Source organism: Vulpes vulpes, chromosome 1 (assembly GCF_048418805.1).
Source record: "Vulpes vulpes isolate BD-2025 chromosome 1, VulVul3, whole genome shotgun sequence".
Taxonomy (NCBI): domain Eukaryota; kingdom Metazoa; phylum Chordata; class Mammalia; order Carnivora; family Canidae; genus Vulpes; species Vulpes vulpes.
In genome coordinates, this window is record NC_132780.1 from 141278676 (window position 1) to 141350349 (window position 71674).

Consider the following 71674-nt stretch of genomic DNA (forward strand, 5'->3'; position numbering starts at 1 on the left):
CTTGGGCATTTACCTCAACATTTCAAAGCCACAGTTTTCTCCTTTATGAAGTGACAACACTGTCACGTTCTTGAGAGGTGCTTAGTACCCGCCTGGCAGATGGCAGAGGCTGAACAAAAGGCCATTATTCCTCGTCAGAGGGGGCTTTTCCTGGAAGAAATTGTCCCATTTGGTTGGGGAAGTAGAGTGCAGTAGCATCCCGTACACCCACCACTCCCACTCAAAGATGGGTCATCTCTGGAGGGTCTGGCTGCCTTGACAAGCCACGGTCTCCCTGGCAGCTCCAGGCTTCGCATTTACAGTCAACAAATAATCTGGAAAGTCAGCCACACAAGTGGCACCAACTCTGAGGACATGGGTGTGGCATGGGACAGGGCAGGCTCTGTGGCCATCCACCCTAGAAAATGCTCTCCTGTGGTTTCTGGTCATTGACTTCCTGGAAACCAGTTTTTCAAATTTACTTTTCATTTAGGTGTAAGATTTGTGCATCAAATTGCACAAATCTGAAGGGTACAGCTTGGTGAGTTTGTGCATATGTATATGCCTGTGTAGCCACAGCCCAGATCAAGTACACAGTATTTCTAACACCCCAGGAGGTCCCCCTCAAGCCGCAACCAGTCAATCCCCTCCCCCAGAGGTAACACTATTCTGACTGTGTCCCTGCAAATTGGCTTTGCCTGTCCTTGAACGCCATACAAACGGACTCCGAGAGCATGTGCTTTATGTCTGGCCCAGTCTGTTCAGCCCAAGGTCTGTGAAGGTCTTGGAATTATTGCTTCGGTGCCGGGTCTTTCCTTTTCATGGCCAAGTAGCTTTCCATCATCAAGTACCTCACAACTTATTCATCCATTCTGTTGATGGATGTTTGGGTTGTTTCCACTTTTTTTCTTCTCTTCTCTTTTCTTTTCTTTTTTTCTTTCTTTCTTTCTTTTTTTTTTTTTTTTTTTTTTTTGATAAAGAGAGAGCATGAGCTTGCATTCATGCAAGCAGGGGGTGAGGGGCAGAGGGACAGGAAGAGAATCTTAAGCAGACTCTGAATTGACCATGGAGTCCAACACAGGGCTCAATCTCATGACCCTGAGATCATGACCTGAGCCTAAATCAAGAGTCAGTTGTTTAACGGACTGAGCCACCCAGGCACCCCTCTACTCTTGATGTAATATGATTACAGCAGCCATAGCATTCCGAGACACGTCTTTTGGTCACATAAACATGGCAACCCCTTCCGGAGAGCATATTGGGGGTGGATGCGTCATTAAGAACTGCAGGGAGGAACAGAGAGATTAAATATTGCTCTGAGCTCCTTGGATAGACGCGGAGGGTATTATGCTAAGTGAAATAAGTCAGACAGAGAAAGACAAATACCATACGATTTCACTTATATGTGGAATCTAAAAAAACAAAACAAAGGAACAAACAAACATAAACAGATTCATAAATAGAGAGAACAAACTGGGGTTGGGGAATGGGCAGAAAATGTGAAAGGGATTAAGAGGTACAAACTCTCAGCTATAAACTAAATAAGTCACGAGGATGAAAAGTACAGCAGAGGGAATATAGCCAATAGCCGATGATACTGCAATAACATTGCAGGATGACAGACGGTGACTACCATCTTACTTATCATCTACTTATCTTGGTGAGCATTGGGTAATGTACTGGACCATTGAGTCACTACACTGGATACATGGAAACCAATACATCATTGTATCTCAACTATACTTCAATTTTTTTTAATTTAAAAATGAAAACTTATTGAGCTCCTATCCTGGGCCATGAGCCTTTTTGGGTCCACCAGACACTCACAGGGAAAGGAAGACAGACACAGAGGTACACCCAAGATGAAACTCCATCAACCTCACCACTGAGCCCAGAGCCAGCCACTTTGTGTGTGTGTGTGTTGGTGTGTGTGTTGGTGTGTGTGTATGTGAGAGAAAGTGAGAGAGAGAGAGAGAGAGAGAGAGAGAGAGAGTATGATTATATTCATTTCCTTGGGCTGCCATAACAAACTATGATGAACTTGGTGGCTTACAACAGGAATTTAGTCTCTCATAGTTAAGGAGGCCATAGTCCGAAATCAAGGAGTTGACGGGGTTTGTTTATTCTGGGTGTTCTGAGGGAGAGTCGTCATGCCTCTTTCCTAGCTTCTGGTGGTGGCAGACAATCCTTGGGGTTCCTTGGCTTGTAGCTGCATCTCTACAATTTCTGCCTCCATCACCACATGACTTTCTTCCCTGTGTGTCTCTGTGTCTGTGTCTACAAATTTTTCTCTCCCTAGAAGGAGAAGAAACAGCCTTCTAGAAGGACACTAGTCATTGGATTTAGGGTCCACCCTAACTGATCTTAACCTGATTATATCTATGAAGACCTTATTTGGGACTAAGGTCAAGTTCCCAGATAGTGGGGGTTAGACTTCAACATATCTTTTGAGGGACACATTCAACCAACAACAACAATTATGACTCAGCAGGTTCATATGTGAGTATACATGAGTGTCTGTGTGGGTGTGTATAGTGTGAGGGAGCACCATGTGTGTGTGCATGTGCTTGCCAGGACATGTCTACGTTGGTGGCTCTGGTTGTGCTTCTATGGCCATGGGCACCTGTATATGAGCATGTGTGCATGCGTCCCCTGCGTTCACGGTTCTAGAGATCTTGCCAGACTTGCTGAAGAGGGCAGTAAGGCAGCACGGTGGCAGGCCTGGCTCCCTGCCGTGGCTGAAGAAGTGCTTAGGGCTAGCCCGAGTAGGCAAGCGGGGCCTTGCCTCCTGAATCCTGAGGGTGAGCTGTGGGAAGCAAAGACAAGGTTATTTGCTGAGCTGGACACAGGCTGGTAAGCTGAGGAGGTGGCTTGGGGCAGCAACGCCTGTTCCCAGGTCCTTTTCCAGGAATGTTCCTAGAAGGCCCCTCCACCCAAGCTCCTATCCCCTGAGCTGCGTTTGCCTGGATGGGGAGGCTCTGGCTGACTCATACCCTCTGGGGCTGGAAGCCAGCACTCAGCTCCTGCTGTGCCAGACAGGTAGGGGTGGGGCAGGTAGCCAGCCCCTCCCAGGCACACCCCCAGGCCAATCTGAAGTGGCACCCAATCACCCACCATGGCTGGCCTGGGGTCAGATCAAAGAAAGGAAGGAAGACAGAGGTGAGTACATGTTCAGGTAAGGCCCAGAATGAGCACTGCTTATGTCCAAGGACAGCTCTTTCAGGCAAACCCACCACCCAGAGACAGGACATTGGGAGGGTCTCCTCCCTAGTATTGTTGGTTTAAGGGCCTACCCTGAGCCACTTACCTCATTTAAACTTCACAGCCAAGTTTAAATGGTGTTCTCATCATTCCCATTTTACAGATGTTATTGCGGAGGTCCTCAGGAGTTAAATGATCCACCTAAAATTACATGTGTTTATGTTTGTTAGAATTTCTTATTCTCTCTGGAAATCCACACCCTACCCACACCTCCACACTCAGACCACAGCTACTCTCACTGCAGCCCACCTGCCCACCACATATACCCATTCCAAGAGCAGTCTTGCTCCCAACCCTCCCCAGGAAAACCCCCCTGGCCCATGGGGGTGGGCAGGACAAATTAGAGGGTGGTCTCTCCTCTCATCCCACCCTCCTGGACTTCTCTGTGGTGTCCTGCTTTTGGTTTTGGTGTGAGTTTACTGCCTCTCTAAGAATGTTGGTGGGTTTGTGTGCACCCCACACAAAGGATGGGGTGTCCGGGCATGCAGATGTACCCCCAGGTGGGTTTGCCCATCGGAGACACATGAGGGCATAGTTGTGGTGAGCTATACGTTGCACAGGTTGCATCTGTGTGTGTGCCTGGGCAGAGGTGTGTAAACCCCTGGGGGTGTTCATGAAGAGTCTGCCCCCCTGCGTGTTAGGGTGACTGTAGAATGACTCCTCAGTTCTCTCCCCTTACCATAGAACTGCCACCACCCTAGATCTGATCCGCAAACTCCTGGCCTCCAAGTAAGAGACTGGTAAAAACTGCCTATATCTGGAGACGAGACACCTGAGTCTGAAGCCCCGCCTACTCTGGCCACTGGTGCCCTTGAGCTAGTATCGCCCCACCCAGGCGGCGGGAGTGTCCTCATCCAATGGGATGGGGTGACACGGAGGAGGAGGAGGCAACAGTACAGCTTCTCCCGCCCCCAAAAACACAGGGAGCACTCTGCTCCCTGGATGGGAGACTCATTACCCCAGCGCTCTGTGTTTTGGGGGGGGGCTCATGCCAGGACTTGGCACATACTACAAAGTGTGGGGGCACCCCCAGCACCCCCGCCTGCGGCTGGCCGGGGGGAGGGGCTGTGACGTTCGGTGGCCTCATGCTGCTGAGAGGAAGTAGCTAATTGCCGACCTGATGACTGGGCAGCCTGAGGAATGGGGTGATGATGCCACTCGCGGAAGCAGGCGCCCCAGCACAAGGAGGGGGCCCTGCAGGGATGCGGTGGGCCAGGCCAGCACTCTGCAGAGGCTGAGGTGGTTGTGGCCAAGGGAGCAGGGGGTGGGGGGTTGTTGAGGCTGTGACCGTGGGAAAGGACTTCTTCCCAGCTTCCCTCAGCTTTAAGGGAAAAGAGTTCAGAGGCCCCAGGGGATGAAGGGATTTGGGAAGGGGCTACATGGGGCAGAGGGGGAGGAGATGGTGGCAGAGGCTTCTTTATTCCCCCTTCCACCTATACTCTTCAACCATTTCCCACCCTTGCCTTTGGTGCCTCTTTGGCCCCCATGGCCCCAGGCTGGTGAGGAAGGAGGGAGTAGATGGAGGGCTCTTTTCACCATAAGACCCTCAGGGCCCAAGCAGCTTACCTGGCCATACCTACTCTGTTGAAGGTCAGAGCATTCAGAAGTGGTGAGACCTCAGGTGTCCTTGAGGACAGGAAGAGCAGGTGCTTCAGACAGAACAGAACAAGCAAAGGCTGGGCAGTGGCCTTTAGTGAGGCTAATGAGGCAGGGGGCTTGGCTGCTGTGGTTATGGGGAGAGAGGGGCGTGGACAGGGCCCTTCGGTACCTAGGGCCACACCGTTCCTTCCTGGCACGATCCCTGACTCAGAGCTTCTCCCACACTGTTGGCCACAGCTTCTGGCGCCGGCAGGCCTGGCCTCGACTGCCAGAGCAAGGGCCAAGTCAGGAGCCACACAGGCTGGGGACCCCACCCCCAATCCTCAGGTGCATCAACCCCAGAGGACCTGCCAGCCCAGAGCGCCAGAAACCAGGACCCATCTGTAGGTCAGTCCTCTGGGCCCTTAGCGCCCCCTGTGGGCAGGGAGCTATACTAGTGGGGGAGGGGCCTCCACCCGCCTGAGGGAGGAGGGAGGCTCAGCACCGGACCCTGCCTCGCCCCCTGTGATGAAGGAGACTCCGACATTGACCTCCTAGCTCCAATCTGAAATTCCGCCCCCGTCCTCAGGAAGCTCCCACTTTGGTGGAGACGTGTTCTACCACTAAAGCTCCATTCTGAAGGGTGAAAGAGTACGGGGCTGCGAGAAACTTAGTCTGAGGGTAGACACACAGGCACATAGATCTTTCTGGAGCCCCCGTCTGTTGCAGACATGGATTAGACATCTCAGTGACGGGAGTTCTGCTAGAAAAAAAAAAAAAAAAATACAGGCCGTTCAGTTAAATTTGCATTTCAGATAAAGGACGAATAATGTTTTAGGATAAGTATATCCCATACAGCATATGGGATATACTTATACTAAAAATAAAGAAGTATTCGTCGTTCATTTGGAATTCAAATTTAGCCGGAGATCCTGTATTTTTATTTGTCAAATCTGACGACCCTAGATGCGTCCAATCTAAGGGAGGAAGGAGGGCGGAGGACTCCGGGACACCAAATTGCAGGTAAACATCACAGCGTGCTCCAGCTCAGGAGAGCAGCGGTGCGGCGGGTGCGGCGGGCGGGGAGTCCTGGGGCGCTGGCTCGCAGCAGTTTAAAATTCCTTCCAGGCCAGATCCCTAATCCCTTGGTGCACAATGGCCGCCTTCTCCCCCACCGCCGGCGCCCACGCCCTCCCCCGCGGGGCCGTGGCAGTGCCACCACGGGCCCCTTTAAGCCCCTTTGAAGCCGCCGGAGCCCCGCGCCGCGGGAGGCCCCGCCGCTATGCCAGCTATGCCAGCTATGTCCCTGCCGCCGCCGGCCACCACTGCTCCCCCATTAATGCTGGCTAATCTGGCTAATAAATAAACTCCCCTCCCAGCCTCAGCCCCCACTAGTTCCTCCCTGCTCCCCGAGAATCGATTGCAGGGCTCGGGTAAAACGTGCGTCCCCACTCCCTTCTGAGGTCTCGCTCTTTTTTCTTTTTTCCTATCGCCGTCCTAGACCTGATGCCCATTTCTGACGGAATTTGGGGGGTCTCTGCGGCGCGCAGGGCACGTGCATCTCTTTCAGTCCACCTGCGCGCCGGGAGCAGGCCGCGTGGCTAGGCGCGGGACCCCTCTCAATGCGGCGGGAGGATCTGCGGGACGAGGAGCGCCCCCTGGAAGCCAGAGGCGGCGCGGGCCACGCCCCTCCTGGCCACGCCCCTCCTGGCCACGCCCCCAGGCCACACCCTCCCTGCCCGCCGCAGAGGGGCGCGGGCCCGGGGGCCCCCGACGCGGGACTCCGCGAAGCCGGGGCGAGGCGGTGGCGCCTCCCGCGGCAGGAGGCCTCTGGCCACGGCCTCTGCCGCCCCCTGCGTCCCCACCCGCGCTTCGGAGAGTCTGACTCAGGGGCGAGCCCGCATCGCCTCACCTCCTGCCACACACCCGGAGCGCGCGGAGAAATTACAGGATTGCAGGGGCACAGCTAATGCGCTCTAATTACCCGCCGCCGCTCGGCCGCGGCGCCCTGCTGCGCTGGGCCAACGCGTCCTAATTAGGCCGCCCCTACCCGGCCCGGTCCGGGAGCCCGTCCCCGTCCCCGTCCCCGTCCCCAGGAGCGCGCGCCGGGGGTTGGCTCTGCCGGCCCGCACCACCTGTCGCCCTCCAAGACTGCCCCAGGAGAGACCCCTGAGACCCCGCGGAGAGGAGGGGCGCAGGACTTGGAGACCCCGGAGCCCCAAGGTGCAGAAGGCGGCCCCGCCACCCCCGTAACTCAGAGAGTGGGGAGGAGGCAGGACCCATTTCGTTGACAGGGACACTGAGGCCTGTTGGAAAGTCGTCGTCCAGAGCAGGGCACCAGGGCAAGAGTATCCCCGTGAGGCCCGGAAAAGTGAAGTCTCTTCCTGGGAAGGCCACCCAGCCAGAAGTCCCAGATCAGCTTATCTCAGGATGGCTTATGACCACCCCACGGGCTCCTTCTCCTGACAGGGAAATTAGCCTTCCACAAAGAAAGGTGAAACCCCCTGGAGCCGCAGGGGGAGGTGACCAGCTGTGGCCTCTGGTCAGAAGGGAGCTGGTGAGAAGTGCCTAAAGGAAGAGTCGGGGAGAAGGCCCTAAAGACACAGAAGCAGGGCCTGGTGGCCAGGACTAAGGAGGAGGAACCTGGCTGTCAGCTTCTTTATTCAAACCGGGCTCAAACATTTTCTCTATAGGAATTCTTTCCTGATGTCCAGGGGGTTACAGACTCATGGCCTTGGGCCAACTTTAATCTTTAGTGAGGTTTCGTTTGGCCTGCAGTGAGCATGTGCTTTTTATATTGAATATATTGAGAGCTTACAGACAGTGTGAGCTGAGTGCCCTCCCCGCTGGCAAAGGCCAGTGTGGTTAGACTAGTCCCCAAAGGCATTTGAGTTTGGAGCCCTTAGTGAGACCAGTCCACTTGGCCTTGCCTTTAACCCTTCCTCACGTGCCCGGATCTCAGTCTGCGCCTTCACCACCCCCTTGTAGTCTTTGCATGTGTTTCGGTCAGCCGGCCCAGGTGACGGACCCTGGGAGCCCCTCTTGAGGCTTCCCACATGTGGTGGCAGTGGGGGCTGCACATGCTTCTGGAAACCCCTCTGGTACCCCTTTTTTTCATCTTGAGTTTCAGTCTGTGCCTTGGGTGTCCTTCTCCAGCAGGGAGGACAGTTGTTTTTGTGCCACACAACTAAAGGTTCCTTGAGGGCAGGATATTGGATCTCTCCCTTCAGTCTAAGATCTCACTGAGGGCTAGGGGCCTGGGGGGCGGGGGAGCTAGTATCATCCATCACAGGAAGCTCCCTGAGGCAGGGCTGTGTCTCTCCCCCTCAGACTGGAGTTCCCTGAGGATAGAGTTGTGTTTCCCCTCAGACTGAGGCTCCCTGAGGGTAGGGATGTGTCTCCCCTCAGACCGGGGCTCCCTGAGGGCAGGGCTGTGTCCCCCCCCCTCAGACCGGGGCTCCCTGAGGGCAGGGCTGTGTCTCCCCTCAGACTGGGGCTCCCCAAGGGCAGGGCTGTGTCTCCCCCTCAGGCTGGAGCTTCTTGAAGTCACTGGATTCTCCCCTGAGATGGGCCTTTGCACCCCATCCCAGCCCACTGGCTCTGGCAGCACCCAGGCATTCCTCCCAGGACACCATTTGTCATGCTTTGATGAATGAAACCTACTAAGAATAACTCAGTCCTTGTAGCCTCTAAAGGGCAGAGGTGTGAGGAGAGGGAGAGGCTGGTGACTGGGGGGCAGGGGGGTTGCTGTGGGGAGATGAACACATTCATTCATTCAATAGCATTTTCCCAGGTGCCCATCTGGACATTGAGGGGAGACAGGATGAGTGCCATGGAGCCCCCTACTGTGACATTTCTGCTGTTGTCAGTAGGAGGGTGTCCACAGGACCCCTGAGACCGAAATCCCCACCCTCTTCTTCACAGCTTTCCCACCCCAGAAGCTATCCCTTCAAGGCCGCCCAGCCCCCTCTATGCTGGCACAGGCTCCCTCTGCTTGGAAACCAGGTGCTAGGGGTCAGGGGCTGCTTCCAGTGGGTCATGAGCTACGGTAGCAGGTATCTGTGGAGCAGCATTCCTCCTCCTGTGGAGACCTGTCAGAGTGACCGTGGGAGGATGCAGGAGTCTCAAACTGGCAGGAGGGCATCGGTGCTCTGATTAGGGGAGCAAATATGAGGGACCCAGAGGATGAATCCCTGTCCCCTGCTCCTTCTCCACACTTCTCCCTCAGCCTGCCCTTCCCACTTCAAAACCGCAAGCCTCCAGTTGAGAGCTGAGCCACCTTTCCAAGCAACTATTCTCCCAGGCGCTTCACAGGGGGCCTGCAGGGTGGGGAGGCTGCGACCTAACCCACTTCTCTGGATGGGGCCTTCCTGGTACTCCGCCTCCAACTGCCACCTCCTAAGAGGAACATTTCGGCCTGGTCTTGGCAAGAACGTCAGCCTGTGAGCCAGCAGTCTGGGATGGTACCAGCTCTGCCACTGATGCCACTGTGACCTTGAGAAGCCATTTGCTCCTCAGGGCCTCAGTTTCCCCATATGTAAAAGGTGTTTTGTCCAGTTTTCAGGTTTGCAGAGCTTTTTAAAAAAATAATTGATCCTTCTGTTTAAATAGTAACTTATGTGGCATCTCCACTGGTAACACAGAAAACGTTTGGGGTTTATGGTCAAAATAGAAGTGGGCTCCAGAAGCCCAGTCAGTCCATCACACACACACACACATGCACAGAGAGCAGCTCCAGGGCACCCCAGAGAGCACACTTCATAAACCTCTGGAGCCTGAAATCCTTCCCTTCCAAACATTCTGGGGCCCTGCCAGGGTCAGGAGCTCAAGATCTGGGAGTTCTGACAGCTCTGAGGATGAAGCAGTGATTATGGGCCTCAGATGTAGGGAGCAGGGCCCAGCAGTAACAGGGTGGGGGGGCTTGAACAGATAGGGGGCATCCTTTCAACACTGGGTAACTCCACCGAGGCTGGGCAGGGGCATGGGTCCAAAGCTAGGTCCATGCAAACGCTCACTGCCCTCCCTACCCACCCGTGCCCCAGCCAGAAGTCAGGTCAGCTTCTCTGGTGCTAGGCCCCTCAGCTGGAGGTGGAGCAGGATGAGTGGAGGCCAGAGAGGGCCCTTTACCAGTGGGAAGGGTAGCACTTATGGCAGGAGCCTCTGCAGCTCTCTTCTGGAGTCCCTGTCACTATGCCTAGGACAAGGACCGGAGTGGCAGGTGTGGGGAGCTGGTAAGGGCTCCACAGTGGCTGAGGTGTGGGCGCCTGAGCACCAGGAAGCCCAGCTGGGGTTGTGTACCCCACTACAGGAGACATGGGGAGCCCCACAACACCACTAACGCTGCAAGTATGAGGATTTGGTGCCACAGGGAATGCAGGTGGGAGGGGGCCCATTGGGCACTGGTGACAGGAAGGCAAGAGTGAGGAAAGGAGCAGGGAAGTAAAATGGCACCAATAAAAGGCAGGTCTGGGCCTGGGGTCCCAGCACAGGGCAGCGGGGCAGGTCCCTCCAAAGTGGGGAACAGCCAAAGTACCCCAGTCCCTCCTTGCCGACAGATGGACTGTGCTCAGGCATGCTAAGGAAAGCTTGTGTTCAGCCCAGCCACCCAGGGTCACCTCACACATCGAGGCAGCCTGCACCTGCACAGCCCCAGAGAGCTCTTACCATCCTCTATCCCAAACACACACACACACACACACACACACACACACACACACTGGCATTTGTCCCCTAGAGACTTCACTGCCTTGGCCTCGGAAACTCCTGGATCTCTGTTCTGTGTCAGGCCTGGCTCTGGGCACTGGAGCTACTCTGTGCCCTCGTGGTACTCACATACTAGGGAGGGGTGACAGCTGATCAACAAGGCAGGAAAAACAGAAGTTCAGGTCATGATAAGACTACCGGAGTGGAGAGTGGTGGGGGTGGGGTTAGGGGGACCATTCCAGGTGGCGTAGTCAAAGACTGTCTTTGGGAGGAGGTGACATTGGAATGGAGACCTGAGCTCCAGGAAGCCAGGCATGCTTTGGAACCAAAAGGAGTCCAAAAAATGTACAATATTTTTAAATGGAAAAGAACATGTATCCATAAACGTTAAAGGGCAGGGAAGTGAGAAGTGTTTCGGGACATCTGCTGGATATCCAGCCCGATGATAGGACATTCACATGCATGATCTCCCACAGCCCGCTTCAGAACCCTGTGTGTCAAATTGTTTCATTTTCATTTTACAGATTCAGAAATATGAAGCCCATAAAGGTTATTGTTTTGTTCATCTAATAAAGATGTATTGAGTTTTAGCCTCTGAAAACACTATAATAAATCCCACAGGGGCCCTGCCCTCTTAGGGCCTACAGTCTGTGAGAACACAGAGGGGGATCGAGGAGGGTTTCCTGGAGGAGTCCAAACCTCAGTTGAGTCTGAAAAGGTGAAGGGGGGGTGAAAGGGGATGTAACGAGGTACACATCACAGCCAGCAGCACAATCTGGACTCAGAGCAGACCCTGCTGGCCTGGAACAAACAGGCCACATCAGAGAGATGAGCATGCGTGGACCAACCCAAGGACTTGAACGCAAGGTCAAATCCCGAACAGCTCAGACACAGGCTGGGCAAGGCTACATGTAAGAGCTGGAGGAGTATTCCTGGGAGGGGTCTTGTCCCCTAGGGAGCAAAAAATACGCAGACCTGGGCGCTGTGCTAATGGGAAAACAGCAGCCAGCTGGAGGAGAGAGGAGCAGCCCCCAGGCTCTGAGCTGGCCAGGCCCTCCAGGAGCCGTGGCTCCAGACCTGCGGATCTCTCCCTTAAGGGGACAATGACAGAGTGACAGGTTGGGGAGGGACCTAGAAAGCCCATCATATGAGGAACTACCACAAGGATGTTTAGTCCCAAGAACAAAAGACTCTGGCATCTGGGAGCCCCACCACCACCACCACCTGCTCTAGCCACAGCCTTTGTCTGTGTCATACCCCCCAACTGGTGATTCCCTTGTTCCTCGGCTACTTAAGCCCTGCACCTTCCTCATAGTGGCTGAAGTTTTTAATTCCTGCAGGGACGCCTTTTCTGGCCTCTCTGGCGATTGTGTACCACTTTTATTTTTATTTTTTAAAATATTTTATTTATTTATTCATGAGAGACACAGAGAGAGAGAGAGAGGGAGAGAGAGAGGCAGAGGGAGAATTAGGCTCCATACAGGGAGCCCGAATGTGGGACTCAATCCCAGGACTCCAGGACCACGCCCTGAACCACCCAGGTGTCCCTGTGTCCCACTTTTATATGCTCTGCCTCCCACCCAGTCCTGGTCTCAGGGTAGCACGTACCAGAGGCCACTTTCCCTGTGTGACTGTTCTGTTCATGGTGTCTCCCTAATAGACTGTGAATACTACGAGGTCGAGGGCCATATGTGCTGTTGCTTCCTATTCTTTTCCTGGTGCCTGGCACATCATAGAAGCTCAATAGATGTCTACAGAGAGAAGAGAGAGAGAGAAGGAGGGAGGGAAGGGGAATGAAGGTGGCCTGAACCCTCTGAGGGTGGCCATGTGTAGGATTAAACAGGTTCTCCAGGAGCAGAAGGAGCAGAAGCACCAGCAGGTGGTCAGCTTAGGGGGTCAGATTTCAAATCATCAATAGTAAGGTTTTAGAAGTCAGGTGGTCATAATATGAATCAGGCTGCCCCCAAGAGACTGAGTTTCTCAGGATGAGTTTATGCAGAACAAAGAGAAACAGTTGTCAGAGGTGCTATTACTTGAATGAATGAATGAATGAATGAATGAATGAATGAATGAATGAATGAAAGAATGAAAGAAAGAAAGAAAGAATGAGGATGACTACTACTAATTAGTCACACACGGAGCAGGAGGCTGCAGACAGGGGCACCTGGGTGGTTCAGATGGTTAAGCGTCTGCCTTCAGCTCAGGTCATAATCCCTGAGTCCTGAGTCCTGAGTCTGGAGATTGAGCCCTGAGCCCCGCAGCATCAGCATTGGGCTCCCTGCTCAGTGGGGAGTCTGCTTCTCCCTCTTCCTCTGCCCCCTCCCCCCACTCGTGCTCTCTAATGAATAAATTAAAAAAAAAAAAAAGGAGGCTGCAGACAGCCGACCTGTGTCTCAGAATTACATCTGAGTCTGGTTATGCCAGAGCCCAGGTGGACAGACAGCCACGGGCCCTGAGATGCACGCAGCACACGCGCTCACAGGAAAGCACACTTGCTAATCCAGCCAGCACTATGCCAGATGTGTCGCGCTGGGGAACATTTGTAGCAGGGTAAGGACAGAGGTGTCTTGGGGCGGCTTGGTCCTGATTCCCCTCTCACTCTTCCCAAAGCAGTCACCCCCTTTGGGCTACTCTCCTAGGGGCTGACCCCTTGGTGTGAATCTGTCCTGAGGACAAGGCTCCTGTGGCAGCCTCCTCCTTGGGGCTGGGGATGGTATTGGGAAGGAGGAACTTGGCACCTGGCCTCCCTTGGCCAAGACCTGGCCTGCAGAGGCTGGGGTGGGTGGGGCAGGTGCCCTGGCTCAGAGCTCCCCCCTGGCATGTTCAGGAGCCTGAGGCTTATGCCTGGGAGCCCCCCCCCCACCTCCCCCTGGCTCTATGAGCTTCCTGAAAGCAGGAATTGTAGTCTTACCTGCCTCTCCCACCCCTGGCTCACAAGAAGGATCTACTGGGTGTGCGGTGAGCAGTGTAGGGACCAAGGCTGGCAGAGCTGAGATAGAAAGGGCAGTTCTGCTCAGGGAGCCAGAGATAGAGCATGTTCTAGCCCAAGTGCAGTAGCATCTAGACGGTGACTGGGAAGAGCACACAGTGCCCTGCGGCCCCTAAGCTGGGACCAGGTTGGACTTGTCTTCTGTCCAAGCTCTGGGCCTGTCCCATCTCCAGCAGCCCTGACCCATCAGTGACTCACAGCCAGCTGTGGATCCAGAGGGGAGAAAGTGGCCCCCAGCTGAGCTCATGCGCTTGCAATTAGCCCTCTATGCTTCCTCACCAGGGAGAGCCTCCTGGCTTCCACGCACGCACGTCCCAGGCTCCCTTTCGCAACCACAACGTGCCTCTCACTGCTTATTTTAGCCTGATGAAGCCTCTTGAAATGTCAGAGCTGGAACCAAGTTGGGATCATGCAGTTCAATCCTTTCATTCAACCAGGGAGAAAACGGATATTCAGAAGAGCAAGTGACGTGTTTCAGGTCACAGAGCGAACTCGCAGAAATTCACCGCAGGCTTGGGGGACCCAAATCCACATGTCCTCAACTCAGAGGGGGCAGTCTGCTCCAGCCTGGCCCCGACCACACTTCTGGAGCCTCTGGAGCTGGCATGCCCGGATTTGAACCCCGATTTGCCAATTCACAGCTGTGTGACTATAGGCCTCTCCATACCTCTGTTCCCTCATCTGTAAAATGAGGCTAGCGGTGACACCTACCTCCCAGGCTACTATGAGGACTCGATGAGTTAATATACCTGAATGGCTGAGAGCAGTGCCAGGCACATAACAAGTACTCATGTTAGAACATGTTAGCTAACATTCTTAGGTACATGGCAGAGTCACCAAACCTTGGTCCTCGATATGGAAAGTTCAGAAGTTTGGTTTCATCACTTTGCCTATGAGTGAGCAGATTCTAGGAGGCCAGCCATATAACCAGGCTTATGGCAAACCAATGTATGGGGTTACCATTGAGGAAAGCTGTTGCTGTCAGAAGGACTGGAGGGGACACAGAGGCTGTCTCCCACTCTGGCAGCTCCCACCTGGGACCCCAAGATCACAGACACCACAGTAAGGGCCCTTAGAGATTCTCGGGGTGGCTCAGGCTGGGTGAACCTGGAGAAATGCCCTTCTGAACGCAAGAAGGAGCCTCTGTTGGTCTGCAAAACAGAGGGAAATCAGAGCCTCTAACTCACAGGGTGGTTGTGTCCTGAGCTCAGGTGGCAGTGTACCCAGCACAGTCCTTTCCAGCCCTCCTCCTTCTTGCCCCCTACCTGCTTGAAGCCAGTTGTCTCCATTCAGATCAGCCTCTCCTGGACCCCACTGGATAAATATTAACAAATTCTTCTCCTTCCAAGTTCCTCCTTTATCAGTCACCAAAGCTCTGACCCCTCACACCAGATGCCTTATGGTCCCAGGACATGTACAACATTGGGGTGGTTTCATTCCAGCCCCAAAGATACTGGTGGAATGGATGACTCAGTGAATTCGTGAATGGAACAATTCCTCAAAACTCACCCTGAGCTCTCAACATTGGGCAACACTCTGGTTTCCCCAGAGCCCCAGCCACAGACTACCTCTGAGGGATGGCTGCCCTACAGTTGTTCACCCCTGGTCAGTGATCATGTCTCCTGAACACAGCAGTCTTTCTCTGCGCCCACCCACCGCCACCAATGAGGATTGACAACCAAGTGTGTGTGCAGCCTCCTCCAGCAAAGGTGCTGTCACAACCATCCTGCTGCCCATAACCACTGCCCACAAGCCTGGTGGTCAGTCTCACACCCTGGCCTGCCCTCCAAGTCATAGCTGTCCCACATTCACCCTACCAACCTCCTAGGATGGCCTGCATAAGAAAATTGACTTTTTAACTTGTTCTTTCTGCTCCTCTGATCAATCACTCCTGATGCTGACTAGGTCCCAACCCTTGCCCTGCCAGCCCCAGCAGGTCTCTACCTAGAGCATCCTGCTGGATGGCCCTTTCCTCACCAGGAACATCACCTACTGTCCGGACTCCTGTCATCAGGGCAGACTGAAACTCCTCAGATTGGGAAGCCAGCCAGAGCCAGCTGGGAGTTCGTGCCCCTTTGAACACTGGGACACCGGACACTAGTTCTGGCCTCAGATGCCAGGTCATGGCATAGGCATTGTCTCCAGTTTCATTCCAGCTCTTGCCCCATCACTGACCCACTGTTCAAGCCTCTGCATGGGCCACCAGTGGTCCTTATATACCAACCAGAGGATTCCAAGAATACCCAAACTGGAAGTTCCCAAGGAATCACCGGATCTAGTAGAGATACTCCTAGAGCATTTGAAAATGTGCTAGTCTTTTTCATCGTAACAATGATGAGAAGAGGTCTGGCATTGGGTGCCATGGGTCAGAGATACTAAATATCCCACAATGCACAAGGCAGTTTGTACAGTGAAGAACTACACTCCTCTATCTATCCATCAATAGATGGATGGATAAAGAATATGTGAGATAGGACATATATTGGAATATTATTTGGCCATAAAAAAGAATGAAATCTTTTTTGCAATAGCATGAATGGAGCTAGAGATGTAATGCCAAAGGAAATAAGTCAGTCAGAAAAAGACAAATGTCATGTGACTTCACTCACATGTGGAGTTTAAGAAACAAAACAAGTGAGCAAAGAAAAAAAAAAGAAAAAAACAAGAAACAGACCATTAACTATAGAGAACCAATTGATGGTTACCAGAGGGGAGGTGGTTGGGGGAATGGGGGATATAGATGATAAGAATTAAGGAGCATACTTGTGATGAACACTGTATGTTGCATGGAAGTGCTGAATCACTGAATTGTACACCTGAAATTAATATAACACTGTATGTTAACTATACTAGAAGTAGAATAGAATGAATACATTCATTCTAGAATGAATAGAATGGAATAGAATAGAATAGAATAGAATAGAATAGAATACAATACAATACAATACAATACAATACAATACAATACAATGCAATACAATAATTATACCCTTTCTTCCTTGGAGAAACACTGATTCTAGCTGAAAGTACTTACTATGCAGTTGTAGCAATTAAGAGCCAAAAGGGATAAGGGCTGACGCCAGATTACGCAGCATATTTGTCTTATAGGCAATTCAATGAGGAGGAGCCAGGAGTTTTCATTCTTGAGGATTTCACATCATCTGTTCTCAAAAATCCACCAGCAGTCACTAAGTTTGAGGCACTATGGGAAATTCAAAGACTAATGTAAGACGTCAGGAAGGCTTCACAGTGGTGTTATTTGAACTGAGCCTTGAAGGATGGCTCATGGACTTGTGACTCTGGAATAGAGGTGAGCATAGTAGGCAATGGAGGCACATGGGAACTGTTGCCCGCAAGTGAAGGTGGCTGAGAAACAAGCACAGACTTTGGAAAGCAGAGGAGAATAGAGAGTGATTAAAAGGTGAATTGAAGCCAAACTGAGCACTGGAATCTTCTGTTGTGGACAGTGGAAAGCTATTGGAGTAGAAGGTATGCAATGATGAGCTCTGTGCTTAATAGGAAGGTTACTGAGGCTGCCTGTGGAGAAACAATAGGAGGGAAATCATAGGGGCAGAAAACCACTGTCAGAACAGTCCAGGTGAAATATACACATGATGTCATGGATGAGGACAGATCAAGAAAATGGGATGAGGGAGTGAAGACAACCTTAGAGCCAAGCAACATCGCAGGGATTGATAATGTTCTTATTAAAACAAGGGATATTATCTTGGTTTGAGTCTCCCTAGAAGTAGACTCTAAGAAAATATTTGAATATAGTTTATTTGGAAGAAAATCTTAAGGACTAACAGAAAGGGAGTACAGAAATCAGGCAGGAAAGGGAAGATAGCCAAAAAAGGAAAATTACATCAAGCCAGTTATCCCTTCAGGTAACCGAAGGTCAATCTTGCTGGAGGTCTCTGGGAAGAGTGGAAAACACAAATCTCTGAGTTTCCTTGAAGGGCAATGGAATAGGAGGTATTTATCCACTGACTCACACCAGTCATTGTATGAGGGTTGCTCCTGGGAGCACTTACTCTGATGCTTTTGGAATGTCCCACATGCAGGAGCAGGCTCTGCAGCAAGAACAAGCCCTCAGGTATAAGAGTTTCAGGTGCTCGCAATTGGAAGCTACCAGGTAGCTGTGTAGGAAAACGATGAGTACCTGTAAGATGAGGCAAAGCACTGATAGTATCTGCAACACACATTCTTTACATATAAGACAAGTGAGTTAGCCAAGTCCAGTGAGTTAGCTCTATGTCCAAAAATGACTCCATATGTGAACCCGATAGGCTATTTCCCAGAGAGGGCCCTAACAGCTGAAATGCCCAGCTTCTGTGACCTCAGGAAGGCAGAGAAGGAATCTGAAGTACAATAATATGGTTCTGTCAATTTTTGCTTTGTATGTTTTGATGCCAAATTATTAGGTGCATACAAATATAAAATTATTATATCTTCCCAGTAAATTAAATTTTATATCACTGTGAAGTATCTCTCTTTATGTGTAGTAATGCTGTAAAACCTATTATTTTAATGTAATTCAATTAGCTTTTTGCTTTTGTTAGTGTTATATGTGTTACCTTTTCTCATCCTTTATCATTCTTTTCTATATTTCAGGTACCTCTACATAAGCAGTGTATAGTTGAATTTTGGGTCTCATCCAAAATAAATCTGAAAAAATTTGCCTTTTAATGGGAAAACTTAGTCATTTGACATATAATATTATTTGTAAAAATAATAATATTATCATTATTATTATTATTATTTGTATATTTGGGTTTAAATCTACCATCTTACTAAGTGTTTTCTATATGTCCTACCTACTGTGTTGCTTTTTTCTCTCCATTCTTTGCCTCCTTCTAGAATTATTTTATTCAACTATCCTCCTCTATTAATTTATAAGTTATTCACCCTTTTACAGTTTTTTAGGAGTTACCCAAAGATTACAGCATCCCTTCTTAACAAATCTTAATATTAAAGGATTTTTTTTACTCTCTTCCCCCAAATATAGGAAAGAACCTTGGACCTTAACTCCCCCTAAACACTATTATATTATTTTTCTACATAGCCAATATTATTTTATATGTATCCACATGTTTACCATTTTCAATGATTTGCATTCCTTTCTGCATCTCTGACTTCCCATTTAGGATTATTTCCTTCTGCCTGAAAAATATCCTATTAATGTGGGTCTGCTAGTAATTACCTCTCTCGGTTTTTATTAGTCTAAAAATGTATATCATCTTCCCTCTTGAATAATCCAGAGGGGTACCAATAATAAGTTGGCTCTTACTTTCTTTCAGCCCTCTGAAGAATTCTATTGTCTTCTGGCTTCCCTTGTGTCCATTGAGAAATCAGTTCTATATCTAATTGTTGCCCCTTGAAGCTAATCTGTTAGCTGGTTTTTGTTTTTTTGTTTTGTTTTGTTTTTTGTCTGTTTTTAAGATCTTCTCCTTGTCTTTGATTTTTCAGCTTTTATTTCTACTCTAATAGAAAAGAAAGCTTTTTAGTCTTACTCTAATAGGTGTAAGATTTATTCTGGTTAGATTCCTAGGGCTTATTTAACATATGGATTAATGTCTTTCATCAGTTTTTGGATCATCCCTTTATATATTGCTTCTGCTCCATTCTTTTAAACTTTCTATTTCCTGTGGTCTCTTGGGCTGTCTTCTCTATTTTCCATCCTTTTACCTTTCCATGCTTCATTCTTGAAATTTCTTTTTTTTCTCATCAAGCTTCTAATTAACTAATTCTTCATTCAGTTTTGTCTAACATGCTGCTAAACCTATCTTTTGAATTCTTAGTGTCAAGTATTTTAATTTTTCAATTCTAGAGTTTCCACTTAGAAAAAAAATAGTTTTAATCCTCTACCAAAATTCTGAATCATGTCTTTTATCTCCTGGGTCATGCAAAGCATTGTAATTTTTTAAAGAATTTAAATCTGTATTCATAACTTCAACATCTAGAGAGGATATTATATGTTTTTTTTTTTCAAATATACTTGCTCATGTGTCCTATCTCATCATATGTCTGATTTTTCTATTTTAGTTCTGTTTTTAAGGGTTTTGGGTTTTGTGGGGTTTTGTTTTTTTATGGATATGCCCAGGACACTGGAGTTGCAAAATCGTTTGAAGAAATGATCTAACACCAGGATGATATCTTCTTCCGGAGAGGATTTACAATAGCCTGAAGGCACTAGCAACACTGGATCACCTTAATCCAATTTCAGGAATTGAGATGAGTCAAAGCAGAGCTTACAGCCCCTGTGAGAACCTGCCTACTTCTGGTTCATCCTAACTCCTCAGGTGCGGTCCTTTAGGGTCCCAGCCCAAAGCAAAAGAGTTCAGCAAACACTCCTCTTGATAGGCCTTGTCTCTTATCCCCAGGAGACCCTCAGAAGTCCTGATCATTCTTTGCACTTCTCAATTGCTTTCCCTATTCCCAAAGGAAAGGTACTTCCAAAGCCAGGCTCACCTCCCTAGTCTCAGTCCCCTCCATATCCTAGCCCAACGATTCCCCACTACCTTATTTATATTATCAGCACTCAGATGTTTCAAACAGTTTGTTATTTTGTTTTCATTTTTGTTTTTTAATACATATCTCTTCTAGCTGCTATCAGAAGGAAAGTTAATCCATATTACCTGGTCAGCTGTTTCTGAAAGCAAGCATAATGATGTGTGGGGAGTTTCTAAGACATTTGCAACAGTGTTAAAAAGGTGGGGTTTTTTATAAGCCAACAGTTTATTCAAACAGACTAACATGTTATGGATTGTCATAACAGAGCTTATTTTTCTGAGTAAAAAAAAAAAATCCAAGATTTATATAATTTATTGGCTTTAATACCAAAAAGGGTTGCTCAAGAACAAAGTTAAATGATGAGCTGGTTTCATGTTTTGGAAATAAAATTAGACTCTGTGTTCATTTTTAAAGAGCCATGACCAGGGAAACGGCAGGGCTGGTAGATGGGTGGAAATTTATACAAAGGGACAAAGAGTCAAAAGCTAGATCTGGGGTGTTAGGCTGGGGAGGCAGCAGCTAGATTTGGGAAGAGCATAATGAGTTCAGCACTGAAGGGCCTTCCTTGAACGTGCTGAAAAGAGCCTAGTAGAAAAGGCTAGTCAGTCAGTGGCAAGAAGTGGGATTGTAGCTGGGTGATCCGATAGATCGGAGAAATGGACTTGGGAGCTGCTTGTGTGCGACTGGACCTGGAATCAGGGGAGCTAAATGACCCTGGAGAGTGAGTGTACAGAGAGAGGCAGATGCCAGCACAGCACTGACCTTTGTGGACAGGGGGAGGCAGAATGAGTTCCGGGTGGTGGGGAAGTAAACCTGTGGGTCCTAAAGGCCCTGGGAAGAGACTCTCTTGAAGCCTGGGGGTTTAGAGGGCTAATTTTCCCTGAAAAGATGAGGCTGAGATGTGGGGGAGGCCTCTGCTGACTTTGAGAGCAGTTTGCATAGACTGTCAGGAACCCAGAGGCTACTGGGAAGGGGTTAGGGAGCGAGTGGGAGGCCAGGAAGCAGAGGCAGTGTGTATAAACTTCTTTTTTAGAATGTGTGCAGCTTTGAAGGAAGGAATTGTGATAGCGATTGAGGGAAGAGCCAGTGGAAACTACTGGAGGAAGTCTGTGGGCAGAAGGGAAGGAGCGAGGGCAGATGGAGGATCAAAGAATCCCCAGAGCAGAATTGGGGGAGTCCACACCCCCCAGCAAGCCCTGAACTCCACCAATAGGTCTCATTCTTCCCATTTTTCAGATGCGGAAAGTGAGCCAGAGAAGTTGACTTGCCCACATGACTGCTAGAGAGGGAGATAGGCCTGAGGCGGGCCCAGTGTGCCAGGTTCCTAAGCCCACCCCTCAGCCCACCTCACCCCACCCCATCATGATTTCAGAGCACCCATGACCATGACCACCCCCGTCACCACCATACTGCCACCGTCATCACGCCCACCACAGCCTCCACCAACATGACCACCACCGTCACTGTCCACCCCACCACAATAATTATGCTCACCCAACAAGATTTCCTGTGCCGGACACATACAGTTTCTGTCTTTGGGGTCTCTAATTCTGAGAACATGCAAACAACAAAATAAACTAGCCAAGAAAGTCAGTCAAAGCCTTTTGATCGTATGGCCAGTCAGGGCTATACCAGTCCTATAATCAGACAGCCTGCATTCATAGCTTCTTCCTGGGGGAGACGGCATGTCAAAAACTGGTTTTCCATTTGTTCATCATTTCCCAGGGCAAGCTCCACAAGCCTCCCCCATCACCCATACTCACCCTACCCCCAAATCCTCCATTCGTTGTCTCTGAGCTGGGAAAATTAAACAGATTTTTCTAAGGAAAAATTCTTAGAGAAGGGAGTATGTGGAGAGGGATTAGGGCTGGGCTGAGGCCCAGTTATTCTTGGTCCTCCTCCGAGACTCTTGGCTTCCTGCAGGGACATGCTCCCCACTTAGCAGGGCTCCCTTCCTTCCCCTAACTCACCCTACCCATCTTTGGTACAACCAGGGATGGGAAGTCCAGGGCTTCCATGGACCACGTGTCCATGGGTCCCAGACCCTCCCAGGCCTGCCCACAGTCTCTCTTCTCCAGGCCCCTGGGCCCCAGGCCTGGAAAAATGGAGGCTGGGGATATGAAGGGAGACAAGGTGGGGAGGAGGCAGGCCTGGGGATGCTCAGAGAAAGTTTCCATGCTGAATAGCTTGTTCTGAGCTTTTCTGCCAATTCCCCCCTCCTCTCTAATCCCAGGATTAGAGCAAGTAGAGTCCGGGAATACAGAAGCCAGAGTCTGGGAATGGGGTGCAGTGTGGTGAAGGGAAGCAGGCAGGCTTGCGTTGGAATTCTTGCTCAGCTTCTCATATGCACACACTGTGTGGTCTGGGCAGGCCATTGACCTCCCTAAGCTCCACTTCTCTATTTGTCAAATGAGGATCATCAAACCTGACCATGATTAGAGAGGATGTGTGTAACATGTGGTGTTCGGTAAGCAGTGGCTAACTGCCTACCGCCATTGCTATTATGGGCTCTGAGTGCCAGCAAGAGTGAGGAAGATTGGGTGTTTCTTGCCCCTGACTCTTGAGCCCTGGAAGGGCGAAAGGTTCAGTGGAGAGAACATGGCATTAGAATGAGTTAAGCTCCACTGTGTGAGCAGCAATGACTCATCCTCACAGGGCTGCCACTTCCACACTGATACACAAGACACCTTTCAGTCCTGCTTCAAGGACTGAGTGAGATTTAACACAGGTGTGGGTCTAGCACAGGTCTGTTGTGTCTGCCCTGTTTCCCTTTTGCCTCTGTCTGAATCCAGTGAGTCCAGGCCCCTGGTTCCATCGTCTGCCCTCCTCAGAGGGACAGATAAAGGGTCCCAACCATCCCAGTCTCACCTGATTCTTCCTCTTCTTCTCCAAAACCACATTCACTTGTCACTTCCCTTGCTCAAGAGCCTACCATAGCTCCCTATTACAAACCACATGTCAACCTCTCAGCCTGGCATTTGAGGCCCTTACACCCTATCTTCTCTCCCCTATGTCACCAGACACCCCTGGCCCTGTGCTTACTTGGCCCTGGCTGATCTCCAGTTCCCCAACCTGTCCCCACAGCACTCATCTCCTGCTGTCTCCTTCTCCTCTCCCCCCTAGACTTCTGAGCCAGACCCTGCCTCATCCATCTCTGAACTTCAGCGGATATAACAAGTCACAGAAAAACCAAATTTCAAGCAGCAGCCAAGAAGAAGCCTACCAATAATGGGCCATAACACAGTTATAGGGCTGATCAGCTTTGGAAAGAAGCAGGTAATCGAATCTTCCTCTGTTTGCCATCTGTCTCCATCACCCCTGCCTCGCCCACGTGATGCCTGCCCCAGACAAGTGGGTCCTGAGCCGTAATACAATTCCATTAAAGAGAGCTCAGATTCTTTAGGGACAAGGAGAAGCTTTTCAGATGGACAAGAAGACAAAGCCAGAGTCGGAGGGGACAAGTATGAGAACAGCGCCCATCCCAAGACTGATCTGGAAAAGGCAGTATGGGAAAAGCCTGTCATCTTAAATATTCTTGTCTCTTTTCTATTTTTATCCATATTTTTTTCCTTTCAAATTCCTGGAACAGCAGCTTTCCACATAGAGGTGCTTGGATACATTACTCCCACACAATAGGGCAGAGGGCCTCAGCCCCAGATGACATTTTCACACTGTCCCTGGCCAGGTGTGTGACCTGGGGGTGGCTATTTAACCTCTTTGTGTCTAGCTTGGCCCCTCTGTGAAATGCAGGTGGTCATAATAGTACTCAGCTCACAGTTGACTCTGAGGACTAAGTGAATCGATACAGGTAAACCCTTAGAGCAGCGCCTGCCCTGTGAGATACCTCCTGTCACGTTAACTCTTATGGTTACTAAGCCACACAAAGTGAAATGGCTGATCCTCGGGGTTGCCTCCAGTGGCCACCCAAACCCTGCCTGTTTGTAGAACATTTAGGTCATTGTAGTGGTTAGGATTGTATTAGGCTGCAAGTATCAGAAACCTGACTTCACACGTTTAGGGGTGAAGGAGGGCTTATTTTCTTCTCATGATGAGAAGCGCTGCAGTAGCAGCAGCCAAGACTGATGTTGCGCATCCATGCTGCCCTCCATACCCCAGGCTCCCTTCCTTTCCCCCAGTCTGAGCATGTGACTTTCCTCTCACGGTCAGAAGATGGCTGCTGGACCTCTAGGCATCACATCCACATTCCAGGCAGGAAAAGGGGAAAGGGAAGGGTAGCAAATTGCTAAAATCTCCCTCCCTTTAATCAGGAAAACCACCCAATCTCCACTTATATCTCATCTATCACAACCATGTCACAGGCCTACCCACACTAGTTGTGAAGAAGCCTGGAGAGCCTAGCTTTTGCTGGACACACTGATGCCCTGAAGAGAACCAGAATTGTACAGGAAGGGGGGAGGACAGATGTTTGGTAGGCACCTAGCACTGTCTGCCATCTGGCTTACTAACCTAACAAACTGCATAGGTGTCTGAATGCCTCTCTCAGGAAGCAGCAAGGGCCTTAGCCCTGTAGATATTCCAACAGAGGTTAAATGTGTACTTGGCTAAAACATCACAGAGGGAATTCAAACAACAGACAGAAATCGAGAGATCCCTAGCTCTCTCTAGCCTTAGGGCTTAGGGGGTGAGTCCCATATCCTTAATTAGGTTATTGTGTAAATTTGATTTAATGCAAAAAATATTGTGAATCAAAAGATTCAGGGGCACCTGGGTGGCTCAGTGGCTGAGCCTCTGCCTTTGGTTCAGGGCATGATCCCAGGGTCCTGGGATCGAATCCTGAATCAGGCTCCCTGCAAGGAGTCTGCTTCTCCCTCTGCCTATGTCTCTGCCTCTTTCTGTGTGTCTCTCATGAATAAATAAGTGAAATCTTAAAAAAAAAAAAAAAAAAAAAAAAAAAAAAAAGGCCTTAATTCAAACCTCACTCTTCCCCTTACCATGTAACCTTAAGCAAAAAGAAAAAGAAAAATGCCGAATTCAGGTATTCATCCAACAAACATTTATCTAATGCCTACTGTTCTCAGGACTTCCTTAGGGGATACATCTGTGAACCACGCAAAGTTTCCCACCCTCAAAGAGTTTGAATTTTAACAGGAGACAATAAACAAAATGAGTTTTTATCTTTCTATATATTTGATAGATGGTAATGGGAGCTATGGGGAAAAGTAAAGTGGAAATGGAGAGTGTCAAAGTGGCTAGGGGTTGTCATTTTACATGGCGGGTGCAGGGAGTGATCAGAAGCCTTCACTGAGAATTTGACTTAAGACCTGGAGGCAATGAAGCTCGCCATGTGGAAAGCTGCGGGAGGTCTTCCAGGCAAAGGGTCAGGGGGAGCCATGGCTCACGATGGGGGCTTGCCTACAATGTTTGAGAAACAGCCAGAAGGCTCAAGTGGCCAGAACAGACTGAGGAGGCAAAGTGGGGAGGGGAGATCTGAGAGGCAATGGCAGGGATCAGTTAAGGTTTGGCGAGCCACTATAAGGATGTTGGCTTTTGCTGAGGGAGAGGGGACCCACCAGGGGGTTCTGAGCAGAGTGGTGATGTGGTCTGGTCTATGTTTTAACAGGATCACCGTGGCTGCTGTTGAGAACAGAATAAGCTATGGGGGAGGCAGAGAGACTGGTTAGAAGACAAAGACCCAGCTGAGACAAGATGGCAGCTTGGAAGCAGTGGTGAAGGCGGAGCTGGTGAGGAGTGATGGGATTATGGCTGTATTCTGAAGTTAGAGCTCATAGGATTTCTCAAGGACTGCACAAAGTTTCAATAGAAAGAGAGACATCAAGGATGACTACCAGGTTCTTCAGTCTGAAGACCTTGGGAGAGGAACGAGTTGTCACTGACTAGAATGGGGCAGACTGGGGAAGGCAGGTTTGAGAGCCAAAATCAGGGGGGCCCAGTTTAGGACACACCGATTTTGTTATTCCCATTGGACTTCCAGATGGAGATATTGGGCAGGCAATTTGACCCCACAAGTCCAGAGTGCAGGGGAAGGCATGGGCCTAAAGTATAGATGAAAGAGTCATCATCAGCATACATGTAGTATTTACCAAGAGAATAAGCACAGGTTAAAAAGAGAATATGAGCCAAGACTGGGTCTGGGGGCTCTCCTCTGGTTAGAAATCAGGGAGGTAAGAAAGAACCAGCCAACAAGACAGAAGGCACAGCCAGAGAGGTGGGGGGAGAACCAGTAGAGTGAGGTGTCCTGAGAGCCAAGGGAATAAAACATGGATGACTTATCTGGAAATATGCATAAAAGCTTCCAAAAAGTGAATGCCCTTTAACTAAAAATTGCACTTCAAGAATATTTACTTGTAAGCAAATACTCTTGATTCTGTACAAGATGCATAGCCAAGGATATACTTGACAGTGTGGGTTTACAAAAGTAAAAAACAGGAAACAACCTAAATGTTGAACAACAGAGAGCTGGCTAAATAAATTATGACATATCTGTATGATGAGCTAGCATGCACACAGCCATGGAAACCCAGGTTTTTAAAAAATATTTTAAAAATATTGAGTGACCTATAGACATATTTATCTTCATGATCTATTATTAGGTTAAAAAAAAAAAGCAGGTTATAAATTGTTAGGATCAGCAAGCTCGCTATATCAGTCAGCTAGAAAACATGGAAACCACTCTAAGTATTTCAAGCAGAAAGAGACTTAGTGCAGAGAATTTGGTGTTTACAAAGCTGTGGAAGCGCTGGCTATTAAGTTCATTGCTAGCTTTTAGGACATCAGGAAGTTGCTGAAACTACAGGACACCTGAACTTCCAGCACCAAAGTGGAGAAAATGCCTGAAGATTATTCCAAAATCTATCTGGTGAGGCCCACACACCTGCCCACGGCTGCCAGAAGAACAATGCTGTGATTTATGCTTCCCTTCCACCTGCCAGATCTCATGGAAGTGCGTCTCCCTGACTGGCAGGGATTCTAGTTTCCTGGCTCCCAGCCCCTCCTGGGCAGAGGAAAGCCTAGATGGAGAGGAAGGAAATGATATTGAGTTGCCAGCAACTTCTGGTCTCTCTAAGCTGCTAACACCAGGTGGTGTCTGCCCAAACTAGAAGGCTTTTCTGAGGAAATTGCATTGTTACTCCAAAAAGCAGTCCTGTCACTACCTCGGCTCTACCTCACACAACACATCTGTGACGGGTTTACTAGCAGCTCCCACCCCCACCCCAGCCCAGGGCCTGGGCCTGGTGCAGAAATTGAGAAGACTGCAAATGAGTAAGACTCATGCCCGGGGAACTTACCAGGACCTTCCAGTGGTACCTACTTTTCCACAGGAAGCCACAACAGTCAAGAATCTATCATGATTTTGCAAGACGATCCTAAGAAAAGCCCTTTTGTATTGTGGCTGGTAGTGGCCAATTTAAATGCCGTAAACGCCCTCCATTTTGCCTGCACTCCGCCTTGTTCTGGAAGCCCACATCCAAATTCCAAGGTCCATCTTGCCTCTCTCTCTGTCCAAGCCCACTGCTTCAAGTGCCCACAGGGGTCCTGACTCCCCTCAAGCCTAGGGTCTGACTTACTCTTGCCATCTTGCCAGAAGCTGGATTTCCATCCTGAGCTCCAATCTGATGGCAGGAGCCGTTTTCTGCTGACCAGCCTCCCTTGGCTGAGAAATGGGGTTAGCTGTAGTGGGATGCACCAAATAGAACACTTTAATCCTCACAGTTATCATCAGCCTCCAGTCATTGCACTCAATCCGCTGCTTCTGGGCTGGGTGCCCACCATTCACTCTTGCAGGCCTCCTGTCAATGGCTAGCCATGCTCTTCCTCACTTTGCTTGCAACTCAATTGACTCCCACACCTGTCTGTTTGCTCTTGATCTTCTCTCATGAGAAAAGAGTGGGGATGTGTCTATACCCACCCAGGTAATACAAGCTCAGCTTCCTTGCCTCTTAAATGACTGGGCTAATTAAGGGCCAGACGAAGTTCATGGGTCTGGAAGATGTGGAGATTCTGGATCAAAGATTCCTTTTTGTGCCCCTGAAGCTGACCGTCATAGTAGGGAGAAGGAGGCCAGCTCAGAGAAGACATTGGCAGGGCCCTTTTGTCTCTTTCAGGCTACCTGACTTCAGCCCACCATCCACCTAAGTGCCTTCAGTCATCCTAATGGCCCACACTGGAAAGTCCCCTTTCTCTCTACTGCCCCAACCCTGGGCATCGTCACCCAATGGTGACGATGAAGTCAGCCAGGTTCCTGATAAAGGTTCATGGCCAGAGGACCTCACAACTGCATCAGGAAATGGAGGGACAGCGGAAGAAGGTTATATGTTTAGGACAAAAGAACAGCCCTTGGGACCATGCCGGAGATGTGTGGAGGGGATAAGTGGTTATTGCTCTCAGAAGCAGCAGAGTTAAGTCCAAATGTTGAGAAGTGGCCAAACTAACTGGACATTTTCCTTTATCTCTTAACAGCTTCAGAGGACTCATCCAGCCTGCCTCACCTCCCCTAGCATGGAAATGTCCACCCATACCTATATTCCATGAACCTGAGAAGCCCAACATTCAGAACCATGTCTCCCCCCAAAGACGAGGGCTTAAGATAGCCCTGAGGGTAACAGAGGGGCAAGAAATCTTTGGGGAGAAGCAGAAGGGTATCTGGTTTTCTTCCAAAGCCCCCTGCTCCTTGCTCCTTAGTCCTCAGTAGCCTTCCTCCCTTCCCCGGCCCTCCTCACCCTCTTGCTCAGCTGTTTCCTCTCTCAGTCAGGGGTTTGCAGTACCTCTTGTGGATCCTCATTCCCTTGAGGACAGGAGGCTGAGAGCTCACATCCCAAGCTTCAGCTCTTTCCTGTAGCCACACTCCCATCTCACCTTCACCCTGTTTTTGTGCCTCTACTTCCAAGGGGGGGAATGATCTCCAAGGGAGGAAGTTCCGAGCTAAGGAGGGATGTCTGGATTAAAATTATGTTGGGTGCCTGGCTGGATCAATTGGAAGGGTGTGTACCTCTTGATCTCAGGGTCATAAGCCCTACTTTGGGTGTAAAAATTACTTAAAGAAATAAAACTTTAAAAAAGAGAGAGAAAGTTGAGTAAATAAAAGCAGAATACATTAAGACTAAGTGTAGTTCCTTCCAGAAAAGCAAGATGTCCGAGTCATGGGAAACTCAACATAACCCACCATCTTAATATGTAAAATAGAGAGATTCAGTTTTCTCCAACATGTTGAATGGAGAGATTCTAGAAATAGTTCCCTATTAAAGACAGATGTCAGCTGTCACCATAAACTATTACCACTACTGTTTGACACTGTTCTGGAATCACTTGACAATGCAATTAGATAAAAGAATAAAATAAGAGATATAAATATTACAAGAAGAAACTATAATTATTATCACTGGTTGATATTATTCTATACATGGATATTCTAAGAAAATCAGCTAAAGAATTTTTAGTAATAATCAGAAAATTTAGCAAGATGGCTAGTTTAAAAACAAGATCTACAAGAAATAACAGATGTTGGCAAGGATGTAGAGAAAGGGGAACACTCTTGCACTGTTGGTGGGAATCCAAACTGGTGCAGCCACTGTGGAAAACAATATGGAGTTTCCTCAAAAAATTAAAAATGAAAATAAAATAAAATAAAATAAAAATGGAGCTACCCTATGATCCAGCAGTTGCACTATTAGGTATTTACCCAAAGAATACAAAAATGCTAATTCAAAGGTATACATGCACTCCTATGTTTATGGCAGCATTATTTACAATAGCCAAGATATGGAAGCATCCCAAGTGTCCACTGACTGGTGAATGGATAAAGATGTGGTGTATACAATGGAATATTACTCAGCCATAAAAAAGAATGAAATCTTGCCATTTGCAACAACACCGATGGAGCTAGAGAGTATAATGCTAAGCAAAATAAGTCAGTCAGAAAAAGACAAATACCATATGATTTCACTCATGTGTGGAATTTAACAAAACAAATGACCAAAGGGGGAAAACATGAGAGGAAGACAAACCAAGAAACAGAGTCTTGACTATAGAGAGCAAACTGATGGTTACCAGAGGGGAGGTTGGTGGGGGGGGGGGGGGGTAGGGGATGGGAGTAGCAGGTGATGGGCACTTGGCTGATATATAGAAGAGTTTAATCACTATATTGTATACCAGAAAATAATATAATACTATATGTTAACCAACTGGGATTAAAATAAAAACTTAAAAAACTAAATAATAATAATAATAAAGTCATTAAAAGTAAAATAAAAAATAAACAAGTTCTAAACAGAAGAAATAGGGTCCCATCCATGAAAGCTACAAAATCATAACATGAAACATAGGAAAAATTGTGCGGGTGTCCATGAAAAGAATTACAAAACCCAAATAAATATAGACTTGAACAAATGGAGAAAGAGATACCCTGCTTTTGGATAAAAAGTTAATAATACTGTAAGCACATCAGTATCACCATAGGGAATCTATGCATTCAGTGGAATTTTTTTTTTTAAATAACTTGACAAAATGGTTATAAATTCATCTGGAAAAATAATAGGGAAGAATATCCAGAAATTTCCTAGAGGAAGTAACAAGGGAGTGGTAGCCCTATAAAACACTTCTTAAAATATTATACAACTACAAGGGCCCCTGGGTGGCAGTCAGTTGAGTGCCCGGCTCTTTGTTTCGGCTCAAGTCGTGATCTCAGGTCCTGAGATGGAGCCCCACACTGGGCTCCTTGTTCAGTGCAGAATCTGCTTGAGTTTCTTTCTCTCTCCCTTTCCCCCAAGCTCGTTTTCTCTCTCATTCTAAAATAAACAAGTAAATCTTTTTTAAAAAATATATTATACAGCTGCAATAATTAAAATAGTATGGGACTGCTGAAGACAGATCAGTAGTAAAGAATGCAGAAATTTGAAATTGACCCAAATAAACATGAGAATTCAATTCAATAAGTTGAAACACTAGCCACACATTCAAGACAAAAATAAATACATCTGCATTCCCTACCTCACTCCTAACACTGAAATAAATTGTGACTGGATCAAAGATTTAACAACAACAACAACAAAAAGAAACATTTGAAAAATAAAGCCTTAGAGTGCCAGAAGAAAATACATCTAAATGTTTTTATGACCCCGGGGTAGCAAAGGCTTTTCTAATCATGGAATAAAACAGAAGTCATAACAGAGATTAACAGATGTATCCACATAGAAAGAAAAGAAAAAAACAGTTTTAAAAGGAAAAACTTTATAAATGAAATCAAAGGACAAAAGAAGAGAACAAGGCTTGCTAGATGTGTGACAAAAATGCTCTGTTCCCTAATTTTGAAAAAAGACATATTTTACAAAACAACAAGAAAAAGACAACAACCCAATGGGAAATATAGGCAAAGAACATAAACAGGCTATTCACAAAATTGCAACTGGCTAATAAAGTATAAATATTCCATCTCACAATTTCAAGTGCAAATGAAAACAAGATATAATTTTTTACTTATCAGATTGGCAGTGCTAAGAAGAGTCATAACAGTGTTGTGGAAGGTACGATTACACAGGCCGCCTCATACAATGCCAATGGAAGGAAAATTAGTACATTCTGGAGAGCAATTAGGCATATCTACCGAATTTTAAATGTTCATACTCTTTGATCTGGCAGTTTAACTTCCAGGATTTTATCCTGCAGAAGTATTTATGCAAGAGCCCAAAGGAAAATGGACAAAGATGTTCCTCACAACACTATTTATATGTATTTTTTTAGGTTGGGGGCAATAACCCAGCGGTTCATTTACAGGGGGCTGCTTAAATAAATTATAGTATGTCCATAGAGTGAAATACTATGCAGCTATTAAAAAGAATAAGGAAGGGGCACCTGGGTGGCTTAGTTGGTTAAGCATCTGCTTTCAGCTCAGGTCATGGTCCCTGGGGTCCTAGGATCGAGCTCATCAGGGAATCTGCTTCTCCCTCTGCCCCTCCCCTGCTCATGCTCTCACTCTCTCTCAAATAAATAAGTAAATAAAATCTTATTAAAAATATATATATACTTTTTAAAAATAAGAATAAGGAAACTTTCAGGGGCTCCTGGCTGGCTCAGCTGGTAGAGCATGTGACTCTTGATCTCAGGGTTGTGAGTTCGAGCTCTATACTTTTTTACTAAAAAAAAAACAAACAAACATAGTTTTTACTAAAAAAAAACATATATGGAAGCTTTCTGTACATACTATTACACAAAGATATCTAAGATGATAAGTGAAAAAACTAGTTGCTAAACTTACATACCATATAACCTACATTTGTAAAATGACATTTAAAATAATCTGCTTTAATCATGCCTTGGCCTAGTCACTCTTCCTCCTTCAGAGGTCCCTAAGGAAGCTAAATGCCTAAGAACAGTGGTAAAGGAAAGAAAATATTTTATTACCAGCTGGGGCCCTGGCATCAAGCCTGAACTCCAGTAAGTGGGACAGAGGCCCCCCGTTCCTTGCACATAACAAAGGACCCAGAGGTTCACAAGGCTGTGTTTCTCTACTTTTGCACCTGTCACTTGACCTGAGGCTACAGTTCTGATCCTGAGTACCTCTCAGTTGTACCTGCACACATAGAAGCATCCACTTTGCTCCGAAGACTTCACCCTCTAGTGGCCCTGGCATCTCTCCCCTGTGGGGATGAGGGCAGAGGGAGATGATCAGAGGAGAGACAGGGAAAGGGGTTGACCCACCTTCTGGGGTCAGAGGTGATGAGCCCTCCCGGATGCAGGGGGTGGACCAGGGCCAGGAATTGCGACAGCTGGTGGCTGGGGCTGTGGGTGAGTGGGCAGGCGGCCTGCTGTGGTAAGGAGGGGAAGGGTTTGTGGGAAACGTGGTTGGCAGAAATAGCCAGGATGGTGTGCACCAGCAGCCTCGGGGAGGGGACCCTCGCCCTCAGTCAACTCCCCCAGGGTTTGTCCTGGGGCACCGCAAGCCACCTGTCTGCCCTATAGGCCTTGAGTCACTTCCTGTGTTTTCCCTTTGCCCCAGGTAGGCTCCTGACTCACAGCACCCCCTTTCCTTCCTGTCCCTGTGTGACATGAGGGCAAGGACAAGACTCACCCGAAAGCCAGGAGAAAGAGGACCACGGGTCCGTATAATTGCCCCTCTGACCTCCATACCTCTTGCACCCTGGCCTCCCCATTCCTGACAGAGTTGACCCCAGCACCACAGGAAGCCCAGTTCAAAGGCACCTCAGTCAGTCCCCTGCGTGCAACCCAGCATGAACAGGGTCCTCATAAACCCCATCTCTCAGAAAGAAGGGTTAGAGTAGCTCTGATCTCCAGTTTCAGCATACTCAGCCTTCTTTTCTCAGCCTGGCTAGGCCCTCTCTCTCCTCTCCTGAATTACAACAGAACCCCTCAAGGGTGAAACTGTATCTCATTCCCTCAACAAATGTTTTCTAATTTAATCAGAATCAAGCTAAGTCTCCCGGACAGGAGCCACAGGCCCATCTGGTTGAGAAACACAGAGGAACTGTGAAGTCAGTGGAGGAACTTTCTCCGCCTGCATGATAGACACTGTGGGTTGTGCACTCAACTTCTGTCCCCAGACCCCTTTGCTCCTTTAAAACCCAACCCACCCCGCCACAGGGTCCTATGCCTTGCCACCCAGCAAAGCCTCATTCTCCCACCGGAAGTTAACAAAAGAATCAGCATGTGCTCTAACCTTGGCCCATGAGAGCTGAGGGTAAGTTTGCTAGGGTCACTTCAGGGAAAAGTGTTCTGGATCTTAAAAGGAGACCTACAGAAAGAGATAGCTTCTCTTCAACCTCCAGACATACCATGTCTGGATGTGATGTCTGGAACTTCAACAGCCATCTTGCAATCACGAGGGAAGCAAGCCAACACTGGAGGAGGGCAAAGCAGAAAGAATCTGAGCGCTTGATGATGTGGTAAAGCCCCTCACTTAACCACCCTGGGGCCACCCTCCCTCGGGAATTTCTTTTTCTTATGAAACAAAAACTTCCTGTATTGTCTAAACCCTTTTGGTGGGGTGTTCTGTTACTTGCAAGTCAAAGGGTCCCTATGATACAGCCGGTGTTTGGGAAGCCTGCTTAAAGAAACCAAATGAGTCGTTGTGAGAAAGATGGGTGTGTGGCCTGAGGAGGAAGGAGATCACATTTTCCAAACTTCTGGCTCATGTTTAGCCCCATGACATGGGACCCAGCCAGCTGGGGGCTGAGAAACAGGAGGAATGCAGACCATGTGTGGATAAAGACGTGAGAAATGGGAGGTGGAGTGAGGGGCCTCCGGGAATCAGCAGCTCGGATGTGGTGAAAGAGAGGTATGGAGATGCTCCTTGCCACATTAATGCTAATTCTAAAAAAAAGTGGAAACACCCCAGGGGTTCATTTATGGAGAATTGGTTAAGTAAATCATAGCTATCCCTAGAGGGGGAGCAGTGTTTCAACAGAGCCCCAAAAGGGGCCCCTGGATGGGGCCATGCGATTCCCCCATCGTGGATCACTGAGGGAAACCAGGTCCTTCCCCAGCCCTACCTGAGAGGAGGAGCCTGAGATTGGTTCCTGGTCAGCTCCTATGACATATTCCTTTATATTATGCATTCCACCCCCGACCCCCAGCATCACTCTCCCTTCTTGAGGGCAGAACCCTACTGTTCTGTGTCTAGGGGCTGCCCCAGGCCCAGCACAGCATTTAGGGACTGACTACCTAGGGCCCAGGAGGAAGGGAGCATTTGGGGAAGGTGAGGGGAGAGGACGATGTCCAGGAAAAAAGAAACAGGGAAGTAGAAGGGTCAATGTCTCTCGAGCAGTATCACTGCCCTGAAAACAGGAGAGGCCAGTGGGGGAGACAAAGAAATAGAGTCCAGAGGGAGGAAACAAGGATGTCCGGTGGTAGTAGTAGCAGCAGAGAGCAGATTTTGTCCATTCAGCACTGTGGGGAGGGGCAGTGGCCACAGCCCAGTCACACCTCCCACTTCCCAAACCAGTACCAGCACACATATGAGCGCATACACCTGAAATAAATGTTCACAGAATCATGCTTCCTCTACCACACTCTATCCTCCATTCTGTTCTAGTTCGTGTTTTTAAAACACCGGTCCCAACCTACTGAATTAATTTCCAACCCAACTAACAGGTCATGACCTGCAGCTTGAAAATTCTGCTCTAGAGCAGGTGACACTCAAGGAGGGATCCACCCACCAGGCCCCTCCACAGCTGGCTGCTTACCACCAGCCTGGGGCAGGATTGGTAGGGAGGCCAAGGGCAAGCATTTAGATTCCTTAACAGCAACAGGACAGCAATTTTTTTTTTTAAGATTTTATTTATTTATTCATGACAGACACACACACACACACACACACACAGAGGGAGAGACACAGGCAGAGGGAGAAGCAGGCTCCATGGAGGGAGCCCGATGTGGGACTCCATCCCGGGCCTCCAGGATCACGCCCTGGGCTGAAGGCAGCGCTAAACTGCTGGGCCACCAGGGCTGCCCTAGGACAGCAATTTTATGTCTATTGAGTCCAACAATAAAATATTAGGACTTGTATTTTGAATGTCTTATTTTATTTTTCTAATAATTTCTTTGTATTTTATCTTATAATATTACTGATCTATGAGAAATCAGAATTTAAAAAATAACCACCAGGACGCCTAGGTGGCTCAGCGGTTGGGCATCTGCTTTTGGCTCAGGGCGTGATCCTGGAATCCCAGGATCGAGTCCCACATTAGGCTTCCTGCAGGGAGCCTGCTTCTCCCTCTGTCTGTGTCCCTGCCCGTGTGTGTGTGTGTGTGTGTGTGTGTGTGTGTGTGTGTGTGTCTCAAATAAATAAATAAATAGATAGATCTTTAAATAAATAACCACCACCAAAAAAAAAAAAAAAAAAACCTTGGTCCTTCACCCAGGCTGTCTTGAGAAGCACTGCTTCAGAGGATACAGGTCCTCCCCAGAGGCCCACAGTCCAGGACAGAAAGTTCCTCTGACCCTCCACACTGCAGAGTGGTCTCGAAGCCCTCCCCTCCACCGGAGCAGTACATACATGCCCCCTTCTCTGCCCACCGCAGCCCTTGGAAGCTCAGTCCCATGCATCCCTGCAGGACCAATACCAAGATGGCACCCACCGGCATTCACTGTTTCTTCTCAAGCTCCCACAATGTTTTGCCCAGGCTCCTGTTTCATTGGTTCATGGTTTTGTCTAGTTGGCTGTTGATGGACCCACTTACCATGGAATCAGGCCCTGGGTCCGACAGGAGCACAGTGCTTTGCATACAGTGTGTGCCCTGGAGGTAAGAGAGTGTGAAGAGAGAAAGAGAAACAGAGACACGGTAGGAAAAGGAGGGCTGGGCTTCGGGTATAGTTACAGTGATGAAGAATTTGAATTCAGGCCCTTCTCAGAGCCAGAGAAGGGACCTAGATGGAGACCCCAAGTGAATCGTAGCCAAGGTAGTCTGGGATGGGAGCAGGACTAGAGGAGCAGGCGAGGGGACCCGCTGGAGCAGAGAGCAAACAGACTGCTGCGAGCCAGGAACCTCAGGGCCAGCCCTGAGGGAGGGAGCCAGAGGTGGGATCCAGGGTGAACTGGGAAGGGCCTGGAAGCTGCCAAGTGTTTGCCCTCATGGGAGGGCAGGGCGAGAGAGCTGAGCCCTCTGGGGGTGGTGCTGGGAGGTTTCACAGGAAGAGCAAAGAGAGCAGACTGTACCCAGGTAAGCACTCAAGGGATCATTTCATCCATCCTCTTGCCTCCATCCCAAACTCTGGTAGCAACACCTAAACTTTCCAGTAGCTGAGATGCACTGACTCCTGGGGTGGAGGGGAGCTGCTTCCCTCTACACTGGAAGCCCCTGCCATTCCTGTCATTTTGAGAGTATCTTATTTTGGGGGGTGTTGCTGTGTGACCTCGGGTAAATTGGTTAATCTCTCAGAGCCTCAGTTTTCTCATCTGTCAAATGGGAATACTGAACTCTACCTGAAAGAGCTGCTGTGTGAGGGAAGGGAACCAATGCACAGGAAGTGCCTGGCAGATGCTGAGTGGTGGTCAGCACCTTCCTCCCATGCCCCCTTTTCCCAGGCTGTTCCCTGGACCAGCACTCAGCCTGGAAACTTGGATCTCAATCATGCAGTGTGTCTGCTGTGGGTCCACTAATCTGGCAGGGCCTGGGAGGAATCGGCTGAGATGCAAAGGGGACAATCAAAGAAGGCCTCCCAGAAGAGGTGAGTTGCAGCCAGGAGCTGAAGGAAGACTGAGCTGCCCATACAGGAGACCCAACCTCTGCAAAGACTTGTGGAAAAGAACAACCAGGAGAAGGGGATACAGGTCTGACCAGCCTAGCCAGCATCCAGAATGCACAAAGGTGTGCAGGGTAAAGGAGAGGTATGGTCGCCATTCCCGAGGGTCAGCAAACCCAGCATGCATGCCCCTTTCCTAGAGTGGCCCTTGTCCCTGCCTCCCACTGGTGACAAGAGATCATCAAGGAAGGAACCCCCACCAAACCAGATGGGCAGTCCTGGCCTCAGAGAGTGAGGCTGCCAGCTAGCCACCAGGAACTGGCAGCAAGCCAGCAGGCACAGGGGCAAAGGCCCGGAGGGTGGGCTCTCGGCTCTTGTCATTTCTCTAGAATGAGTAGGGACCTAGATGCCTAAAAAGCCTGACTCTTCCCAGGGGGACAGCAGCCCAGCCCCAGCCCCCAGCCCCTCTACCTTTAGCCAGACCCTCTAGAGCCTGCCCCACCTTGACTCACCCAGCAGCCCCCTTTCTCTCTCTCTCTCTCTCTCTCTCTCTCTCACACACACACACACACACACACACACACACACACAGGCAGACAGGGGTCCCCCAGTGCCCTGTGGGAGGAACTGCTTCTAGAGAAAGGGGGGTTCTCCTTGTACCAGATAACACAAAGAGGCCAAAGGATAGGGGGCTGGAGAGATACATAGAAAGACAGGAGAACCTTAAAGAAGAGTCAGTGACTCAAAGACAAGAGGATAAGAGAAAGGAGAAAGAGGGACTCCTGGATTGCTCAGTGGTTGAATGTCTGCTTTCCACTCAGGGCATGATCCTGGGATCAAGTCCCACATTGGGCTCCCCACAAGGGGCTGCCTATGTCTCTGCCTCTCTATGTGTGTCTCTCATGAATAAATAAATAAAGTCTGAAGAAGAAGAAGAAGCAGGAGGAGGAGGAAGAGAAGGAGGAGGAGGAGAAAGGGACAGAGACAGAGAGGGTGGGTGGGGAGACAGAGACAGTGAGGCATGACCCTCAGACATGGAACAGGACACTGCCCCGTGGAGCTCCAGTGGCGGGCAGGAGGTGTCTTCCATCACCCACTGCACAGGAGGGGTCCCACCTTCTCTACCCCAGTGCCTTCAGTCACCCATGCTGGCCCATCACAAGGAACGTTCCTAACGCTCCTCCTGCTAGGTGCAGAACGCAAGGCCCCCCCACATCTGTCCACCGCTCATTCTGAACAGGCCTCCTGTGAGGCCCGGGTGCATCAGACCCCAGCAGCACCAAGCAGCAGGCCCTAAATGCATTACCACCCATTTGCAGAAAACACCCCCCACTCCCACCCTCTGGGTGTGTATCTGAAACTCAGGCCATCTTAGAGCTGAAGATAGACGTGTAGCCTGAGGCCAAGGAAGAAGCTACCTCCCAGCAACCAACAGGAGCCCCCGGGGGGCCTAGGACCACACCTAGGGCAGGTCAGGGACCTAGGGAAGGCCCCTGCCAGGGCCCAGCATGGCCCATCTCCACCACACACACACACACTCCAGGACGCAGCAGGAAAGACCATGATTAGACAACAGGAAGAACTCAGGGCAGGCCAATGGGAGGAGTCCATGAAGAGGGAGCTTGTGGTCCTCCTCCTGGAAGGCCCTGCAGCCCAGCCTTTTCCCACCTCTCTCCACCCCCAGCGATGAGTCAGGGATTCCACAAATTTTAAATTCCTGTCTTCCTTTGGGCAAGATACTTGACACTCTCCTGGGCTGTCTCTCCTGCCACAGCAGTGAAATCAACCATTTCCAGGGCCCCCTTTCTCCATGGCTCTGGGGCAGACCCTGCTTTCCCCGTGAGTCACAGCAACTGCAATGGCCCTCCCTGCCCTGGCCCAGGGCTCACTCCTGGTCACACAGGGGCTCCTGGCTTTTCAGGAACTGCCCCTTCTGCCCAGAAGCTCCTTCCCCAAAGCAGCTTCTTCTCCTCTACACATAGCAGGCTCCCCCTGAGCGACTGTGCATCAATGAATGGCAGAAGATCCTGTAAGGGAGAGACCTTGCGAGCTACTCTCAGGGGCCCCCAGTAAGCAGAGCTGTGGAACTTCGAAAAAGGAAGCTCTGTGTGGGTCCTGCGGTCAGGTTCCCTCTGAGCCTCAGAGCAGGGCCTAGTACACGCTTGCTATGATGGAGGGACTCAGTAAATATTTGTAAGAGGGAGGGAAGATGGGAGAAAGGGGGAAGGAAGGAATCTCTAGGCCCTTGGCTTCTCTTTGAGGGATGCTCTCTGGTTGAGGAGCTTCCTGGTGACTAGGACTACCTGGGCCTTGTCCATCCTTTGCCCCCCCGTACCAGGCACAGGAAAGTACAGAGTAGCTCCTCCTGACAAAGTTGAAAAGTCTGAATTGAACCTGAGGACCCTGAGTACCAAGAAGCCAGATCCCAGGCTCAGGGAAAAAGTGGCCTCAGACTCCAGACCCACAGTGAGTGTAACAAGAGTGGGGTGGGGTCAAAGGCTGCCATGGGGCCAGGCGGAGGCCGAGGGCAGTGTGGGACACCAGCCCGGGGCTCATGGCTGGCCAAGGCTCCATGTGCCCCTTGAGGGAGAGAGGTGCAGGGCAGACCAGGCAAGGCTGAGGTCTGTCCCTCCAGTGGGATCAAAGCCTGGGGAGGAAGGAGAAGCTCAGGGAAGGGAGGCCCAGAGGACAGAGAGGCTCCCCACCACCCCTGCAAGGTGGAGCACAGCCACCCAATATTGCCCCAGCTCAGCAGGAGCAGCTGGGAATGGATGAGGATCCCTGTCTCAGGAAGGCAGGTGAGTTTCCATGAGTAAATCTTTTCTAGCATCAAACCAAAACTTGTATCTCGAGCCCAGCAAGCAAAGCTGCCCACTTTCTCCCTCCAGAACAGCAAAAACCTAAAAGGCACTGTGGACAGACCCACCACATGACATCCTTTTCTCCTTCAGTCAGCCTTCAGGGGCTGGTTGCTGTGGCCGAAGAGCAGTGGTGAGGCAGGTCGGGGTGAGAGAGACTTTCTTCTGAGCCCCCATTGAACTCCGTGTTCGACTGTGACATTCTTGCCCAAGAAGATGAAGTGCCAGGGTCAGGGCTCAATGGTGGGGTGGGATTCAACCCTGAAGAAGGAGACAGAAGTCAGAGAGACCCCCACACGTCCATGCAGGGTAATAGTTAATTGCCAGGGCTTGAGTAAATGCTGTGGCAGGAAGCCCCAACCAATCCCCGCTGCTCCCATGGTTTCAAAGCCTAGCGGGGTCAGGGACAGTCAGAAGTCACAAGGCCAGTTCAGGGAGGACATTTTCCCTTCAGGATGAGAAGGTTCTCTCGGGAATGGGTCCCAGGCCTAGAGCTGGAGAGAGCTGCTGATGTAATTGCTCCCTCTTGTGGGGCAGGGGGTGGAGCTGGCCGGGGCCGGGTGTGCCTGCCATGACAGGGGACTGGCCAATGGCAGGGCCAGGGAGGAAAGGAACCTCTCCCGGATATTTCTATTATCTTGAGGAGAAAGGGAGGCGGGAAGAAAATTTGGCCGAAAAGCAAACTGAACTTGCAACTTGGTTTAATAACCAAATCCCAGTTCTCTGTGGGCCAGAGCTCCCTCTCTCCGTCCCCTCCCGGGAAATTCAGGTCAGGCTTGGGGCTGGGAACTGGAAAGCCGAGCCTCTCAAGGCCCGCCCCCAAACAGCCTAGAGCCCCAGAAGTGAGATCCCTCTGCCCTGGAATTCTGGCCAGGTGGGGAAAATGCAGGGTCCCTCCCCAGTCCTAGAGAAGACAGGGGCTCCCAGAGATGGGGGCTGCATTTTCCACCCCCTGACTGGTGGGGCGGGGGGTGAACGGTTTAAAGAAAGGCTGCCCTGACTGAAGGCTTCCCCACCACTTACCCATGCGCTCACACACATTCATATACACATTCACATGCCCATGGACACACATGCACGCCAACACACACATAACATACTCACTCATCTGCCATCACACACACTCACATGCTCATATACGTACGCCCACACATACACACACACTGAGACACCTACACACACACTCGCCCCTGGGGGTTAGGACCAGGCTGGGTAGGAGAGGGCCCTTCTGGGAGAATGGCATGGCTAGTAGCTGCCAAGGGGAGGGTGGGCAGAAGCCTGGGACTGGGCAGGGAGCCCAAGAGTCCGGGGGTGGTGCTGAGAGCCACCATGCTGTGACAGGGGCAGGGACGTGAATGGAGTGGACATTGCTCCTGCCCCCTTCCAGGGCCTGCCTCTGGCCAGGCCAGCCTCCATTCCCGGCATTGTCTCCGGTGCCTTGGGCAGGGTTCCCAGGCCTGGCTGCACTGAGGGATTGGCCAAACAGCCGTCCTGTGCCCTCCAATTCCCCTCTCCCCTTGGAAGGGAGGGTTGTATGGGGAAGTAGAGAAGAAGGAAGGTTCCTGAATCACTGTATCCCATCCCCCAGCCCACACAGGTGGCCTGCAAAGGAGCTCAGCAGGGGAGGATAGCCCCAGAGGCCCAGACTCCTCAAACCCCCATCCTTCCCAGGCCAGAAAGCCTTAGAAGTCCAGCTCACCTCTACCCATCCCCTTGACCATGACATTCACTCTTGCCCTCATCCCTGGGGTTCCATTGGCTGTTTTCACAAGCTGGGCTTAGTCTGGGGTTCTCCTTCCCCACATCCCGTCTCCCAAGCAATGGGATCTTAGCTCTGATCCACGGGAACCACATGGTTTTACTCTTAAAGACCAAATTAATCACCTAGGGGGAGGGGGATGCAAGTACTAATGGATTAATGCAAAGCAGCTCCTTCTCTGACACCTGGCTCTTCCCTGCCTCATCCAAGAGGTTTCCCCGTCTGCTTCTGGCAGCCTTTGCCCAGAATGGGGCTCCTCATCTCTCCCTGATGGTGCCAGGTAGTTCAGCCGCCATCACAAGTGGGTGCACCTCAGCCAGAGGAAGGGACCCCGTGAACAAGAAGACCAGCTATTGCCTGGGAACCCACGAGGCCTCCCTTATGGGCCTCAGGCAACACTCCCCAGTGGGCCCTATAGAATAACAAGAAGGCCACCATCCTGCCTTCGCTTGTGTCCAGGAAGCACTCCTCCCTGCCCTGGAGCTGAACCTGGTACAGGAATTCCCTCTGACACCCTCCAATGTGATCACCACCTGAGCCAAAGCAATTTTTCCAAAACACAAACCAAATTCCATCCAGCCTGTCCAGCCTGTCAAAAATTTCCCAGTGCCCTCCACACAAGTCCTTAATGTAGCACAACATATGGGACCTGGCCCCTGCTGCCACTATACGTCACCTCCACTGCCTACCAGATGCCACCATCTTCCCCCACTGAGATGACACCCCCTGCCATTCCAGGACACCTCCTCTCCTTCCAGGCTTTTCCTCCCAGCTCACTCATCAGCCTGGAGGTCTCTGCCCCCCACCCCCACCCCACTGGGGTCTAAAGCAGAAGCCCTCCTCTCTGTTTTCATGGGGCCCCAACTCTTCCCTCCTGACACTAATCAGTGTGTTGGGGTGGCCTGTTTGCTCATCAGCCTTCCCATATAAACCAGGAGCTCCAGGAGGGAAGAGATACATCTATCCTGCTCAGCATTAAGCCCTCAGCCCCAAGCATAGCTCCTGGCACAGAAGAGGTACTAGGTAAACGCAAATGAACAATAAATGAGTGAGAGAGTAAACAGACCCTAACTGCCCAGCCTTTAGGGTCGAGATGCACAGGTCTTCCAGGGCTGGAGGGAGCAAGTATGCCCACACCCCTCCACTCTTCCGCCTCAACCCACTGCTGCATGCAACTCAGGAAAGTCAGTTCCCCGCCCTCTGGGAGGAATCATCTAGATAGTCCCTTCCCTCTCCAAGCTCCACACCTTTTAAGGCTCAGCTCCAATCAGGGAACCCACTTCAGAGAGCCACCCAACTACCTCCACTCTTGCTCCAAGACCTCACCTGCTCCAAACAGATGCTACCTAGGCTGTGCCAAGAGGTGCACCCTGGGCTGGATCCCCTGGAAGGGTGGATAAGCCTGGTCTAGTCTTGGGGGTGGGGGGGCGTGGGGAGGCAGGGTTCAGAAAGCCAGGGCTCTATCATTTCCCTCCTCACTCCCTAGGCTCTGCTGGGGAACTCCAGAACCTGGAAAATGACTTCAGAGGAGAAAGGCCTCAGTGTGGAAGGAGAGGAGGTGTCAGCCAAGCAGGTGGGATCCTAAGAGAGGAAAGATCTAAGATCAGACATCAGAAGCCAGACTCACAGCCCTGTGGCAGGAACCCAGAGAAGACGGGGAAGAGCCCGGCAGGAGAAGAAAGCAATGGAGGCTTCTACCCATCTTCTTCCGCTGCTGCTTAGCTGGGGCTTCTAGGGCAGTGAGGGGCTTATTGTAAGGGCAGAGCTATGTGTGCACCCATCCTACCCCCTGGAGCCCTGCCTGCCCTCATCCCACATCTCCTGGCAGTGGCTTGGTGGCCCTACACTCAGTCACCAATGTTCTCAGTACCTAGCTGCAGGGTTGGTTTTATTTTATTTATTTATTCATGAGAGACACAGAGAGAGGCAGAGACATAGACAAGGGAGAAGCAGGCTCCCCGTGGGGAGCCCGATCCCAGGACCCCGGGATCACGACCTGAGCCAAAGGCAGATGCTCAACTACTGAGCCAGCCAGGTGCTCCTCTTATTACAATTCTTTTTGCGGATACTATTCATCTAAGGAAATGAAGCCTGCTGTCTCAATTAAATATAGTAGCTTCATCTCCCCTGCAAGATCCCCTCGCCCAACAACTCTCTGAGGCCCCCTTTGCCTATAGGATAAATATCCACATTCTCCACTTTCCAATTTTATCTCCCTTATGCTGGTCTTTTCAGAGTTCCCCCAACACAGTGTTTGTCTACCTGCCTCCATGCTCCTTGGCTTCTGCTCTTCTCTCCCTATGGAGTGCCCTCCCCCTAGTGCTACCTTTGTAGTTAGTTCTATCCTTCCAGACCAAACCATGGTACTAACTCCCGCGTGAGGCCTCCCTCCTCGGCCAAGCCAGAACTGATCTCTCTCCTTCCCTGTAAGGGATTTGGTTTACACCAAATGCCATGACAATTCCTGGCACGGAGTTGGAGTTCGTGAAATAAAAGTTGTAATAACCACACCCTGAGCTCTAAGCGCTCTGTATTCCCTGACTCATTGAATACTGACTTGTTGTTGTGCTACTTTACTATTCCCATCTTCCAGATGGATAAACCAAGGCATATGCCAAGTATCTTGCCCAAGTCAGCATCAGACCAGGGTCTGAACCAGGAACCTGATGTAGGAGCCCACATCCATGCCTCTAAACACCACGAGGAATGGAGCCACATCCACCTATTCACCTATGTCAACCCCACCCCACTCCCTGCCCAGCCCAGGACCTAGTTTAGGAAATATTTGATGGTCATGACACTCACACACCTCCAGCCTCCTGAACACACTCAGCTCACTGTGCTGGGAGTTCCTCTAGAGTGAACCCCACAGGCTGGCTCAGGGTCCCAGGAAACGTGGCCCAACAGCCTCACGGGGCTGGATCCACACACACCACACCATCCTCAGGCAACAGAGTGCCAAACGAGGGCTGGGAAAAAAATGGGGCAGCAGCCCTTTGGCCACAGCACAAGGCTGCCTGGTGGTATGCTTGCTGATTGCATTGGCTGCTGGCCGAGGTTGTGATTAATGCATCCATTGTTGGTATGACAGAGTGTGGGGAGAGCCCAGGGTGGAGTATGGAAGCAGGCAGGAGCATCAAAGTCCAGGCACAAGGGACTCTAGGGACCATGTAACACAATTGTTCAGTTCCATTTAACAGATGAGAAAATTGAGGCCCCAGAGCTGGAACGACTTGCCTGAAGCTGAAGAGCACAGCAAAGCCTTGCAAAAAAGCACCAGCACTTCTGAGCCTTTTCTCCTCAGCCTGCCTCCGGGCCTGGGCCCCATCTCTCCCCCTGAAGAGGTTTATAATTAGCCCTGCGCAGCCCAGTAACCAAGAGGCCCAAACTCTTCCGTGATCCCAGCAGAGGAAGGGGTGCCCTCAGACAGCTCCACCAGGCTGCCATGCCCAGCCAGCAGCAGGCCCTACAACCAGAACCAGGAGAGAAGTTGGGAGAAGGCCAGCCGCTAATTGTGGAAAATAAATCAAGGACATCTAAACCACGCAGTTGAAGAAAGGCCAGTTGCACGTAGACATGTTTCCTTTTGTGCCCTTGCTCACCCAGTTTAATTGTTAATTGAAAGCCATGAGTTATATAAGTTATGTGGATACCAAAGAAGGAGTTGAATGAGCTCTTGAGAATAAACTGAGTGGTTTTCAGGATGAGGAGAGGTCTTAGAAAAGTAGGTGGTTGAGGAAGGCAACTGACCCTAAGAGGGCAACCAAGACAAAACTGTCCCCTAGTGACAGCAGTCTGGATCTGCAGATACATCGCTCAGATTTTTAGAGCCCAAGGATATGTATTCAAGTTGCTGATGCTTCACAAAATCTCAAAGAAAGTCAAGAGTTGTGCCACCATATTGATTTCTTAGTTTAATAAGGAGACAAAACCTCTCTCATCTCTGACCCTGAACTAACTGAGGACAGGGCTGTGTTGTCTCCCTGTCAGACTGGGGTCTCTGAAGTTAGGACTGGGGCTCCCCTCAGACTGGGGCTCCACGAGGGCAGGGCTGTGCCTCCCCTCAGACTGGGGCTCCCTGAGGGCAGGGCTGTGTCTCCCCCCTCAGACTGGGGCTCCCTGAGGGCAGGGCTGTGTCTCCCCTCAGACTGGGGCCCACTGAGGGGCAGGGCTGTGCCTCCCCTCAGACTGGGGGTCCCTGAAGGCAGGGCTGTGTCTCCCCCTCAAACTAGGTCTGATCTGCATTTTCCCTAAAAGACTAAGGACTCTCTGAAAACAGGAGCTATGTTGTTTCATTCCCTTCCCTGAGGCAGGCGCAGGGTCTCTCCACTAAATCAAGCCCACCTTACTCCAACCAACCTGAGTTGAGGAACCAGGAACCTAGAGCCACCTGTCACTGCAGGAAAATCTCAGGACACACCCTGGTGAGGGGAATGGGAAGGGTTAAAAAGTTACAGCTACAGGGACACCTTTCTCATTAGCTGCCCTCCCCCTGCTGTCTGCTGCCAGGGCTCGGTTGGGCCTCTGATGGGTTCCAGCTGACAGCTGGGCCTCCTCCATTCTGACCCTCGGGTGGCGGTGTCCTGTAATGACCCCACCACCGGTACCCTTCGTCACCCAAGCCAGGGAGGGCTGGCATCAAGATGCAGTGGGATGCAGGGAGGAAGGGGCAGCCCTGCCTTCGGAGAGGGGGAGTGCAGAGTACAAGTGTTCTGGGGGCTTGGGGTTCTATTAACTCTCTTGGAGGCCCAGAGTGGAGTGACAGGAGCCACCCTGCCCACAAGGGATAGTTTCTTCCACTGCCACCACCTCTGGGGGAGAGGCCCTCACATAGCCTCCAGCCTGGGCAGAGGCCCATGGCTCCCCCAGCTCCTCCTTGACCATGAGTCATTCCCAGCAGCCTTTGAGAGCAGAAGCAGCAAATGCCATCCCACTGTCTGAGGAGAGCAGGGACAAACTATAGTACTGGCCAGACATAGGTGCCCAACAGAGTTAACACTGACCTGGTCTGGATGCGGAGGCTCAGACTTGCCCCTAAGAAATCTCCGGTTTGGTTTCCCAAACATGGTCCCCTGCCCCACATCCCTTCATGCCCAGCTCTCTAACATTCTAGTGTCTTTCTCATTTACGCCCTTGTCCCTTACCCACGCCTCCTCTTAGCATCCTCGGGCCTTTCAGGACTCAACTCAAATGTCACCTCTCCTGGGAAGCTCCCCTGCTCTCCTGGATCTCTCCCCCTTTGCACAGCCTCAGTGCCACGGGCATCCTTTTATCTGCTCTCCATGTCTGTTCTCTGACTAGAAAAGGGCAGCAGGGACCGTATTCCATTCCTCTCTGTATTCCCAACACCCGGCACAGTGCCTAGCACATACTAGGAGCTCATGGTAGCATTTCCAAACACAGATCCAGCCAGAAGTTAAATAAAATCACTCAGACCCTAATAACCAATATTTACTGGTCCCAGCTGCTTCCAAAATCCCACCAACTATTCCTGGACAGGCCTAGGAGTTTTCTCATCTGACGTAATGACCTTGTGCCAAAACTCCCCCAGGACCACCCACAAAGGGCATGGTGGATGTGCCTGAGCCCTCGAGGTGCCAAAGCTGCTAGTGGTCTGTGGTAAGAGGGGGGGAATGCATCACCCTCTCCATTCTCCTGCGAAAGAATCCAAAAACAGAGCTTCCTGTGCTTGGCTTCAGAAGTTTAGGAGACAGTGTACAGTGGATATGACGGACTAGATCTCAATCCATTCCATCCTCTGCTAGGTGCTCTCCTAGACTGCAGAAACAAGAAAAGTAAAAACAAAACAAAACAAAATAAAATAAAACACTACATTTGTCAGTATCTCTTGCTGTCAGGATTCAGAATGTAATTCAGAGTTAGCTAATCAGATGTACTTGCATAAGATTTAAAAGGCTGAGCTTCTACAGCTCCTGCTGCTTTCTGGGAAAGGTGCAGGGGTGTTTTTTTTTCTTCTTGTTCTTGTTGTTTTGCTGCAGTGCTGGCAGAAAGGGTCAAGAAGGCGAGGTCCATACCTTAAGAAGGCAGAAAAAATCTCAAATAAACAACCTAACTTTGCATATAAAGGAGCTAGAGAAAAAAGAACAAAATCCAAAATCAGAAGAAAGGAGGAACTAATAAAGATTAGAGTAGAAATAAATGAGATAGAAACAACAGCAAAAACACTAGAACAGATCAATGAAACCAGGAACTGGTTCTTGGAAAAGATCAACAAAATTAATAAACCTCGAGCCAGACCCACAAAACAAAAACAGAGAGAGAGACAGAGGACTCAAATAAACAAAATCAGAAATGAAAGAGGAGAAATAACAACCGACACCACGGAAATACAAAAGATTGTAGGAGAATATTATGAAAAATGATATGCCAACAAACTGGACAACCTGGAAGAAATGGATAAATTCCTAGAAACATAAAACCTCCCAAACTGAAGCAGGAAGAAATAGAAAATTTGACCAGACTGATTACCAGCAATGAAACTGAATCAGTAATCAAAACACTCCCAACAAAAATAGTTTAGAACCAGACAGCATCACAGGTGAATTCTGTGAAACACTTAAAGAAGAGTTAATACCCATTCCCAAACTTTTTCATCCTATGATTACCTTGATACCTAAACCACATAAAGATATCACAAAAAAAGAGAATTACAGGTCAATATCTCTGATGAACATGGATGCAAAAATACTCAACAAAATATTAGCAAACCAAATCCAACAATACATTAAAAAAAAACATTCACCATGATTTATTGTGGGATTTATTCCTGGGATGCTAGAGTGGTTTGATGTTTGCAAATCAATCAATGTGATACATCACATCAATAAAATAAAGGATAAAAAATAATTTCAATAGATGAAAAGAAAAGCATTTGACAACATCTATTCATGATTAAAGTAAAACATCCATTCATGATAAAAAGCCCTCAACAAAGTAGGTCAGGAACGAGACAAGGATGCCAACTCTCATCACTTTTACTCAACATAGTATTGGAAGTTCTAGCCACAGCAATCAGACAAGAAGAAGGGAAAAAAAGCATCCAAATTAGTAAGGAAGGAAGAAATAAAACTTTCACTATTTTCAGATGACACAATAACATATATCAACAAAGTAGGTATAGAGGGAACATACCTAAACATACTGAGGGCCATCTACAAAAATCCCACAGCTAACATCATCCTTAATGGGGAAAAACTGAGAGCTTTTCTCCTTAGGTCAGGAACCAAGACAAGAATGTTAAATCTTGTCACTTTTATCCAACACAGTACTGGAAGTCCTAGCCACAGCAATCAGACAAGAAAAAGAAAAAAAAAAAAAAAAGGCATCCAAATTGGTAAGGAAGAAATAAAACTCTCACTATTTGCAGATGACATAATAATATATATAGAAACCCCTAGAGGCCCCTGAGTGGCCTTCAGCTCAGGTCATGATCCCAGAATCCTGGAATGAAGCCCCAGATTGGGCTCCCTGCTAGTCAGGGAGTCTGCTTCTCTCTCTGCCCCTCACCCCACTCATGCTCTCTCTCACTCGCTTGTTCTATCTCTCAAATAAACAAAATCTTTCAAAAAAGAAAACCCTAACAACTCTGCAAAAAAAAACTCCTAGAACTGATAAATGAATTCAGTAAGGTCACAGGATACAAAATCAATATACAAAAATCCACTGCATTTCTATATACTAATAATGAAGCAGCAGAAAGAGAAATTAAGAAAACAATCCCATTTACAATTGCACCAAAAATAATAAAATACCTAGGAACAAATTTAAACAAGGCGTGGAAGGCCTATACTTGGGTACCTATAAAACATTGATGAAAGAAATTGAAGATGAGCACTTGGATAGCTTAGCCAGTTAAGCATCTGACTCTTTGATTATGGCTCAGGTAATAATCTCAGGGTTGTGAGACTGAGCCTTGAGCTATGTACAGAGCCTGCCTGAGATTCTCTTTCTCTCCCTCTGCACACACCCCCAACTCTCCAAAGAAAGAAAAGAAAGAGAAATTGAAGACAACACAAACAAATGGAAAGACATTCCATGCTTATGGAGTAGAAGAACAAATATTGTTAAAATGTCCATACTACGGTGCCTGGATGGCTCAGTGGTTGAACATCTGCCTTTGGCTCAGGTCATGATCCCATGGTCCTGGGATCAAGTCCCACATCAGTCTCCCTGGAGGGAGCCTGCTTCTCACCCTACCTGTGTCTCTACCTCTCTCTGTGTCTCTCATGAATAAATAAAGTCTTTAAAAAATAAATAAATAAAATAAAATGCCCATACCACCCAAAGCAATCTAAAGGCTTAACGCAATCCCTATCAAAATACCAGCTTCATTGTTCACAGAACTAGCATAAACAATCCTAAAATTCGTATGGAACCACGAAAGACCCCAAAGAGCCAAAGCAATCTTTTTTTTTTTTTTTTAAGATTTTATTTATTGGGACACCTGAGTGGTTCAGTGGTTGAGCATCTGCCTTCAGCTCAGGGCATGATCCCGGGGTCCTGGGATCAAATCCCATACCGGGCTCCTCACAGGGAGCCTGCTTCTCCCTCTGTCTGTGTCTCTGCCTCTCTCTCTGTGTCTCTCATGAGTAAAAAAATAAAATATTTTTTAAAAGATTTTATTTATTTATTTATTTATTTATTTATTTATTTATTTATTTGAGAGAGAGGGATAGAGCTCTCATGCATGAGTAGGAGGAGGGGCAGAGGGAGAGGGATAAGCATACTCCGCACTGAGCAGGGAGTCCAAGGGGGGGCTCAATCCCAGGACCCCAGGATATTGACCTGAGCCAAAGGTAGAGATCTAACCAACTGAGCCACCTAAGTGCCCCTAGCCAAAGCAATCTTGAAAAAGAAAAACAAAGCTGAAGGATTCACAATTCAAAATTTCAAGTTATATTACAAAGCTATAGTGATCAAAGCTGTGTGGTACTGGCACAAAAATAGGCACATAGATCAGTGCAACAGAATATAAAACTAGAAATAAACCCACAATTCTATAGTTAGTTAGTATTCAACAAAACAGAAAAGAATATCCAATGGGAAAACGTCTCTTCAACAAATGGTGCTGGGAAAATTGGACATGCAAAAGAATGAAACTGGACCACTTTCTTGCACCATACACAATAATAAACTCAAAATGGATTAAGGACATAAATGTGAGACCTGAAACCATAAAAATCCTAGAAGAGAACACAGGCAATAATTTCTCTGACGTTGGCTATAACAACATCTTTTTATTTGTGTCTCCTGAGGCAAGGGAAGCAAAAGCAAAAAACAAACTATTGGGACTATATCAAAACAAAAAACTGGGATCCCTGGGTGGCGCAGTGGTTTAGCGCCTGCCTTTGGCCCAGGGCGCGATCCTGGAGACCCAGGATCGAGTCCCATGTTGGGATCCCGGTGCATGGAGCCTGCTTCTCCCTCTGCCTGTGTCTCTCCTCTCTCTCTGTGTGTGACTATCATAAATTTAAAAAAAAAAAAAAAAAACTTCTGCACAACAAAGGAAACAAACAACAAACTAAAAGACAACATACAGAATAAGTGAAGAAATTTGCCAATGACATATCCAACAAAGAGTTAGTATCCAAAATATTTAAAGAACTTCTACAACTCAACACCAAAAAAATCAAATAATCCAACTAAAAATGGGTAGAAGACATGAAGAGATTCTTCTCCAAAGAAGACATCCAGATGGCCAAAGGATGAAAGATGTGCAACATCATTCATCATCAGGAAAATACAAATCAAAACTACAATGAATGACATATCACCTCACACCTGTCAGAATTGCTAAAACCAACAACACTGGAAACAACAGGTGTTGGTGAGGATGTGGAGGAAGGGGAACCCTCTTGTACTGCTGGTGGGAATACAAACTTGTGCAGCCACTGTGGAAAACAGTATGGAGGTCTTTCAAAACATTAAAAATAGAATCACCGTATGATCTAGAAATCACACGACAGAGTATTTACCCAAAGAATAGAAAGACACTAATTTGAAGAGATATATGCACCGCTATGTTTATTGCAGCATTATTTACAATAGCCAAATTATGGAAGTAACCCAAGTGTCCATCAACTGATGAATGGATAAATAAGATGTGGTGTAGATACACAATGGAATGCTATTGAGCCATTAAAAAAGAATGAAATCCTGCCATTTGCAATGACCTGGATGGAGCTAGAGGATATAATGCTAAGCGAAACAAGCCAGTCAGAGAAAGACAAATGACATATTATTTCACTCATATGTGGAACTTAAGAAATAAAGCAAACAGACAAAGGGAAAAGAAAGAGAGACAAACTGAAAAAAAAAAGACAACTATAGAGAACAAACAGATGGTTGTCAGTGGGGAGATAGGTGGCGGAATGGGTGAAATAGGTGAAGGATATAAGAGTACACTATCTTGGGATGCCTGGGTGGCTCAGTGGTTGAGTGCCTGCCTTTGTGGAGTGCCAGGATCGAGTCCCGCATTGGACTACCTGAATGGAGCCTGCTTCTCTCTCTGCCTATGTCTCTGCCTCTCTCTCTCTCTCTCTCTCTCTGTGTGTGTGTGTGTGTGTGTATGTGTGTCTCATGAATAAATAAAATATTTTTTTAAAAAAAGAGTGCACTAAAAAAATAATAAATAAAAAAAAAATAAAAATAAAATAAAAAAAATAAAAATAAAAATAAAAAAAGAGTGCACTTATCTTGATTGAGTACTGAGTAGAATATGGAAATGCTGAATCACTATATTATACACCTGAAACTAATATAACATTGTATGTTAACTACACTGGGATTAAAATAAAATTTTAAAAAAGAAGGAGGAGGAGGAAAAGGAGAAGAAGGATCCTAGCAGGTACAGCGTGGAGTTGGCAATGGGAGCAGCTTCCTGATCATGGCATTCCATGTGGTTCTGGAGTTGGTGACCTCACGATCACTAAAGACACAGCAGCCCCTTTGGTGGCCCAGTGCAGTGTGGCATTAAGAACTGTTCTTGAGGGATCCCTGGGTGGCGCAGCGGTTTAGCGCCTGCCTTTGGCCCAGGGCGCGATCCTGGAGACCCGGGATCGAATCCCACGACGGGCTCCCGGTGCATGGAGCCTGCTTCTCCCTCTGCCTGTGTCTCTGTCTCTCATTCTCTCTGTGTGTGACTATCATAAATTAAAAAAAAATTAAAAAGAAAAAAGAACTGTTCTTGAAAACTCAGTCTTGAGTCCCTGTCTTTGGCCTTCTAGTAGTTCTGCAGAGTTTCATACTCTGTAATAAATCCCTTCCATTTAAACCCATTAGAGTGGTCTCTGTTCCCTGCAGAGTCCTGGTGCACCGGGCTTTGTATTCTACTCCCAGCTCCCTCTCCTGCTGTTTCTCAGACTCAGATTCAGGTCTACTAGAGAGCCAGACCAGGGCAAATCCTGTGACAACTGCCTGCCCTGCTTAGAGCTGCCCTTACTTGCCTTTTGACCATGAAGCACAGTCACTCAGCCAAGATTGCTCCCAGCTGTCTCTTCTCTTTGGAGGGTTTTCTTCTAGGAGTTTCCGTAGAACCCTTGTGCATGTCTGAATCCCAGTCTAGAATGGTAGGTAGATATTCATTTCATATCAGTTCTGAGCCATTGGTGAAGTGATGATCTGAACCGGTAAGTGGTAAAGTGTGAGACTGCTTCTGGACTTGGAAGGAGAGACAGCTCTGACCGGCTAGTATGCCTGCCATGGTGCAGAAGTGGAAACCAACAGTATACAGGCTGTGTGACTGCTACCATGTTTGAAGAAGTGGATTGAAGGTCCTTCCTGCTTAGGACATTCAGCCATATGCTCCCCAGGCAGCTACCCAGCTCGAATGCCACCCCACAGCTTTCTGACACTACCTGCCCATTTTCCCACCTAAACATTTGTTCATTGACCTACTGCACCAACTATTCTCGATGCTTCCTGATTCCTGGCTCCAACTTACATCCCCAACCCATTGCTCCAATATTCCCATTAGCTCATGTTCACCAGGGTGCTGACCTGGAGCTGAAATGGGCTAATCCCTAAGTCCACACCTCCTCCAGGAAGAGCATTGACCTCTAGGCTCCCCAAAGGCCCTTCTTCACACGTCTCCGTGCCCAGTCAGCACTGAGCACTTGGGAAGTGCTCGATAAACCCATGGATCAATGAAAGGATACACAGATTGCTGGGGAATGATCTCACCAACCTCTGGTTTCCTTTTCCCATTCTTGCCTCCTGCCCATTCCTGCACTCAAATACCTTTGTTGACACTGGTGTCTGACCTCCCAAATCTCCAGGAAGCTTGCACACAGTGGGGCCCTCTGCATCCCATCTGAGTCACCGTTGAACCCAAATATAGCCTGCTGCGGGAAGCCAGCTGTGGTGGGACAGAGATGGGGTCTTTTGGGGGCCCCCAGGATCTCTTTTGAGGGAGAAGGGCCAACCTCTGGGAATAGTAGAGTTGGGGGCAGGAGTTGTTGTAAGTCATTTTCCCGGGATGAAAACAATCCCTGAGCCCACCCCACAGCATCCTCACTCTGGGCTCTTGCTCACCAGCCACACTGTTTCCACTTAAAGGGAAACAGATGGTGTGGTCAACTGGGGTGTCCTAGTGGGCTCTGGCCCTCATTAAGGCCAATGGTGGGGACAATGAGTGATTTACTGGGTTGTAAACAGCAGCTCAAGGGGGGCCAGTGCCCTCTCGCCCACAGCCCCTGAGGACTGACGGAGCAGTGGACAGTGGCCACTGGTCTTAGGCCATGGGGTCAGGTTGGAGTTCAGATGGGAGTCTCCTCACCTCTCCCAATCACTGGATCTGAGCCAAGGCAGTCTGGAGCAGCCAGAGTCCAGCGACAGCTCCTGGGGGGTCCAGATGCTAACAGCTGGAGAAAGTGAATACTGACCTAGGAGTAGGGGAGAGGAAGAGTGGGGTGGAGGCAGCAATCACAGAGCAGCAGGGACACCAGGGTAGGATGGGCAGGAGTTGCTGGAGCCTGGGAGACCTCAGAGGTATAACTGGAGCCTGCATCTTTGCACCACAGCACACAGAGCTCTGTGCAGACAGCCCAGCCCCAGAACCTTCCACAGAGGCACATGAAGGAAAGGCAAATTCATCCCTCTCCCCAAGGAGCCCTGTGCCAGAGAGAAGAAGTAGTTAAGAGCCAAGCTGCATGGGTTCAAGCTCCAGACCTGCCCATCACTGGCCTGTGTAACCCCTCTGTGCCTTGACTTCCCCATCTGTAAAATGGAACATTTCCTCATGAGAATTGCCTCCTTAGTGGACTCCGAACAGTCCCTGACACATAGTGCTATGTGTTTGGTTTAGGTGATTATTTTTAAGGTTAGAGTCCCTGTGTTGGTAAACTGAGGGGGGGAATTTTCACCCTTCTCTATTGCCAGCAGCAGCAGCAGCCTCTGAGGGGCTTCTCCTTGCACATTCATTATTCCCAACCTCTGAGTCTCCTCTCTCACCCCACCATGATCCCCAAATGGTGAAAGGGACAAGGGGCCCCAACTCTAACCAGAAAGTGAATGAGCCAGCCAAATCCCAAAGACAACCTGGCTGAACACAGAGAGTGAACACTGTTTACAGGGCACCTGCTATGCGCCAGACTTGAACCTGGTGCTTATCTGCACTCCGCCACTTAGTTCAAGGTAGGTATTGCTGTCCCATTCCACAGACATGAAGCCACGTCCTTGAGAATAAATGTCTGAGGGACACCTGGGTGGCTCAGTGGTTGAGTGTCTGCCTTTGACTCAGGGTGTGATCCCTGGTCTGGGGATTGAGTCCCACATTGGGCTTCCCACAGGGAGCCTCTTCTCCCTCTCCTTCTGTCTCTGCCTCTCCGTGTGTGTCTCTCATGAATAAATAAATAAAATCTTAAAAAAAGAAAAAAAAAAGAATAAATGTCTGAAATCACCCAGAGAGCAAGAGGAGGAGCTACGGTCAGAACTCAAGACTTCCTGCCTCCAGAATCTCTTTCCTCAAAAGCAGAGTGTGATCCCCAGCCATCAGTCACAAGCACTGAGGGACTTTTTTATTGTGTTTTTTTTTTTTTTTTTTTTTTGAGAGAGAGAGAGAAAGGGAGAGTGCTTGTGTGAGGGGGCAGAGGGAGAGGGAGAAAGAGAAAGAGAATCTTAACCAGGTTCCACACCCAACACAGAGCCCAATTCCATGACCCTGAGATCATGACCTGAGCCGAAATCAAGAATCAGAGGCTTGATTGACTAAGGCACCCATTGGAGAACTAAGATTCTTCTAGACCCAAAAAATTCCAGTATCTGTAAATAGGACCAAGAGCCTATATTTAAATATAATACCTGTCCCCAGGTTTGGACTCCCGCCCACCCAGTGCAGCCCCCATCTCAGATGACAGGCCCACAAGCTGCAGAAGGAAAAGGGAGACAGAGCCCAATTGACCTGCACTGGTTATTTCTGGGGGATGGAAGCACCCCTGCCTCTGTGCCCCCTTTCATCCCCAGGATTCCTCACTCTCTCTCCTAGAACCAGGGCCTGAACAGGCAGAAAAGAGGCAAGAAAAAAGGGCAAGAAACATGTCTCCAACATGTTTTAAATTCTTTTTTTTTTTTTAAGATTTTATTTATTCGGGGATCCCTGGGTGGCTCAGCGGTTTGGCACCTGCCTTTGGCCTGGGGCGTGGTCCTGGAGTCCCGAGATCGAATGCCACATCGGGGTCCCTGCATGGAACCTGCTTCTCCCTCTGCCTGTGACTCTGTCCACCCCCATCTTTTTTTAAAAGATTTTATTTATTTATTCATGAGAGACACAGAGAGGGAGAGGCAGAGACACAGGCAGAGGGAGAAGCAGGCTCCATGCAGGGAGCCCAATGTGGGACTCAATGCCGGGACCCCAGGGTCACGCCCTAAGCCGAAGGCAGATGCTCAACTGCTGAGCCACCCAGGCGTCCCTCCAACATGTTTTAGAGGTGGGAGTTCCAGAGCACAGGGATGAGAGGATCAACAGGGTCAGTGGGGCCACCTCCTCCATCCATTGCGAGGGTTCAAGTAGAACACAGAAAGGACTCACACGCCCGACAGCACCAGGGCCCCATCAGCTGGGGTGGAAGCCCAGCTCTACTGTGGGGAGCTCCTTTTAGACTGGCCCCCCTTCTCATGGCACAAGGGGATCCCTATGCCCACTGTGACATCTCCCCCAAACACTCCCGGACACGATGGGAGAGCCGCCCCAGGCTCCTTGTGCTGCGGGGCAGCAGACGCTGGTCTTCAGTAAGGAGTGGAAAAGGATCAGCACACATCACATCACGCTTGGCACGGCCCCCATTGGCGGGCAGTGTGCCATTGTGTCAGCCAGCCATCTCCCTGCAGAACCTTTGTCAGAGGAGGAGGGGCTGCCAGGGGAATCAGCCCCCACTAGGAGCAGCCCAGACTCAAGAAGCCCCCCTGACTGCCACCCCTGCCCCCAGGCCCTGTCTTCTCTGGGTCCACTTGGTGATTCCTGTTTGTTTGTGTGACTATTTGCTTTCAGTTTCTCCTTCTCCAGGCTCTGTGAGAGCAGGGCTGAGTCTATGGGGGTCACCAGCACATTCTGAGCACCTGGCACATTTGTGGAATGATGGATGACTTGAATGAAAGTGCCACATCCCAGTCCACACCCCTGCCCTTAGCACAGAACTTACAGGTGTTCAGGGTTCAGATTCAGCAGGATGGTCAAGTTTAAAGAAGCCCATCTTGGCAGAGCTGGTAACTCAAGGTCAAACCCCAGAGCAATGGCAAAGCAGTTAATCAAGGAAGACTTCCTGGTGGAGATGGGTAGGGAGTGGAGGCGGCTAGTCTCACATCTGTTTTTCCTGGTCGGCACCTGTTTCCGGCGGGAACTCCCAGAGGGCAGAGGTCATGTCTGGGTCTCAGGGCCATCCCCAGCATAACCCCACTGCGCATGCCTGCCTCACTGTCAACTGCCAGCTGTGACTCATGGCTCATGAGCTTTTCCTCTTGACTAGAGATCAGGGAGCAGTTATTACAGTAACATTACTAACCACATGTCGTGGCTGTGGCCACGCTTACGCTCAGTGCTCCTCCCCCAACCCCGGGCCAGAGCAATTGTCTCACCCTTGGGGTCAGCAAGCAAGGACAAGACTATCCCCTAGAGGGAGGGGGATGGGCTTGATGGCTCTGGTCTGCCTGAGAAGCCCAGAATCCGGACCTTTCCCTCCGAGCTGCTGGCACACCCTCTCCCATCACCCCAAAGCAGCCTCCTGGGGTAGGAGTTAGACCTCTGCTGCCTTCTCTTCCAGGATGGGCAGGAGGAAGAAAGGGAAAATGGTAGGGGCTTCCCTATCTCTGCCCTTCCTCGCCACTAGGTGTAGGATGCTCACAGTCTGGGGAAAGCTGCATCCAGCGATGTGGCCGTAGTGGCCAACTCCTGGCATCAGCAGAAATCCCCACGCCTGTCAACAGACCCTGTTCAGACACGTTCCCTGACCATGCCATTGAGTAAGTGTTGAGGAGACACCTGTGGATGGAGGTCACACCCCTGCCTGTCCTCTCCTCCCAGACAGGCCCCTCCTGGGGCCCAGACCATTCCAGTTCCTCCTGTCAGACCATGAAAGGGCACAGGGCATTCACTCCTACAGGGGACACTCAACGGGAAAGAAAGGAACACACAGGAACTAGCCTGGGCACTCTTAGGGAAGTTACCCAACTTCTCTGGGCCTCAGTTTCTTCAACTGTAAAATGGTACTTAAGGCCTGCTCCTGTCATGAAAATAAATGAGCACACTGGCCTGGATCTGCCATGGAGACAGACTGTGTGTGAACAACAGCCAGTGGCAACCTGTCTTGGCACTGCATGCTGCCATTAACAGTTTGGGGTGGTTAATACAGCAGTCCCCCCTTAGGTGGGGGATACTTCAAAGACCCTCAGTAGATGCCTGCAACCACAGACAGAACCAAACTCTATGTATATATACCATGTTGTTCCTAGACACACATACCATCAGAGTTTGTCAGTTAAGCACAGTAAGAGATTGACAATAATAACTAATAATAAAATAAAACAATTATAACAATACAATGCAATAAAAGTTATGTGAGTTTGGTCTCTCTCTCTCTCAAAATATCTTACTGTACCGCACTCTTCCTTCTGTAATGATGAGAGATGATAACATGCCCACGTGATGACATGCAGTGAGGAAAATAATGAAGGCATCAGAATGCAGAGTAAGGCTACCATTGACCTTCTGACCCTATATCAGAAGGAAAATCATCTGTTTCCAAATTGCAGTTGACCGCACATAACTCAAACCTCAAAAAGTGAAATCGCAGAGGGGCGCCTGGGTGGCTCGGTCAGTTAAGCATCTGCCTTGGGCTCAGGTCATGATCCCAGCCTGGGATAGAGCCTCATCTTTGCTCAGCAGGGAGCCTGCTTCTCCCTCTCCCTCTGCTGCTCCCCCTGCTTGTGCTCTCTCTCTCTGTCAAATAAAAAAAATTAAAAAATTAAAAAAATTAAAAAACAGTGGATAAGGCATGGGACTGCTATACTAAGTATCAAGAAGAACTGAGGCTTCAGAGTTGCTTGAAGAAGGGATTTGGGAAGGCCCTACCTCCTCTCTGCCAACTGCAGACTAAAGAGAACAAGGGCCTGTGACAGACACTCCCCCAACATCCATTGTTCCCTGCTCTCCCCTAGTTTTCAGCCAGAACCCCATGATGGAGAGGCTCTACTGCTCAGCCTCCCTTGCAGCTAGATGTGGCTGGGTGACCACATCTGGCCAGTGGGATGCAAGCAGCGTGTGTACAATGTCCAGGAAGTGTCCAGGGAAGGGGTAAGTGCTGTTTCAAGCCTTTCTTCCTCCCTTCTACTGGCTAGAGGTCCAGCAACCATCTTGAGCAATGAAGTGACCTTGGAAATGAAAACTATACCCAGCAGATCAGTAAGAGAGAAGGAGCTGAGTCCCTGACAGTCTGTAATCTTCTAATCAGCCCGGGGATGTTTACCTACAGACTTCAAGTACAGGAGCAAAAAATTCATCTCTATCTTATATAGATGGAACTTAACTCTGATACAGGCCCCTCCTCTGGTAGAATCACCTCCAGCCCCATGTGAGGGTAGGTGGTGTAAAGAAGAGTTGTCCAGGATGGGACATCCCCACAAGGAGCGTTCCCTCCTGCATGCCCTGCAAGGTCAGGAGCAGTTTTGTTGGGAGGATCTGAGCTCCAGGAGGAACTAGGGATGGATGAATGGTGAAGGTAGAAAAGAATGGAAGGGAGGAAGAGAAGGAGGGAGGAGTCAGGCAAGCGGGTGAAATGAGGAAAGATACCCAGAAGGAAGGAAATATCCCCAAGGCAAATGCTTCAGGTGACCGCCAGTCAGGCTTCATGGTATGGGAAGAGCAGCATGGTCAACCTGACCCACTGCCCATGTCCAATTGTTTTCCCATCTGTACTTTGGGAACAGGCCTTACTTACTATCTCACTATTCAAGGCAAGGGTGAAGCAATTTTTTTTTAAACCCCCACCAAATCAGTGTGACATCCTGTCAATACAGCCCCCAGCCAGGCCCCTCACTCTGGTGCTCCTGGGATTCCTCACCTGTATAGTAGGGATGACAGTAGAATTCCCTGCAGCTAATTGCCGTGAGGATTTGGAGGGGCAGGCAATTCCTGCAGTGTGCTTCCCATTGCATCTGCTCCCGGGCAAGTGCACAGGGAACTGACAGCTCTCATTCTTGCTGCTGTTGAAATCCTGCCCAGGTGTAAGGAACAAAGAATTGCCGTGAGGTGAGCCTAGGGAAAGAGACCGAGGCTCCTCACTCCAGAACAACAGCCAGCCCTGAGGGACTCTAAATATCAGGGAACGCGAATGCTGTGGGAAAGCCATATCTTACCCACCCCCCCCACCCCCCCAGTAGGATCCTGCCTTGTCCTGCCTAGAAAAGCACAAGGCTGCCTTCAATGCTTTGGTGGTTAGACAAGATAATGCACAAGGGATGCCCTTCCCCAAACTCCCCAATAAAAAAACAGGGGTTACTCTAGGAGCACAACCGCTGTTAAGGAAAAGAAGGGACTTTACAGGGGGAACTAAGTGCTGTCATGTCTCCTTGGAGCAGCAACCGAGAAAAAAAAAGAACCTTACATGAAAGTCACTGTGATTCTGGGTGGCCTAAGGAGAATTCTGACTGCCCACAAGATGAACTCTGAAGTGCAGGGAGCTGCAGAAAGAGTCAGGAATGAAAGCGTTTTGCAATTCTAAGAGCAACCTCCTACCAGCAGCTGAACCTCTGAGCCTGGGCTCCCACCTCCACAGAGCCGGACAAGGTCATGATTTGGGACTTGTGTTTAGGAATCATACAGCAATGAGTTTGAATCTGCATTGGAGGACGTTACTAAATTGCACACCTCTGTTTCTTCTTGTTTAAAACAAAACCAAGCCAAAAACAAAATTGAGCTGGGCTCGGAGAGCCACCAGGATTAATTCAGTGGATGCCAGCTGAGAGCCTGGCACCCAGGACAAGCTCCGTAAATATTCTCTAGTAGGTTGCTATTTTTCTCCTGTCTGGGCAGGAATCAGACTGAAAAGATCTCTTCGAGTTCTTTTCAAGTCTAGAATTCCTTGATTCCATAATCCTGTGGTCTTCTGATTCTGATTCTGGGATCTGAGGATTGGATATGATATGACTAGATGGTTCTGCAGTGCACAGCCCTGGCCCAGCACCCGGCGGTCCAGCCTGCAGCCCACATCGTTTTGCTTTTGTGAGTGGGTTTCACCCTGCCCATCATGTGCCCCGCAGCCCCGTGGCAGCCCCATGGCCACAGGTGGCCCTGCCAGCTAGCTCTGACCCCTGCAGCATACCTTCACCTACAGTCAGGGCAGCACAAGCCCCTCTGGCTGACTTCCTCACACCTACAGTCCCCTGACAATGTCACATGCTGTGGAAGTTGGCAGGCCCAGAGGGGCCACAGAATGCCAACACAAACATCATTCCTGCAGAGAGAGAAGAGCTCATGGGGGTTATTTTTAACCTGTTGATCAGAGGGCATATCTCCAGGAGGCCCTGGGCTGGAGGCTCTGAGGGGAAAGTGGATCGTCAGGCCTCACCTCAATGATTCCCAAGGGCACTGGGCTGCAGGCAGGTACCCTCAGCCTCACCCCACTTTGACAGAGAAGGGAAAAGGAAGACAGATCAGGACATGCCCCATATTGTCTCCACTAGTCTCAACTGGGGTTGAGCTCAACCAAGAAGAAACAAGGATGCCATGAATCACAGAACATCGAACCCTTCATTGTACAGCTTAGGAAACTGAGATGTGAGAGAGGAGGCCCAGTCATGCCGCCAGTTAGCACCAGCACCCTTTTCCCTTGTCCATCCACAAAACTGACACTTCAATGACTCTCCAAGGCTATATCCAGGGAGTCACCTTGCCCTACCACCTGCCCAGTAAACCACCTTTCCTCTGCCCTCTTCCTAGTCTGTCCCATCCTGGTGGACCCAGCCCCCAACAACCCCAAGACCAGGTCTCCTAACCCTGCCTCACCCTGCAAGGTCTTCCCAGGTGCCCAAGCAGTGCCCCCTGGAGGCCAGCAGGGGCAGGAGCCAGCGCAGCGGACAGTACCAGGGTGGCTGGAGGCCCAGGCGAGGACGTGCAGGCCAGGGCGTGCCTGCGTGGGGGGAGCAGGACGGAGCTTCTGCCAAGAGCCCGCTGCCGGCTGCTGCTGAGCCTGTGCTCGCCAGAGGAGGGGAGGCCAGACAATGGACCCCACAGCCCAGCTTCCCGGCCTTGGCCCCTTGAGCTGGGCAGGCAGCTGCCGCCTCCACTGGGCCCTCACGTAGCCCACGTCCTGCCTGCTGGGTGGCCCTTATCACCGGGTACGTGCCAGAAGCCCACATGCCTACACTCTGCAGTGGGGAGGGGACCAGAGGCCAGGGATGGAGGGCACCAGTGGGAAGTAAGGCTTCCTGAGCCCCAACACCTCCTGCTATCCCCAGGAAGGGCCTGAGCAGGCCCTGAGTACTCCTTGGGGTTTATGCCAACCCGAGAGAGACTTAGCCCCATCTTGCCAAGTCCTGACTCTTACCTGCTCTTCTCCTCTTGGACTGTGAGGGTTGGGGTAGGGAACAAAAAATGGGCCAAAAGCTTCAGATGGGTACTCTGGGTCACCAGCTCACAAATACCAAGTATACCTGAATATAATAAATACCAAAGGACACCCGGGTGGCTCAGCAGTTGAGCATCTGACTTTGGCTCTGGGCATGATGCTGGAGTCCCCGGATCAAGTCCCACATTGGGCTCCCTGCATGGAGCCTGCTTCTCCCTCTGCCTGTGTCTCTGCCTCTCTCTGTGTCTCTCATGAATAAATAAGTAAAATCTTTTAAAAAAAAATACATACATACATACCATTACATTATACCCATTTCATACATGGGGAAACAGAGGCACAGAGAAGTTGAGTAACCTACCACAACCACACAGCAAGTAGAGACAGAGTCAGAATTCCAACCCAGGTAGGTTGAGTCAAAAGCCAAACCATCCTTCAACAGAATGCAGCAGGAGGAGAGATGGGACTGAGCAATATTCAGCCTCCTACCCCCATGGGAGTGATGGCTTTGGGGACTGACAGACATGGACTCAAGCTGGGAACTGTGTGCTCTAGGCCAAGAGAAGCTCCTCTCCGGGCCCATGTTTCTTCAGCTATATAATGCTCACAGTGATGGAGTGAGGGTGCACTGTTACAGCGTGCGCCTCACGCATGGCAGGTGCCACTCCCCTCCCCTTCACCTAGCAGAGCTCAGTGTCCTTCCATAGAGTGATTAGAACATCTCCTGGCTGGTTGAAGGCCACCATACCAGCCTGCACTCCCTCAGGCAAACCCACAGAGCAGCTCCATTCCCCGGCACTCAGGCTCTGCTGCAAGCCACCAGCATGCTCAGCCACATAGCCCCTGTCACAGCCCAAGCACTGTCATTTAACCATGGGCACCAGGGTCTCTCCCTAGGGAGACTGTGAGCACCTGCAGTAGAGCTGAGGGGGACGGGCTGAGGACAGGTGATGTGTCTCCCCCATCAGATTAGCAGGTCTAAAGGAAGACAAGAAAGGTGTTCCCTTAGACACAGACTCTCCAAGCTGCGGCTCCCTGAGAGCAGAGGCTAAGTAAGCCATGTTATCCAAGCTACCTGGCTGAGCACACATGCAGAGTCAGGCTTTCCTCCCATTTCCGGTCAGCCACCCAGGAGCTGTGTGCCCTTGAGTGGGTCCCTCAGCCTTTCTGAGCCCATTTCCTCATTTGTCAAATAGAGATTGCATCCCTACTGACATCCCAGGCTTGTGAAGACAAAATGAAGCTTCATGTGTGACACACTCCCTCCTCATGATCTCTGCTAGTAGACTGGGATGATGGGGGTGGTAGGGAGGGAGCTGTCCTGACTGAGAGGACGGAGACAGGCATAGACGTCAGAGAAGGAGGGAAATGGAGGGGTTTCCCCACCGTGATGTGAGGCCTAAGGCTGGTCAGGCAGAGGAAGAAGGTCTGAGGGGGCTGAGTCACCAGCCATGCTGAAGATGCTGGGAATCTGCTGGGAGATTCCTAGCCACTGGGAGTGAAGTGACCACAGGAGGGACCACAGGAGACATAGGGAAGCCTCAGGAAATGAGGGGATGACTGAACAACACAAAGAAGGGAACTGTGACAAACCATAGTTCCAGGGACTCTGGAGAAAGTTGCTTTGGGGCAAGACTTAGCCCTGCCCTCACAGGGATCTCAGACTAATGGGGAGACCTAACCCTGTCCTCAGGGAGCCCCAGTCTGAGGGGAGACATAGCCCTGTCCTCAGGGAGCCCCAGTCTGAGGGGGAGACACAGCCCTGTCCCCAGGGAGCCCCAGTCTGAGGGGAGACACAGCCCTGCCTCAGGGAGCCCCAGTCTGAGGGGAGACATAGCCCTGCCCCAGGGAGCCCCAGTCTGAGGGGGGAGACACAGCCCTGCCCCAGGGAGCCCCAGTCTGAGGGGAGACACAGCCCTGCCTCAGGGAGCCCCAGTCTGAGGGGAGACATAGCCCTGCCCCAGGGAGCCCCAGTCTGAGGGGGGAGACACAGCCCTGCCCCAGGGAGCCCCAGTCTGAGGGGAGACACAGCGCTGCCTCAGGGAGCCCCAGTCTGAGGGGAGACATAGCCCTGCCCCCAGGGAGCCCCAGTCTGAGGGGAGACACAGCCCTGCCCTCAGGGAGCCCCAGTCTGAGGGGAGACATAGCCCTGCCCCCAGGGAGCCCCTAGCCTGACTGGCAAAGAAAGGAGGTGTACCTTCAGAGAATTTCAGTCTGATGAGGAAGTTGTACTGACATCTGCCTAAGGGAAATGACAGTATGATCGGGGAGCCAGCCTCTGCTCTCAGGCAGCCCGAGCTTGGGTATCCACATCTGCAGGAACGCCTGCTAGAGGGAGTGCTTTGCATTTGTGTGCTAGTACATTCCCTGTCTTCCTTCAGCCCCTCTAATCCGACGGAGAAGACATGGCCTCTGCCCTTGGAAGAGCTCTGAGGCATTTGTGCCAGTGAGCACTCAAGCTTACGTGAAGGGGGATGGGGTACCTGTGACTGTGTGGAGGCCCTGTTCTTACCCACTTGGGGATGCCTTCCTGAGCGGGAAGAACAACTCCTCACAGTAGGGAGGGAATCTTTGCTTGGGCCCAGGGTGGAGGATCTTCCCCAGAAACACTCTGAGAGCCTGGAAGATAGAGGGTGGAGAGAGACAGAAGTGCTGCCACATCTGGTCTGGGGGTGGCTAGGCTCGCTGCCCCAAACAGCTGGGCCACATCTGGCTCCCAGACATCCACTTCTTACTCCGTGATTCACTCCAGCCTCACATGTCTGCCGAGATGCAAAGGACACGGGGCTGCAAGCTGCACATGCTCTCCGGCACGCATGCGCAGCCCCAGCACTGACAGGAGAGAGAAGAAGGGGCTAGGAGTCAGCAGGCGCCCTTTCTTTTCCTACCCCTGGCTCTCATGCCACCTTTCATACGACTACTGCTGTCATGGGGATGGGGGTTCAATTCACCCTTGAGTCACCATGACTCAGTCTCCCGCCTGGAACCCTCACACTCAGGTTTCACAGGGGTGGTGAGCAGGCTTGGAGTCAGCAGGAAGGAGGGGGCCGAGCCAGACAGGAGCTTCTGATGCCCCCCACCCAATCTTTCCTAGGGAAGGAAACCTCCATGAGAGTAGAGGATGGGGCTAGGGAGAGAAAATAATGTCAAGGAGGGAAGAAGTAAGGAGAACACTGCATTTCCCCATCAAGCAAGGGCTCCCTGAGGACAGGGCTGTGTCTCCCCTCAGACTGGGACTCCCTGAGGGCAGGGCTGTGTCTCCCCCTCAGACTGGGGCTACCTGGGGGCAGGGCTGTGTCTCCCCCTCAGACTGGGGCTACCTGGGGGCAGGGCTGTGTCTCCCCCTCAGACTGGGGCTACCTGGGGGCAGGGCTGTGTCTCCCCCTCAGACTGGGGCTACCTGGGGGCAGGGCTGTGTCTCCCCCTCAGACTGGGGCTACCTGGGGGCAGGGCTGTGTCTCCCCTCAGACTGGGCTCCCTGGGAACAGGCTGTCTCCCCTCAGACTGGGGGTCCTTGAGGGCAGGGCTGTGTCTCCTCTCAGACTGGGCTCCCTGGGAACAGGCTGTCTCCCCTCAGACTGGGGGTCCTTGAGGGCAGGGCTGTGTCTCCCCTCAGACTGGGGCTCCCTGAGGTCAGGGCTGTGTCTCCTCTCAGACTGGGGGTCCTTGAGGGCAGGGCTGTGTCTCCCCTCAGACTGGGGCTCCCTGAGGTAAGGGCTGTGTCTCCTCTCAGACTGGGGGTCCTTGAGGGCAGGGCTGTGTCTACCCCCTCAGACTGGGGCTCCCTGGGGGCAGGGCTGTGTCTCCCCTCAGACTGGGGCTCCCTGAGGGCAGGGCTGTGTCTCCCCTCAGACTGGGGCTCCCTGAGGTCAGGGCTGTGTCTCCTCTCAGACTGGGGGTCCTTGAGGGCAGGGCTGTGTCTCCCCTCAGACTGGGCTTCCTGGGGGCAGGGCTGTGTCTCCCCTCAGACTGGGGCTCCCTGAGGGCAGGGCTCTGTCTCCCCCTCAGACTGGGGCTCCCTGAGGCAGGGCTGTGTCTCCCCTCAGACTGGGGCTCCCTGAGGCAGGGCTGTGTCTCCCCTCAGACTGGGGCTCCCTGGGGACAGGGCTGTGTCTCCCCTCAGACTGGGGCTCCCTGGGAACAGGCTGTGTCTCCCCTCAGACTGGGGGTCCTTGAGGGCAGGGCTGTGTCTCCCCTCAGACTGGGGCTCCCTGAGGGCAGGGCTGTGTCTCCCCCTCAGACTGGGGCTCCCTGGGAACAGGCTGTGTCTCCCCTCAGACTGGGGGTCCTTGAGGGCAGGGCTGTGTCTCCCCTCAGACTGGGGCTCCCTGAGGGCAGGGCTCTGTCTCCCCTCAGACTGGGGCTCCCTGAGGGCAGGGCTGTGTCTCCCCCTCAGATTGGGGCTACCTGGGGGCAGGGCTGTGTCTCCCCTCAGACTGGGCTCCCTGGGAACAGGCTGTGTCTCCCCTCAGACTGGGGGTCCTTGAGGGCAGGGCTGTGTCTCCCCTCAGACTGGACTCCCTGGGGGCAGGACTGTGTCTCCCCTCAGACTGGGGCTCCCTGAGGACAGGGCTGCGTCTCCCCTCAGACTGGGGTTCCCTGAGGACAGGGCTGTGTCTCCCCTCAGACTGGGGCTCCCTGAGGACAGGGCTGTGTCTCCCCTCACACTGGGGCTCCTAAGGCAGGGCTGTATCTACCCTCAGCTGTGGTTTCCATGAAGGCAGAGGCTTGTCTTTCCCATCAAACTAGACCTGAACTGGATCTCCTTTAGCTTTAGGGCAGGTGACTCATCCACCATCTAAATCATTTGGGCTTTTCAGACTGGTTGGGGGTAGAGGGGATCAACTCTGGAAGTACAATTATACTCACTGACAAGGATTCCCTCAGTGAGTAACCTGCTCCCAGTTTAGCCACTCACCCCCCTGGGTGGTCCCTCCGGCAGTCTAGCCCTAGTATCTCATGCTAAATCGTCTGCTGGGTAGGACGGCCCCACAGGACGTGGTGCAGGACCCAATGGAAAGTGGGAGTCTAGCTGAAAGAGCTGGCATTCCTGGCATCATCATCTCAGATCTGGCTGTCCTCAGCTGCAGCGGTGCAGTCCAGTTCCCCCTAGATCCAAAGCTAAGCGTGAGGAGGCGCAGACAAGCCTGGGCATCTGCAGCCTGGAAGGTCAGGCTAGGCAGGCTCCAACTTCTATGAGTCCAAATCAGCACAGGAAGTGGGTTCCAACCCTCTTGGTTAGTCCTTTTCCAGCATGCTGCCCCTGGATGAGACAAGAGGAGAGGTCTCCTACCCCAGTGGGTCACTGCAAGAGGGCAGCCCCATCTTAGACTGGATACACCTGGTAGTGAAGGAAGCTGGAAACAGGATGGACAGGCATGGAATCCCTCCGCATATCCTTAGTCTCCCATACAAGTAGCAAGGCTCTCCCCAGTCTTTGACCCCACTCCTTCCTATCTCCTCCTCACCTTCCGCACCTCTTTCAGGGAAATGAACCACAAGGCCATGCAGTGGTAGGATTGGCATGGTCCAGAGCAAGCAATGACTTCTGGCCTTCCTTGTTGCACTGACAACCTCCCTCCAAGCTGGTGGGATCAGAGAGTCTCCCAGCATTGAGGATTGGGCATGGCCATGACGGAGAGTGCCCTGAGGTACCAACCCCACTGTACAGACCCCCTGTGACCTTCACAGACCCAGGTAGATCCAGCCCTGGAGTGAGTTGGACAGGTTTATGGTGGGTACCCACTCTGCCTGAGTTAGGTCAGACTGTAAGCATCTTGAGGTCAGGGTCTACTCTCCAGCTCCCTGAAAGGAGCTGGCTAAATGTGGGCTGGCCCTGGGATAGGGGTGGGAGACTCAGGCAGGAAGTCTCCTGACACATTGGTGTCTCTTGCCCTAATCCTAGAGAATGCACAGAAGCTCATAAGATTCTCCAAATCCTCTCCCCTTTCCTTTCACTTTGCACTGCCCCCCCTCAATCTGACCAGGCTGGCCAGAAGGCCTCCTTATTTCTGGGCCCCTCTCTGTCCACAAGCTCCCATTCTCAGTCTCTGGCAGCCCCAGATTCCTGGTGCTTGGGGAGGGAGGGTCGAGGGTATATAGGCAGACTGCCAGAATGGGCCATCTCTGAAGTTCCAGAGCCTGATGCAGAAGCCCTGCCCCTCAAGCTGGCAAGAGGGCCAGAATAAGCCTACATGCCATCCTCTGCCTCTGGGCCCCAGCCAGTTGGCTGTGCTAGACCCAGCTTGGCCAGTGCCCCCTCCTCTCCCACCCTCTCCCCTAGCAATATCCCTCTTTCAAGTCCAGGCCTTGCTCCAGCCAGATGTCTGAGCACAGACTTGTCCCCAAGAAACCCATGCCCTGCTCTGCCAGTTGCTGCACATCCTGCCCTCCTTCCCTCCTCTCCTGCTACAAGCCATCTCCTTCTGGACCACTGGGCTCACCACACTCTTTGCAGAGCACTGACCCATGTGGAGAGCCAGCCATGGGCCCCACCCTGGAGACAACAGAAGGGTCTCAGCAGAGACAGAAGGAAAGGAGCGATGCCCACTACCTAGCATGCCGCTCTGTCTTCCACCCAACCCACTCTCCTATCTGTACTTATCGGCAGCCCATGCCTTTTCGCGAGGCAGCAAGTTCGTTAGGTCTACTTCCTATTGTGTGGGCGAGGATATGGTCTCTCTCTTATCGAATGCCAAGACTTGCTGCAACCCAGGCTTTGCAGCAGAAAGATTTGTCATCAAGCCCAATCCTCAAATTCACACTGTAATCAAGAGGGAGGCTCTCACTGAACCTTCTGGCTTCAATCACTATCCCTACTTTATACATCTTTTTTGGATTGGGTAGCTTTTTTTTTTTTTTTTTTACATTTTTTAAATTGTGGTAAAATACACAGAATTTAAAATTCACCACCTTAACCGTTTTTAAGTGCACAGCTCAGTGGCATTAAGTGATTCACAATGTTGTGCAACCATTACCGCCATTCTTCCCTAGAGGTCTTTTTATCTTCCCCAACCGAAACTCTACCCATTAAAACTTCGCATTCTCTCCCCATAGCCCCTGCAACCACCATTCTACTTTCTGTTTCTGTGATTTTAGTACCTCATTAAAGTGGAGTCATACGGTATTTGTCCTCTTGTGGTTGGCTGATTTCACTTAGCATAACGTCCTCAACGTTTGTTCACAATGAAGCAGGGGTCAGAATTTCCTTCCTTTTAAAGGCTGAATAATATTCTGTTGTGTGTATAGACTACATTTTGTGCCTCCATTTGGGAGCAATAGCTTGCTTCTTAACTACTTTTTTAAAGAAAATCAAGGCAATATATTCTCAGGAGAAAATGTCTGAGAGTCTTAAGAGCAGAAAAAATGAAAAGTGAGAGTTCACCTCAAACTGCTCAGAATGAATCCCTGAAATTTTTGAAGCAGAGGGTAGATAGATTTATATCCATTTTTTACACAAATAATGACATACTCCTCTCTAATACTTCTCAAACATGAGCACGCATCAGAATCACCTGGAGGGCACGCTAAAAGACTCCGGGGTCTCAGCCTCAGGGTTCCTGACCCAGTTGTTCTGAGGTCACCCAACATTTGGGGTCTGTAATGGGCTTTGCGGGATGCCGACAGGCCTAAAGGGGTACCCTTTGCTGACTACCATCTAAGCGATGTCCTGCCACTTGCTTTTACATCTAGTGAATATCAACACTTAAAGCTTGACCTCATTCTTTATTTTTTTTAGAGACTTTATTTTGGGGAGTGGCTGGGTGGCTCAGTGGTTGAGCGTCTGCCTTCAGCTCAGGTCATGATCCCAAGGGTCCTGGGATCGAATCCCCACATCAGGGTCCCCTGAGGGGGAGCCTGCTTCTCCCTCTGCCCATGTCTCTGCCTCTCTCTGTATGTCTCTCATGAATAAATAGAAAGTTTTTTAAAGAGACTTTATTTTTAAGTTTTCTTTACACCCAACATATGAGCTTGCATTTATGAGCCTGAGATCAAAAGTCACATGCTCTACCAACTGAGCCTGTCAGGCACCCCTGCACCTCATTTTAACCACTGTGTATTACTCTCATGTTTGAATGCCCCATAACATAGCTAATTAGTGCCTTTCTGATGGGCTTGGCATTGCCTCCAGTTTTTTAGATCTGGAAATAATATTGCAATGAATATTGCACTGTATACAGTTACACGTATACTTTGAACACTAGTGACTTTTGTGACAGTGTATCTGATAAATTCTTAGCTATGGAACCTTGAGCCAATTGGTTTTTAATTAATCCTTCTCCTATGTATTGCAATTCCCTTCACAGATGCTATTATTGCCTTCCCACTGACTTGGAGAATGTTTGTGTCAACAGTAACATTGGGAAAAAGAGAATCTTACTGCTTCTTAGTGATCTCTTGTATTTTTGTACCGAGGGTGGGCATTTTCATCTATTGATTGGCCATTAGTCTTCCCTTTTCTTTCCATGTGCTTTGTCAATTTTTCTATTTGCTTTTCTTTTCCTTAATGATTGCATGAACTCATCTGTCATATATATTGAAAATATTTTTTCTGGTTTACCTTCCTTTAGACTTGAAGATATTACATTTTTATGGAGCCATTTTTTAAAGTCTTCCCCTTTGTGACTCCTATATTTTGTGTTATACTTTCCTCAATCCAAAAATATATATTTTTATATATTTTTTAATTGTGTCAAATATTTTCTTCTAGTGATTTTATGATTTGCTTTTTTGCATTTAAATATTTGGTCCATCTGGGACTTATTTCAGAATAATGAAAAAAGTAGAG

At 49.9% G+C, this 71674-nt stretch overlaps 1 long non-coding RNA gene across 2 annotated transcripts; it reads right to left on the bottom strand.

The window, feature by feature from the left end:
• Positions 1 to 919: 919 nt before the first annotated feature.
• On the bottom strand, positions 920 to 40495 carry LOC140594982 (uncharacterized). Of its 2 annotated transcripts, XR_011996323.1 has the most exons (4): positions 40122 to 40495; positions 4807 to 5581; positions 3287 to 3381; positions 1103 to 2785 (listed from the first exon to the last, which is right to left on the bottom strand). It is a non-coding gene; the product is annotated as an uncharacterized lncRNA (long non-coding RNA). The 2 variants fall into 2 exon arrangements; XR_011996322.1 differs by having other exon boundaries at positions 920 to 3381.
• Positions 40496 to 71674: the final 31179 nt, after the last annotated feature.